Here is a 71,791-nt window from a genome sequence, read left to right on the forward strand (position 1 = left end):
TGTTGAGACAAGGCCTCGCATATCTCAGATTTGTTTCAAAATTTCTGCTTAGGTGAGGTGACCTTGAAATTCTGGGTCACTCTCCCTCCACCTCCCAATTGCTGGGTTATATGTAATGAGGAATTCTAATCTATGATTTCATGCTCCATAAGCAAGCATTGTGCAAGCCAAACCACATCCCCAGATACCTTTGCCACATCATCACCATCACCATCACCACCACCACCATCATCATTATCATCATCATCATCATCATCATCATCAGTTATTCCTGTAGCCCAGGATAATCTTAACTCTTCCTGCCTTGGAATCACTAGAGTTGAAATTGCGGGTGCATTCCAGGCCAAACATCTGCTCTCATCCCCTCCCCTCCCCTCCCCTCTCCCTTAGTTCCCCTCTCCTCCTGTTCTTCCCCCCTGTCCTTATTCCTCCCACCTCCCTTCAAGTCAGGGTACCACCATGTGGCCCAGGTTGGGTTCTAAATCAGGATTGTTCAGTCTTTCTGGGCTTGCAGGTGTGCACTATGCTTTTCTTTTGCTTCATCTTTTAACAACCTGCCCCCTCCACAGGGTGTTCTAAGTCTAAAGAGGGACCTTGGCAATGATATCCTCCTTTATCCTCTTCATGGATTCAGATGCACGAAATGAATGTGTCTTTAACACTAGTACCCAGAAGTCTGATTGTTTTTGATGAGGGGAAAAAAACAGAGATGAGAGTTATTGGTTGGAGCCTCCTTCCCCTTTGTGGAAGGGCTCTTGACCATTGTGTTACTGTAACCCCTTCGTGCCCTTAAGCCCCTGAAGATGGAGATCTGAGGCAGGAAAGACTGCTCTTTTCCTCAGGGCCTGTCACTGGCAGCTGGAATGAACCTGACACAACTAACTGGGTGGTATCCTGCTGAGCATCCATCCTCAAGGATGCAGAGGTGCTCATCTACTTGAGAGACAGACTCCTGGGCCTCTACTCAGGAGACAGGAGAGTGTCCCCAGACACATTTGCTGGGTGAGTGAGAGTGAAGCAGCTAGTGAGTTTGGTGATGAAGCAGAAAGACAAGAGGACTTGAGTGGAGTCAAGAGCCTGCATCAGGGGAGGGTTGTCCCTTGGTGCCTCTGCAGAGGCTGTGTGTGACCCAGGGGCTGAGAGGCTAATAACCTGAGTTTAGATGTCAGGGACAGTGAGTGCTGCTGTGATTCTGTCTTATTGACAGAATTCTGCCATTGAAGAGGAGACTGTGCATGTCTGAAGGTTGGGAAGGGTGACCTAGTAAAGACAAAACGTTGGTCATTGGGTCCTAGATCATTGGGCCTGACTAAGACAAAAGTATCAAGTTATGTGGTTTTGTTAGAGTAGATATGACAAAAGGAGTGAGCTTTGAGGTTTCAAACGATCATACCATTTCTCTACCCCAAGCTTCTATCTCAATATGTAAGCTCTCAGCTACTGCTCTGGCACCTTGCCTGCCTGCCTGCCTGTTGATATGCATGCTCATGAATTACAACATTCTTGGAGCACAGAGTCTTGAATTAAAACTTTTTTTCATAAGTGTCTTAGGTCATTATGTTTTGTCGTAACAAAAGTAAAATAACTAAGATATGGGTATGTGCTCTTTTCTTCCCGGCCCTGCTGTTTTCAAGAGATTTCACTTACCTTTCCTTTTCAATAATTTCGTGATGCTGTATCTAATATACATTTATTTAAATTTGTTCTGTTTGGAGTTCACCGTTTAAAATCTGCAGTTTAATCTCTTGACAACTTTGAGAAGTTTGTGGCAATTATATTGTTAATCATGGATTGCTGCTGGGATTTAAATGTGAGATTTTGTGCATGCTAAGCATGTGCCTGGCCACTGAAATACCCACTGAGGCTAAGCTTCCTTTATCATATGCACTGTGGTATCTACCCAGTGTTATTGATGACTGATGACTGTCATCTTTCAAGTGTGTGAAGATTTCTATGTTCCTTCATATGTTTTAACCCTTTGGAGAATATTGACCTTTGTGAATTTTGTTTGTCTTGTTAGGTAGTTACCTAGTTAAGTTGCAAGGCCCATATTTCAACCCCTTTCTCTGAGGAAACATTTCCATTGTCAGTTCAAATTCCATACTTTCAATACTACTTATGTTTGTCCCATGTATGCATCCCCCTCCCCCCATCCCAAACAGCAGTCAACCTGAGTAGTGGGAAAATACTTGTCAACTGAGTTCTAGAAGTCTTTGACAAGTTCATCAGGGCCAGATATATGCATGGTTAGTCCACAGTTACTGTTTCCAACTTCCCTTGAAGTAGATTGGAAGATAGGAGAACCTAGGGGACAGGAGAAGGGGAAGAATCTTCTCACCCTGGGATCTGTTTGTCTTGTTGCTGACTGAGAGTCAAGGAAATTCAACACAGCTGGGTAAGCTACGACTGCCTATAACATGTGCTTTCCTAAAGATGCCTCAAGCATGGGTGTTAAAAAACAGGCATAATATGCTTCCTTGGGGCCACAACGTCTGTGCCAAAGATTTATCATATCAGCTTTCTTCTCTGACCCCTGAAAATGTACTTCATAAGACTTAGTTTCATTTGGGAAAGGAAATTATTTATGGTAAACAATAAATAAGCCAACTCACACATTTTAACTGATCTTTAAAACTTTACTTAAATTTAAAGTTTTCTTTGATTTTGAAGTCTTGCTGGTAACTCAGGAAGTCACAGGACCATACACAGCCTTGGGAAGACAGTTAAGTGTGACTCCTTCATGGAGCCCACTCTCCTGCTTTAGAACTGTGTACTGTCCTTTCCCTATGAAACTTCCTGTCTAAATGTTTACCTCACTAACTTTGCTCACTCTGGCTCATGCTGAAATTCTTTTCTATGACACCATCTTGAGCTGACTGCCTTGAAGGGATGTCCCTAAGAGGCTAGTGAATTCTTAAGTTACAGGTGGCTATGTCTTCTTGATGTCTCTGACTCTCCATGTCTCCCGAGTACTATTGATTAATGGAAAGCCCCCTTCCTCATCCCCTCACATGCCTGCATCTCTGTGATAGGAGAACAGAGAGAGTAAAGGAAGAGGAAACTTCCACGTCCTTTGTGCTACAGCTTGGCATGGTCCCCACTGCTTGGCAAAGCACTCTGGACTTGCCTATTGCTTATCCTGCTGTCTCTCACTCCTCCTGTCCAGTCCATGCTAATCCTGTGCTTCTGTAGCTTGGCTCCCATTGCAAAACAGCTCTGTGTGCCTCCTGAGAGCTCACCAATATCTTTTATCTTGCCTGACAGCCTCAAGGCCCCTAAGCACGAGTGTCAGCCCTTTGCCCTGCTTCTTCAGAGCCTTCTTCGAACTCTGAGACTTCATTAATCCTTTGTGGCCTATAGCCATTCTGTAGCCTACACATACATATTACTGTGTCAAGTGTGACGTGTGACTTGAATGTCAATATACATGTCTTAGTCACTGTTCTATTGTTGTGAAGAGACACCATGACCAAGGAAGCTCTTTTAAAAGAAAGCATTTAATTGGGGGCTTGCTTACGGTTTCAGAGGTATAGTCTGTTATCATCATGGAAGGGAGCATGTGGCATGAGGCAAGTACTGGACAAGTGGCTGAGTGAGAGCTACATCCTGATCCGATCTGGAGAGAGAGACAGAGACAGAGACAGAAAGACAAAGACAAAGACAAAGACTGGACATGGTGGGCCTTTGAAACTTCAAAGCCAACCCGTTGAATACATATTTCCTCCAACAAGGCCACACCTCCTAATCCTTTTAATCCTTTCAAATTCCTTATGAGCATTCAAAGTGATGAGTCTTTAAGGCCATTCTTATCCAAAGTTCCACATTAGTAACTAAATTCGTAATAAAACAACCAGTGTTTGTTAATGGCCATCTATCAAGGGAAAGTGGGACAACTAGGCAAATTGCAGCCATATACAGCTTATGAATTTGTTGTTGTTTTAAAAATTCTGACATCGGGGAAAGACACAAATGAGACTGTTTCTGGCATACCATGCTCCTGACAATCCTCAGAAAAAGCATCCATTGTTCTACTTCATGCAATCATTTGCCACACTGAAAAGGGTGAGGGGTTTACTGATAAATGAGTTAACTCCATTTTGTTTTACTGCTGGGAGGAGCAATTCCCTTGGCCATGCTCAGCATGTCTGTAAACCTTCAGCAATCTAGGCAACTGCTTGTCTTGCCTCACTTCACCTGGGACTGGGTAGTAGTTCTTGGGACAAATGTCACAACCATGATGACAGATTTTTCCGGGGTGAGAGAGAGCAGGTCTACCTGAACAAACCTTCTATGTATAGAGAACAAAACTAGAAACTGAATATTCCACTTTGGAATGTGAAGAAAGAGCCCATTGATGGTCACAGGTGCACATCCTAACTCTGTAAGCTGTTTCCCTGCACACTAGTTAATCTTTAGCATAAATTCTTCCTGATGTATCCTCTGAGGGTTATAAGGATACACATGGTCCCTTGAGACAAGCACATTTGAGGGGTTTTGCCAGTTGAAAACTATCTTGCTGTTTCAGATGCATTTTGGTATAAGGTAGAGAGAATGTGTGTTTATCATAGATGTAACTCCCTCCTCAATGGAGGTGGCAGTGAGAGACATTGGAGTTACAGCAGGATGAACAGGTTCAAGCAAAGTCTAGGAAGGGCAAAATGAAGTGTCAACCTCGCTGGAAGGAGAAATCTCTAAGGACTGATCCCCTGTCACTCAGGTGAGCTGCAGAAAGCCAGGACTAGCTCAAGGAAGTGTGAAATGATCCTGAAAACAGCAGGTTTTCAGAAAGCTTGATAAAAACAGTGGGCCAGAGGTAGACATTCAGGGAATAACTGAACTCCTACTGTGAGTAAGGGTCTAGGGAAAGGATGTTCCCCAGGCAGACTAGTTCTCAGGGAAGACTAGAAGGCAGACCTTGATGGAATAAAGTCTCAAGTAAATGTGAAGTCTCTGTGCTGTTAAGTCCTGGAGGAAGCACAGAGCAGTGAGGGGAACAGAGAAAGGAGCAGGTGAAGCAGCTGCTGCAGCCCAAGGCTGCCTGGTGTGAACTGTGGCTCCTGTGGGGCCTGCTTCTCCTCAGGGATGCTCATTGTGAGGGTGGGGGATGGCTGGTGCAATTGCTGTGTTTGTAAACAATGGCATCCTGGGTCTAGAAGGAATTTTGGTTGTCTTCTAGTCTGTTATTCATTTTTCTCCATGCCAGAAACATGTCTACAGCATCCCCAGGTGGCCACTGGTGCAGTCATTTCCAAGTACAGTAAATAAAGACCAACTAGGCTGTTTCCTTCTCATGGTTCCATGTCTGTGGATCCAACCAACCACAGATCAAAACGATTTTCCAAATCAGTATGGAACCTCTACTAAACATGCACATATTCTTCTGTTCTTCTGTTCATTGTCCCTAACCAATACAGTCTCCTGAGTATTTACATAGCATTTACATTGTTTTAGGTATTATAGTGAATGCATGGACTAGTTTAGGTACATAGGATGATATGAGTAGCTGTTCCCCTTTCTATAAGGGATTTGAGCCAGGATATTTTGGTATCTATGGGGGCTTTTGTATCACTTCCCTGTGGATTTACAAGGACTCACACACAACACTATAATTTTTGTATGACTTTTGTATAAATTTTGTATGTTAAAAGCTGGGGATAAGGAGCTTGAGATATCCAGCAGTCTGAACAGAAAGCAGTGAATCCTAATTAATGCCTGAGGGCAGAGTCACTTGATCTGTGGGAACACACAGAGGTCAGCAGTCTTCCAGCTCTCCTTCCAGAATACCAAGTTGGGGGACAACTGCACTTGGGATCTGACTGTCTCCCCTGCTCCTCTCTTATCTATCCTCATATGCAGTTTCCCAGTGGGCTGTAAAATCAGTTCCACTACTTTTTAGTGGTGGTTAATTTTGACAGTGATGCCTGTCATGTGTGATGATGGAGCTGAAGCCTAGAGAAGTCCCATAGTTACCACCAGCACGCATACTCAGTGACTTGGTTGTCTCCCTTCCCCAGTCCTTCCGAGTCAAATCCAGAAGTCACCCAGTCCTTGTCCTGCCACCTTGTGACAACAGCCAGCAACTCTGCAGTTCTTAGGGAAAATTTTAATCAGGTTCCAAAAGAAAGTTTGGAATTTTCTTGTAATGCTCCATTTCTACTAAAATTAATACCCTTTTAACTGTGTAACAATTTGACAGAATTTCCTATTAACAATTGGTCTTCACTTTCAAACCCCTAAAATTGTATGATAGGATAAAGGGGATGAATACAGGGAAGGTTTAGATGGGATGGGGATGTGGATGGTGGAGGAGGGGAGGGCAGAGTGGGGAAAATGAGCATTCAGGATGTTTGAGAATGCTATATGGAAGATTGCAACATCAGTGGGGCTCTCTGGAGGAACAAAACTGATGTGTTCTTATTCCTGTAGAATAAGGTGTATATCTCTTACTAGAGTGGCTTCCAGGTTTACCCAAACCATTTCCACAACTATCTCCATACAGAAAGTCCCAGAATTCAGTAGCTGTTAGGTCCAGAAGGCTGGTCATCTGGGATGCTCTTCAGCATGTACTGGAATCTGGAAGAAGTGAAGGGATGAACTTGCCAACAAGAGAGGGCAAGCAGGCAAAGAACAAGCGCTTCCTTCTTCCATGTCCTTTACATAGGCTGCTGCCAGAACATGTGGCTGAGATTTAGTGTGGGTGTTCTCACAGCGAATGATGCAATCAAGAGAAATTCCTCACAGTTACACCTAGCAGCTTGGGTTTTCATTAATGCCAGATAGTCAAGTTCAAAAACAAGAAGAGTCAAGACACTTACTATATTATGGATTGCGTATGAGTGTGTGTGTGTGTGTGTGTGTGTGTGTGTGTGTGTGTGGTTAGTTGGAGGTATACTTCAGAAATTTTTCCATTTCAAAATTTCTCTTTGAGCTAGAAGATCTACTTTGGTCTTTGTGACAATTCCAACCTCTGGGTAATCTCAGGATTTATATACCTTGTCCTTTTCATTGAGAATGGTCAGACTTCCATATGAGATGTGAGTGTGGGCAGGGTCTTGGATACTGTGACTATAACCCTGTACAGTCTCTGGTCTTGTGACATTCATATGGAGGATTGTTTTCCCAAGTACCCAACCTGGTGTGAATCAGACAAGAAGCTCATTCTTGATTTCCTGTGAGTGGTAGTGGCGACCCCACTTTGATTTTCCAAGGCTTTGTTAGCTACATTTGTTTGCATCTGTCCTGCTCATGAACCTGAGAGTTCAAGCACAGAATTAAGGAGAGTTCTTTCTTTGAAACAAGAAGATGCATTCTGTATGTGCATGAATGTTTGGCCTACATGGATGTTTATGCACCACATGTGTGCCTGTTACCTGCTTGGATGCCTGGAAGTTGACATCACAGGTGGTGTGAGCTGCCACATGGCTGCTGGGAATTAAACCTGAATCCTCTGGAAGAGCAGCCAGTGTTCTTCTGCTAAGCTATCTCAGTCTAGAACATTCTTCTTAGCTTTGGGATTTTCTTCTCACTCTCACTTTAATCCTTAGGAAATTCTCTACCTGAACAGAGAGGTGTTTTTGTTGTTGTTGCCATTTGTTTTCTATGGCTTACTTTTAGCTGGTCACATCATAGCCACATCAGTGCCGAGCACTCTGGCTACCTTTGAGGCAAGAATCTCCTGCTGGAGAGAAAGGCCAGCAATGTTATATTTCCCATCCAGGGAAAGCTGCTTCTCTTCATTTGGGTGACTTTTCATGATCCACCTTTTAAGAATTAATTTGTACATATTGGTGTGTACCATGTATGTTCCTGGTACCCACAGAGGCAAAAAAAAAGTACATTGGATCTCCTGGAACTGTAATTACAGGAAGGTTGTGAGCCATGTGGCTGCTGGGAATTAAACCTGGATCCTCCGGAAGAGCGAGCAGTCATGCCTCTAAACATCAAGATATCTCTCATCCTCTCATGATCCACTCCTAATTTAAGGTTCCTCACATAGTTTCTTTCTACATTTTTACAGAGATTTTGCAGTGAATAGGAGGTTTGGACAGTCTGGGCTTCTGGGGTGTGGTGGTGCTGGACGCTGCCTGGTTTCTTAGTTTAAATTTTGGTGCTTCATAGTCATTTCACTCGAGAAAAGCTTCTCTCTCTCTCTCTCTCTCTCTCCTCTCTCTCGCACATCTTAGCCCGTGAAAACAGCGGTAACAATCTCATCTTTAATCCCTGGCTTCATTTTCAAGGGATAAAATATGATGGGCATCAGATACCAGTAATTTGTTAATAAACATTAATGGTTATTTCTGTTCACATTTTCATAAAACTGAACACTGCAGACTAAGATTATCAGAATAAAAAATTAAGACTTGAAATATTTGCAGGTATTGACATCATAGCTACCTGGAACATAATTGTTGAAAGAAAGACAAAAGGTAGCAATATTTTCGTAAGCAAGATATCCTATTGTTGTTTTTTATCTGTAGTACAGCAGCTGCACCTGAACCTACCACTGCCTCAGCTGGTAACTGTGTCTGTACCTCAGATTCTGCAGCCACCTCTGCCTCCCTGCTGTTCTCATGGTGTCAGAGATATGATCTCAGCATGTAAGGTCATAACATTTTCCAAAACAGGTCCCCAAGTACACTGTCCCAGGGCTCATGGCAGCATCCATTCATGTCAAGCAATGTAAGACTTCCTGTTGCCAAAAACATACATGAATTCTTAAGGCTTGATTTATGAAAGCGTTTATTTGTCAGTGCTGTGGGGCAGTCTCATCATAACTGCTATGTTAGCCAATGAAAAGGCACACTGAAGTGTTTATCATTTAAACAGGAAACCGGAACTCACAGAACATACTTCCTCTGGGAAGTCCAACTGCTGTGATGGTCTTCACAGCTTTGCTTTTCTGGATACGAAGTTCATGATGGCATTGATGCATTCCTCCGACAGCCACTTTGCTTTGAGGGTAGTGCACTCTTCAGCATTAACTGCATGGAGCTTTTCCTTCTCATTGTTTCTGATTAACTCTTTGGAAATTCTCATGGACTGATGGAACAAAACCAGCAATAAGTTATTCCAACAGGAATAGGATTAGTCCTTTCTTGCTGTCAGATTTTAATAAGACATATAAAAAGAAAGTACACCTGTAATGTACACAGATGTGACTCTAGTAGTTGTTGGTGATAGGTCTGTTATTGTACATTTGTAAACAGCCCGAGATGGATACAAAACGTTCTGGTTCCAGGATCACACACTCAACAGCATAAGAGCAGTCAGCTGCTAGCTACTATCTATACCATCCAAAGTGCTATAGAGCAGGGTCCCCAAATATAGCCAGCCTCTTCACCTCCCACCTGAATTCTAAAGTGAAAGAGCTGGGTGTTTACTGGTACCCCCCTGAGTCATCCCCATGAAGCATCTCTCATTTGTCCCTGTAGCACAGAAATCAAACGTCTGTCTGGTAAGTTCTTTTTTAAAAAGTCACCATTTTCAATGATATGGTAATTTTCAATGCAAAATCCAGAGGTACTAAAGACATGACTTGTCTTTTTAGGATGTGTTCTCCTGAGGCACACTGCTCCCTTTTGGAAATGATTTCCACATCCCCACAAGTAAAAATGAAATACTAACGTTTGGTGGGAGCTTCGCATATCCTTTCAGCCTGGTCCAGACTTCTTTCTCAAAAGTGCTGTCAGGAAAAACTTCAGAGACAAGGCCTTGAGCCCAAGCCTCTCTTGCTGTGAGTTTCTTCCCAAAGAGAAGCATCTCAGTTGCCTGCAATGCAAAGGGAGATGTGACCCTAGATTAATAAAGCAAGGCCTCAGTCAACATCAGAACAGCCAGCTTCAAGAGACACAGATGCACTCATGGCTCTTAGGTTGTCTGTCTTTCACAGGAATGGGGAAGGTGATGGCCTCCCTGGGCAAGGCTTTCAAACAGCTGAGACTGTAACTGTTTCTGTGTTTCTAGAACCTAGAATGGCAGCCTCTTCTATGAGGGTCTGTGCTTGGTAGGCAAGTATGGAAAGCCCAGGACATAAATGACCTGAACCCATAGTAGCTATTAAATATTGCAAATAATAACAAAGTTGGGCAAGGCAGAAAAAATTGCACCCATAGGGCCAACTTTGAGGCTTTCAAAATCCATTCCCTTACTGGTTGTCCTAATGGTTGTGCTCTAAACACTTTCTTTCCTTTCATGGGTACTGAAATTACTCCTATGAGACTGAAGGGTTTCAGGGATAGCTTACACTGCATTTTCATATAGACCAAGGCCAATGAGCAAATCTTCTTTCTATTGTTGCATTTTCTCTTCAAAAAACAAATTCCAAATGCTCTAACTTTGAGGAGCTGGTACTGCTTACCTTTCTAAAGCATAACTGATTAATACCTCTGGCTCTGTGATCTCAACACCATGAAGTTAAGGAAGTGTATGTACATGTACTATATATATGTGGCATGTGAGGGATATTCACAACAAAAAAATCTAATTGTCACCAAACAGGCTCCCTTACCATACTGAGATTGTAACCAATTTCTGCTAAGCTCTTCTCTCTGTCCTTCTCCTGTCCAGTACCTGGAGCCACTCCACAGAGGACAGACACCTAGATTTGCAGTACAGAGCTAGACCTGAGCAGCCAGTGGGCCACCTTGGGAGTCTCAGCACACAGCAGAGCAACTGCTGAAAGACAGCTCTGACTGGGAGTCACAGGGACTATGACTGTACAGGGCTGCTGAGAGCCTGCAACTTCTGGCACTTCACATGGTCCCAAAGAGAGGATGATGTCACCCTGTCATCTCAGAGGAAGTTGCTCATCCACACAGTTAGGGGCTTTGACCTGATCACATCTGTAAAGGCTTTCTAGTCCTGGACCTTCAAGGAATGTCACACAGCTGTGTAGGACAAGGTCTTGTGCTGCCACCAATGATCCAGCTCAAGGCCTCCTGCTGTCACACACTGTCCCTCCATTAGGAATTGCAGAGAAAATGTCATAACCCTTCCCTTATATCAGATCTCCCCTTAGCTGGTTCTTCCATGTTGCAGAGCAAATAACCATTCTGCAAGCTTTGCCCAAGGGAAAGAGGACAGAGTACAGGATGGCCCTGGCAACAAAGATGGCACACTACACTTTAAGCTTTTTCTAAGTTACCTTTGCTGAGCCCATTATCTTCGGAAATGTGTACGAAGAACACGCTTCTGGGCTCTGGCCAAGATGGCTGAATGGAGTATGAAATGTTGCCTAGTTGGGATAGAGGAAGAAAAATAAGCATTGAAAAATTGCTATTTGATTTTAAATTCACAATTCTACATTTGTGTACTTGGATGGTTTTCTCTGTCTCACTCAGTTCCAATGGACTATTTTCTCTCCTATCTGCAGGGTCCTCTTAACGACTTATGAAATAACACTCAAAGGCTAATATTAAACATAACTGTTTGGCCAATGGTTCCAACATATTGCTGACTAGCTAACTCTTACGAATTAACCCATTTCTATTAATCTATGTTGCCACAAGGCTAGTGGCTTACTGGTAATACTCTAGCATTTACTCCTGCCTTTTTTCTCTTCTAAACTGTATTTTCGCCTTACCTATATTTTCCCAGTCCATTGGTCAAAACAGATTCATTCATCAACCAGTAAAAACAACACATATTCATAGCATATAGAAACACATCCCATATCACATTTATGTTTGAGACAGAGTCTTGCTATGTATCCTAGTCTGACCTAGAATTTAACCATCTCATACCTCAGTCTCTTGTGTCCAGGGATTACAAGTATGTGTCACTATTCCCAGCTCAGTATTTCTAATTGGTGAGGACATTTAAATTACAATTATACATTATACTATACACACACAATTCCCTTCTAGTGTGTATTGATGGAATTTTACAAATATGTAAACTATGTTGCCAACAACAATTTCAGCAGACAAACATTTACTAACCCAAAAGTCCCCTGTGGCGCCTGTGGGCAATCCCTTCCTTCCCCCATCCTCACGTATCACTATCTGCTTCTGTCCCTTCTGTTTTGCCCTTTTGTAGAATATTACATGCATGGAATCCTATATACAAGAGAACCTTGTTTCTTGCTCCTGTCGCTTGGAATAAGGTTTGGGAGTCACTCATGCACTGCAAACTGGTAGCCTCTTTCTCATTATTGCTGCTTTTACCATGTGTATGTGCCAGCATTTGTTGACCTGTATGCCACTTAATACTTTTACGAACGTTTCCAGTATTGTGGCCATTATTAGTAGGGTGAGTCACAACCATGAACTTGTTTGATATAATACATACAATTCCCACTTGTCAATAACACCTCAAAGAAGCTGAAAAAGAACTTTTCAGGTTTATTCTACCAAAAAAGAAGTAGTTGTGAATGGAGTGGCTGTGCCATCAGCATTCCACATTGAGAGCCCTACCTCGTCCATATCCTTACTCAGATTCACTTGGAGAAGAACTTGGAATCCAATTTTGCCATTATGTGCATAGTAGTACCTCAGGGTTTCAGTTTATATGTCCTTTATGACTAATGATGTTGAGAATATTTTTGTATACTTACTAGCTGTGTGTAGTATCATCTTTGGTGAAATAACTGCTAACAAGTTTCCCCCTATTTTTGTTTTGTTTTGTGTTTTGAGACAGGGTTTCTCTATGTAGCTTTGGCTGTCCTGGAACTAGTCCTGCAGACCAGGCTGATGTGAAACTCACAGAGATCTGCTCCCAAGTGTTGGGATTAAAGGTCTGCACCATCACTGTCCATCATTTCTCACTATTTTACAAATTAAATATTGTCTTCTTATTTTTGAATTGTAAAGATTCTTTTTTTTTTGCAGAACAGGGTTGTTTTGGATATCATGGGTCTTTGATTTTTACATAAAGTTGAGAAGTGTTCTTTCGAGATCTGTGAAGAAATGTGCTAGGATTCTGATGGGGATTACATTGAATCTGTAGATTGCTTTTGGCAAAATTACCATTTTTACTACATTGATCCTACCTATCCAAGAGCATGGGAGATCTTTCCATTTTCTGCTGTCTTCTTTAATTTCTTTCTTTAAAGACTCAAAGTTCTTGTGATACAGGTCTTTCACCTGTTTGGTTAGCATTACCCCAAGGTATTTTATGTTGTTTGTGGTAATTGTAAAGGGTGATGTTTCTCTGGTTTCTTTCTCAGCCCTTTTATGGTCTGTATATAGTAGGGCCACTGATTTTCTTGAGTTGATCTTGTATCCTGCCACTTTGATGAAGGTAGTTATCAGCAGTAGGAATTCCCTCATAGAGGTTTTTGGGTTACTTATGTAAACTATCATATTATCTGCAAACAGTGAAAGTCTGACCTCTTCCTTTCCAATTTGTATCCCCTTGATCTCCTTTTGTTGTCTTATTGCTCTAGCTGGAACTTCATGTACAATATTGACGAGGTATGGAGAGAGGGGACAACCTTGTCTTATTTCTGATTTTAGAGGAATTGCATTGAGTTTCTGTCCATTTAGTCTGATGTTGGCTGTTGGTTTGCTGCATATAGCTTTTATTATGTCTAGGTACGTTCCTGTTATCCCAGATGTCTCCAAAACCTTTATCATGAAGGAGTGCTGGATTTTGTCAAAGGGTTTTTCAGAATCTAGTGAGATGATCATGTGATTTTTGATTCTCAGCTTGTTTATATGGTAGATTACATTGATGGATTTCATATGTTGAACAATCCCTGCATCCCTGGGACAAAACCTACTTGATCATGGTGGATGATTTTTCTGATGTGTTCTTGGATCTGATTTGCCAGTATTTTATTTAGTATTTTTGCATCAATGTTCATGAGGGATATTGGCCTGAAGTTCTCTCTCTTAGTTGTGTCTCTTTGTGACTTGGGTATCAATGTTATTGAAGCCTTGTAAAAAGAGTTTGTCAAAGACCCTTCTGCTTCTATTGCATGGAATGCTTTGAGGAGAATTGGTATAAGTTGTTCTTTGAATTTCTGGCAGAATTCTGTACTGAGGCCTTGTGCTTTTTTTTCTTTCTTTTTTTCTTTGATTGGAAGAATTTTGTTGACTACTTCTATTTTCTTAAGTTTTAAAGGTCTATTTAAATTGCTTATCTATTCTTGATTTAATTTTGGTAAGTGATATCTATCCAGAAAACTGTCCATTTCCTTTAAATTTTTGATTTTGTGGAGTATAGGTTTTGAAAGTATGACCTCCGGATTTCCTCACTGTCCATTGTTATGTCCCTCTTTTCATTTCTGCTTTTGTTAATTTGCATGTTCACACTCTGTGGTTTGGTAAGTTTGGATAAAGGTTGTCTATTTGGTTGATTTTCTCAAAGAACCAACTCTTTGTTACATTGATTCTTTGTATTGTTTTCCTAGTTCCTACTTCATTGATTTCAGCCCTCAATTTGATTATTTCCTGGCATCTACACATCCTTTTGTGCATTTGCTTCCTTTTGTTCAAGAGCTTTCAGTTGTGCTGTTTATTCTGTAGTGCGACTATTCTCCAGTTTCTTCACGTGGGCACTTACTGCTGTGAACTTTCCTCTTAGCGGTACTTTCAAAGGGTCCCATCGGTTTGGGTATGTTGTTTCTTCATTCTCGGTGAATTCTAGGAAGACTTTAATTTCTCTTTTTATTTCTTCTTTGACCCAGGAATGGGGCAAATGTGCACTATTCAATTTCCATGAGTTTGTAGGGTTTCTGCAATTTGTGTTGTTGAATTCTAACTTTAGAGTATGGTGGTCTGATAAGATATATGGAGACATTCCAATTTTTTTGATGTTTGCTATGTTGCCAAGTATGTGTTCGATTTTTGAGAATGTTCCATGTGGAGCTGAGAAGATATATTCTTTTTTACTTGGATGGAATGTCCTATAGATGTCTGTTAGACCCAATTGGGACATAACTTCTATTAGTTCCTTTCTTTCTTTGTTAAGTTTCTGTCTGGTAGTCCTGTTGAGTGGCGACAGTGGGGTGTTGAAGTCTCCCACTATAAATGTGTGAGGTTTTATATGTGATTTGAGTTTTAGTAGTGTTTCTTTTAGGGACGTGGTTGCCTTTGTATTTGGGGAAAAATGTTTAGAATTGAGACTTCATCTTGGTTGATTTCTTCTGTGATGAATATGAAATGACTTCCTTCATCTCTTTTGATTGATTTTAGTTTAAAGTCTAATTTGTTAGATATTAGTATTACTACCCCTGCTTGTTTCTTGGGTCCATTTGATTGGAAAATATTTTCCTATCCCTTAACTCTGAGGTACTGTCTGTCTTTGAAGCTGAGGTGTGTTTCTTTTATGCAGCAGAAGGATGGATTCTGTCTTCGAATCCATTCTGTTAGCCTGTGTCTTTTTAAGGGCAAGTTAAGATCATTAATATTGCCAGGCGGTGGTGGCGCACGCCTTTAATCCCAGCACTAGGGAGGCAGAGGCAGGTGGATCTCTGTGAGTTCGAGGCCGGGCTGGACTGACAGCCTCCAAAACAATACAGAGAAACCCTGTCTTGTAAAACCAAAAAAAGAAAAGATCATTAATATTGAGGGATATTAATGAACATTGATTGTTCATTCTTATTTGTTTTGGAATGGTTGTTGTTGGTGGAATTGTATGTGGATTTCCACCCCTTTTTTCTTTTGGCTGTTGGTAAAGTTGGCTTATCTATTGCCTATGTTTTTCTGGTTGTAGTTAACTTCCTTAGGTGGGAGTTTTCCTTCTAGTACTTTCTGTATGGCTCAGTTAATGGATATGCATTTTTTAAACCTAGTTTTGTCATGAAATATCTTGTTTTCTCTGTCTATATTGATTGAAAGCTTTTCTGGGTATAGTAATCTTGGCTGGCATCCGTGGTCTTTTAGTGTTGGTAGAATATCTATCCAGTATCTTCTGACTTGCAGAGTTTCCATGGAGAAGTCAGGTGCAATTCTGATATGTTTGCCTTTATATGTTACTTGGCCTTTTTCCTTAGATGCTCTTAATATACTTTCTTTGTTCTGTATGATTGGGTTCTTGATTATAATGTGTCCAGGGGACTTTTTTTGTGGTCCACTCTGTTTGGTGTTCTGTAAGCTTCTTGTACCTTCATTGGCATGTCTTTCTCTAGGTTGGGAAAGTTTTCTTCTATGATTTTGTTGAATACGTTTTCTGTCCCTCTGAGATGGGTTTCTTCACCTTCTTCTATACCCATTTTACTTAAGTTTGGACACTGGGTTTCTTCACCTTCTTCTATACTTATTTTACTTAAATTTGGACATTTCATGGTGTCCTATATTTCCTGGATATTTTGTGTTAGGGATTTGTTGGGCTTAAGATTTTCTTTGGTTGATGAATCTATTTCTCCTAGTGTGTTTTTAACACCTGAGACTTTCTCTTTCATTTCTTGCATTCTGTTGGTTATGCTTGCATCTGTAGTACCTGACCATTTGCCCAGGTTTTTCATTTCCAGAATCCCTTCAGACTGTGTCTTTTTATTGTTTCTATTTCAGATTTCAGCCCTTGTACTGTTTGAATTGTTTCTTGCAATTCTTGCTTTGTCTTTTCCTCCATTTCTTGCATTTTTGAATTTGTTTTTCTTTCATTTCTTGCTTTTTTGTTTGTTTTTCCTTCTAACTTTTCATGAAGTTGTTTTAAGGTTTAATGACCTTAAAACAAATTTTCATGAAGTTGTTTTAAGGTCATTCTCTTCTCCTTCATTTGTGTTGGAATGGTCGAGTCTTGCTGGTATAGAGTCTCCAGACTCTGGTGGTGACATATTTGTTTTTCTGTTGCTAAGTGTGTTATATATTGTCTTCTTTCCATCCCTTTTTCCAGTGGGTGCAGAAGGAGCCTCTTCTTCTCCTGGTGGGTAAGGGACCAAGGTTCACTTCCAGTGGGTGCAGGCAAGTATATTGCTTTGGTAGCTCTCCTTTTCCTGGTCCCATGGGTGGAGAAATGGACGAGGATGCTGGTATGCTTTCACTCCCACCTGGATGGAAGCCACAGTGGCAGACCCCAAGAACAGGCATGTGGCCCAGAAACAGGCCCCAGTCTACCTAATCCCATAGGTAAAGCAGGAGACTAGGATGCTAGGGTGTGTTGGCTCCCACCCCTGGGATGGAAGCTGCAGTGGCAACCCCCAGGACTGGCCATAATGTGTAATTTAATAGGGTTGAACATGAATCCCTTGTTCAGCACAGCACTTATTTATGGAGTACATAAAAACCTGAGGAATCTCTTCAGTGGTTACCAGGAAGTTATAGCACCCCCAAAGCAGAAGACACCAGAGGAACCTGGGGGCTAATGGTCTATAATTCTCATGCAATCACTAAGATAACTGTTTATCACATCAGTATTCATAATAACAGAACACAGAAACACCCTAGGGTTTCAATAGCCAAACACTAAGTTATAGAAACCAAATGCTAGCACTGGTTTACATCTGAGTGATTTTTCCTAATTAATAAATTTTATGATGCATATTTAAGGTAGATAATACATTAGTATGATATGTATATGTACACACATATATACAGTACAATTGCTGCTTCAGTGAAACCAAGAAATTCATATATTCACATTCCAGCATAGCAATGATTTTTCATTTGCCAAAGTTCTTGACTACAGTCCTCACACTGTACATTAGATGCTTTGACACCATGTATCTGCCACTGTGTTTCCTTTGACAAATACATCCCAATCCTCTCACCACCACCCATCATACAGAGACTTTTAGTTTACTAATCAACACATCCATCTCACATTTGTAAAAATAAATCTTTTCTTTGTATTTTATGTATTTTTATAAATTTTAAATTTTGCCACTACAGAATATACTATGGTAAGAATAAAAACAAAAATACAAGTCAACATGGTGCAATTCACCTCTAATCCTAGCAATTTGGAGGCAGATGTAAGAGTATCTCTGAGTTCAAGATCACCCTGGTCTCATATATAGTGACTTCTAGCCCAGCTAGTATTACACATTGAGACCCTTATTTTCTTTCTATCCAACTCATATACTCACACTCACTCACATACACCCCACACACACAAGCTAAATACAATGGTAAACACAAGACTGAACTGTATGTGAGCTTAGAATTTCTTAGGGCTTAAAATTTTCTCATCTGCAAAGGAGGGAGATAAGTGAATGGTCAAAGTCCCTTCTTGTTCTAGAAGCCTAAATACTAGGCTTCCTGAACTAGGAAAAGAGGATCAAGCAACCTGTACAGAAGTTATTGCCTCTCCTGAAAGCTTTCAAACATCTCCTGAGCGTTCTTGAATAATATAAAAACTTAAAATTGAACAACTATGTACTCTGATTAAAATACAGAACTACTAGAGTTGAGACAATGTTCACAACAATATTGCAGTTTAGAAGCACTAATTAGCAATGAAGGAAAAGCATAAATTGTAAGTTAGACCAAGTCTTTAAGAACTATCTAAATCACTGCATCCTATCACTGTCTTGTTTTGCTTCCTGTTGCTGGGATCCAACACTGACCAAAAGCAACTTGGGGAGGAAAGGGTTTATTTGGCTTACAAGGTAGTCCATCCTGAGGGAAGCCAAGACAGGGAACTCAAGCAGGAACATAGAGGAACAGTGTTTACTGACTGGTTTCCTACAGCTTGCTCAGCTTGCTTTCTTACCACAAGCCAGGATCACCTGCACAATAATAGTGCCACCCACAGGGGGCTTCGAACTCCAGAATCGGCCATTAATCAAGGAAATGCCTCACAAACATGCCCATGGGCCAATGTGATGAAGAAAAATTCCTCGGTTGAGTTCCCTCGTTACAATCCTAGTTTGTGTCAGGTTGACAAAAAACTAACCAGGGCAACCTTTATTGTGGTAACCACAACAAAGGACCTATGCTTGTAGAAGTAGACTTACCTTGTCAGATGCATAGACAGCATCAAACAGTCCCAGAAGGGTGACAGCGATTCCTACGGCTGGTCCATTTACCACTGCAACCAGAGGCTTGGGGAAGTCTATAAAACTGTTTACAAACTCCCTACAGAAATGGAAATAGAAAATCGTTAAACATCCCAAAGCAGCACCACTAACTATACAAAGGAATGTATAAATCTGATATGACATCACTCTATAGGGCCACTAATTCAGATTGGCCCAGGGTCCCTATAAATGTCACCTAATGAAATATCAGGTCATGACTCCTACAGGCTAAGGCCAGCTCACATCTTGGGCACTGAGTTCAGGACTGCAGGCCAGCTGTGACCTGAGAGACCAAGGTGGGTGACTACATGTATAAGTGTCTATTACAGCAAGGGGGACTGAGAAATTCAAAAGCGGTAGGACAGGAAGCCAAAGCCTCAAATCTCCTTCAGTGCCTTTCAAGACGACTTCCAGTGCACAGCCCGCATGCACAGGCACTGTGAATTCACCCTCTGCACAAGAACTCACTTCTGCCTCTTTCTCTCCTTACACTTTCCAGTCCCCCTCATGCAGAGGGACGGATGAAGAGGGGGTCTGATGGGGAATCACAATTAAGTGCATCAGCGCAGACAAGTGGGCGTTTTACCGATGTGTTAAGAAAGAACCTTCTTGTGAGGATGAGGAGATGACTCACTGATTAAAGCATTTACCACCGAAGTGTGAAGACTGGACTAGATGTTGAAGCCCCAGAATATCCATGAATTCTGCTGTGTGTGGAGGCCTACTTTTTTTCCCCCAGAAGATAGAAGTGGGAGCCTAGAACTGGATTTGAGAGATCTTGTTTCAGCGAATAAAGTCAGCATGTGCCTGTTAGTCTTATGCTAGGAAGAAAGAGTCTCAGTTGAGAAAATGCTTCCATAATATAGACAGGTGTGTGGTGCATTTTCTTACTTAGTGACTGATGGATGTAGTGGGCCCAGCCCATCATGGGTAGTGCCACCCCTGGGCTGGCAATCCTAGATGTTATAAGTAAGCAGGTTGAGAAATTCAGGAGGGAGTAAGCCAATAAGCAGTACTTCTCCATCATCTCTGGACTGGTTCCTGCCTTGAGGTTCCTACACTTGCTCCTTTGATGGTGGACTGTGATGTGGAAATGTAACAGGAATAAACCTTTTCCTCCCCAAGTGTTTTGGTCATAGCACTTCATCACAGGAGCAGAAACCTTATGACAAGATGCAATGCAGAAGATTTCTGACATAGAACTGAGACTTAACATACATACACATGCATTCGGGCTCACACACATGCCCACCACAAAACAGACACACAAAAGTTGGGGAAAAACGAATTAACCCTCTAGGATCAATGTCACTCTTACCTCAGTACCACAGCACCCTTGCTAGCGGCCTCCTCCATTCCACCAGCAGCACTAGTGAAGTTAGTTAGGTCATTCCCACTGCAGTAGTAGTCACCAGTTCCTAGGAATAGCCAATCAACATAGCTATGATTCCTTCACATACCTACTCATACTAGAGCAGATGTGCATCTGCTCTGTGTAGGGCTCAGCCAGGCACTAGTAGAACACTAGTGAGACTCATTTACACAGTAGGGACTAGGAAGACATGGGTGTTAAGGAACATATGTAAATGTAGATGTACAGCATGGCATGTGGTATGACTATGGAACAGGACTGGCCTATTGGGGTGTGTAGGGTGGAGCTCACTCAGGAAGGCACAGCTGGACTGAGGTATGAAGACCAGCAAGGCTAGCAGAGATGCAACAGTGCAAATGAGGTTCTGTGTCTGAGCTTTCCAGGCTCTACACCCCAGACTGAAAGAAGAGCCTCCAGGGCTGAAGCAGAGAAAGAACAGGGGAGTTGGTATAGTCAAGATGAGTAGACAGACTGTGTGGTACCGTCTAGATTCCAATAAGAAAAATCATTGTCTGTACGTTAACAGTCGTGAAGTTGTGTGTCTATTACAGTATAGTTTGCTCACAATGAAACTGTCATTTCTTAATGAGGATTTAAAAAAATTCTTTTGAGACAGGAACTTAGTAGTACAGGTTGGCCTCCAACTCCCCATGTAGCTAAGGATGACCCTGAACTGCTGATATGATGCCCCCACCTACTGATGCCAGTCTTTAAATCCTGTGTGTCACTATGCCAAGGAGGGGGATCAAACCCAGGGTTTCCTGCATGATAGTCAAGGACTCTATCTCAGGATCCTTCTCTAGCACCCTTTAGTAGTTTTGGTAACTGTGAACACTGGAGTGATCCCAGGCCAAAAGAAGACACAGTGGTTTCCATTTATGCTCACGAGACACATGCCAAGTTGGTCCACAAATCCCAGAAACATGGAGATGGTGCCAGGCTCTACTGTATGTACCGTGTTTTTTCCTTCCCAGTTGATCCTCCATACCCTCAGGTTTTACATGTATGTGTTCAACCACAGAAAATACTTCAGGACAAAAAGATCATCTGTACTGAACATTCACAGACTTTTCTTCTTGTGACTGATCATTCCTCCTCAATAATGTAATGAATACTGACATAGCATCATTCTGTGTTAGGCATTCAAAGACTCCCAGAGGGGATTCAAGATCCTTGGGCTATGTGGGCCTTCTATGCAAATACCATGTGATTTTACACAGGGAACATGAATGTGAAAAGTTATATATTGATGAGAGTCATGGAACTAATTCCCAGAGGGTACTGAGGGTGACTGCATTCACATACCTTTGAGGAAGTTCAATATATAGATTAGGTTAGATATTTAGAGTAACAAACTTTAATAATAACAATATACTATAAAAACATGCTGCTAATTTTCTAGAAACTAGTACTTATTTTGAGACCAAGATTGATGACATGTAAATGAAAATCTGGGAGGCAAAACCACTGAAAGGAGCATTCAGTTAAAAGGGGATGACACCTCAGAATGTTCTAGATGCTGTTTGTACCCTGCCATCCCACCTGCCTGAGGCAGGCATGTTCAGACTTTATCAACAGAGTAGAACTTCTGTCCAATATCATAGGACTTATGTCAACTGAACTGAGAAATATGACCTCTTTCATTTCATTAATTTCACCAGGCCATTCTCTAAGAATGATTCATATGTTTGCATGTATGAAGCATTCATTTCTTTTCTTCCTGAGAAGAATTCTATAGATAGTTAGAAGTTTTGGATAGATTAGTTGTTTTCTTGTGGCTCTTGTGAATCAGACAGCAGGAGCTTTACTTCGCCAGTCAGGTGTGCTGTTGATTCATCAGGATTCATTATCAGAGAGTGGTTTTATTATGTACATGATAACATGGTGCATTTATAAATCAAAGAAATGAAGCTCTGGAAAAGACCTGCAATCAATATCAATACTCTGTGTAGTAAGAGACTCCCTAAAGTAGAAACTGAACAACTCTGTGAAAATGGTCTTACCTGTGAAAACAGTTATGGCTGAGTTGTCTGTGCTGGCATTTTTAAGTGCAAGTATGATGTCTTGATACATCTATGTGAACAGGAAGATAGGGAAAAGAACAATAAAATTGAAATCCATCATCCAATGAACTGAAACACTCTGTCTGCCACAGTCCCAAAGTAATTGTTTTTTAAAGACTTACTTCTTTCAGTTTATATGTGTGAGTGTTTGGCCTTGTGTGCGTTTTTGCACTGCATAGTACCTGGCACTTTTGGAGGTCAGCAGTGGGTGCCGTATCCCCTGTAACTAAAGGTACAGGTGATTGTAAACCACCCTGTGGATCGCTGGGAAATGTAAGAGCCACAAGTGCTCTTAAGCACTGAGCCATCTCTGAAGCCTCAGTAATTGTGTTTTCATATGAAAAGGAGACTGCCTGAGAAGATTTCCACTCTGACAACTGCCTGGTGAATATGATGTACAGGCGCTGTTGCAGATACACCAAATAACCACTTTGTTCCACAAGTGAGCAAGAGAGATGAAGTCCTTGAGCTTTGCAGCTGGACTGTGCTCCATCGTGTATGGGGTGGAGGAAGGGCATGGGGTAGCTCAAAACTTGCTTGTACTGTTGAGGTTGCTACAGCAGACGAGAGGGCAGGTGGCTGAGAAAACTCTGCCTGAATCAGCATGTCAACTGTGGCTTCAAGGAAGGGGTAGTGTCCTGGGCAGTCCAGGAAGCCATAACTAATGCAGAGGCTGGATTTCTGAGACTGTGCTAGGATGCAGCGGCACTGGCCCTGGACATTTCTGTAAACCTTGCAGTAGTTTTAGTTTTCAAAATTGTTATAGATTTTATTTACTTTATTAAGATTCAATGTGGGAAAGAGTTATGAGGAGGGTGGGCATTTCTAAAGGCACTGGAAAAATAGAAGCATACATTCAATATGTGAATCATGATGTGACTGTTTCCCTCAAGGCAGGGGACAGGAAATAATCCCTGAGAATCACATCGAAGGAGACACAGCCAAGGTGAGTATTTAGAGGTAGGGTCAGGAAGGTGATGGATCAATTTAGACTCTCCTGTTCGTCAGCTATAAAAACTCACAAAGTTACTTCTGCACCTGCTGAACTATTTTGTTAATTAACGGTGTCAGGGATCTCTGTTCAGGAAGTCCTGAGTCTTGTCATTACAATATGCAGCTGTAACTACCCTGCTTACACAGAAGTAACTCAGCACAAGCTAATACAGAGTTCTCAGAATTAAGTCCCTTATCAACTGAAAAGCAACTTTGTAATATTCTTAAGGCTTCAAATAGGCATGCTGTCCCACACTGCAGATGGTAGCCTTGACCCCCAGTTCATCTCCAAGCTTCTCATAAACCCCCTCTAATCAGTGGGAGGGGCTTAAATGATTAACTTATCATTAATGTACTTCTAGGGGAAATTCAAAATAACCCTGTGAAGTAGCTCACTCAAGCAGGGCTATTGCTTCTCTGCTGCAAATAAAGTCTCTTTCCCAGATCTCCCTACAAAGTGTGGTCCACAAGCATGGAAAAGAGTTAGGGATTACCATCCCCTTAGGGGGTCTCTGTGCATCGCTATCAACTCTCTTTTATTTATACTGATTTATCAGATTTGTGTTTCTGTTCATAGAAAAGCTTCGTTGCCTTCTGGAAATGTAGAACCTGCCTGAAATTCTAAAGTTCTAAACAATGCCCAACTCTACTAAGTTAGGTCAGAAACTCTAAATTTCTTCCACAAAAATAGGCATAACGTGAAATTCTACGGTTGCACGAGTCAAAGAAATAGAAGAAAGAAAAATGTGTTTGTGTCCTGAGCATCACCTCAAATGTTAAAGCATTCTTTTTGGTGGGCCGATTGAGCACGATCTTCGTGATGCCATCTTCAGAAGTTACCACAATGTCCTTAGACTTCTGTGCTTTCTCATCGGCTTCGTGCTTTCCCTGGCTAGAAGCTTCAGCTGAAGGACTCAAACTGGACACCAGATCCACATAGTTCTGCCTGGCAGTTTCCTGAGGATGACAAAGACCTCAGTCTTTAAATAAGTAATTTGAGAAATGCACTATGCTAATAAATGTCACTATGCAATAAAAAGCAAAGCTTTTGACTTAATAAGAGGTTCATCACACATGGGAGAGGTGACTTAATAAGAGGTCCATCACATATGGGAGAGGTGACCCATATATATAATCCCAGCCCCTGGGAGGCTGGGGCCGGAGGATTGTTTAAGTTGAGGCCAATCTAGGCTATATCAGTAGGGGGAGAAAATAAAAGAATTTCAAAGGCTCTTGTAAGGTCTAATTAATAACAGTAAACAAACTTACCTTTGGCAGGCTGCCAAGGGAATTCCATGCTTCCCACTTGGCTTTATTGACAAGGTCAAACACACCAGGCTTAGGCATATTACAGGGTCCGTCTGTGGCCTATAAAGAGTACATGGGTGATTAATATGGAAGAGAAAGCTTTTGAGAAAGTGGCTCTCAAAACCTAAGAGTTTATCAATTTTGTAATCCTGACCAGCTGTCACAGGATGTGAAAACACAAGGTCAATTTTCAAAAGTCACATTACATTTGGAAAGTCCACACAATATTCTAAAGTCCCATCTATGTGGATAGAACCTCATATTGAGTGCTAACTGCTCCAAGGTCTATAGCTAGTGCAGGAGGGATGGGGTCTCTAGTTGCTGTTCCCCAAGAAGCTTAGCTGAGAGCCACTCAGGAAATACAAAGAAAACTAATTTTGTTTGAGGTTAGGTGGAGCAGGTATCCTGAAATGAACAAAATACCCCACCCAGCTACTCCTCAGAGTGATTTTGAAACAATTTAAAATTTATTAACTTTATCATAGAGTTAGTTAGCAGAGGACAGAAAAGGCTTGAAAATCACAGTTGGTGGGAAGCCCTGCTTCATATATACAAAGTTGCCCAATGGAGTCAGCATCCAGGCAGTTACAGGGAGCCGAATCCACAAAGAGTTGGTCTTCCCTCTGCCTATGGAAACCTAAGGGCCTGCTGGGATTACAGACAGTGGCTTCTATTTGTTCCTAGTTCTTGTATTTCTCCATCTCAACTGTTGACTGTCCTATCTCCTGACAGACCTCAAAGCTTAGGGCTGAGTAGTTTCCAAGATCACCTCAGTTCAAATCCACTAGAAAGACTCACAGCACCCCTACAAGCTGTGGTATTCATGGTTATAGCTCCTCACAGGGAAAGGATAGAGACTTAAATACACTATGGGCAAAGGCTCACAGAGGAGAATTCAGAGGTCAAGCCAATGTGACACTCATATTGTCCTCTCTCCAAGAGTCAAGAAGGGGGAATGAACACCCCAGACTGATGGATATATGAGAATACACGTGGAGTATTGCCAGTGGAGAAACTCTCTGTAGCTTCCATGTCCAGTCTTTGCCAGAGCCCTAACCCATGGCCAAAGCGGTCTACCCTGAGACCACCTTGCACCCTAAATCCACTGATAGACTTTCTGGGCAAACAAAGATGCTTGTACCAGGCACAACAGTCCATGGGGTTAGAGAATACTCCTAGTAGCTGAGGGCGAAGTCTTTTTGAACAAGTAAAATTCTTGAATGTACACATCCATTTTCTTAGCTAGGGTCTCTATTGCCATGATAAAAATACCACGAGCAAAGGCAACTTTGGAGGACAGGGTTTATTTCAGCTCACAACACTCAGGTCTCAACTCCATCAGTCACAGGAGTCAGGGCAGTAAATAGAGACAGGAACCCGGAGACAGGAGCTGAAGCAGAAGCCAGGGAGAATGCTGCTTATTGGCTTTCTCTGCATGCTCTCTTATACATCTCACATCACTCGTTAATCAAGAAAATGCCCAACACACTGGCCTACAGGCCAGTCCTACTGAGGCATTCTCTCAGTTGAGAGTCCCTTTTTCCAAATGACTCTAGCTTATGTCAAGTTAACAGAGCAAAACAACCATGACACCCACATAAAGAGACGCTCAAGCTAATCACCTAGTATAAATGATAAAAATAATAAACGATAACACAGGAATCTAGGACAGCAGACATATGAGTAAAGTCTTTGCCATTACAATCTTTAGTTTCTCAATGGTTATAAAAATTTTCAAACATTCACAGATATGTGAGTTATAATATCCAATTATTCAGTCAAACAGTTATTAAATTTACCTTATGTGCTTCACCTATTTTTTGTTTATTATAATTGGTTTCAAGCATTTCGAACACCACATTATTTCACCCTTAAATACTTACTATCGATTTCCCCAAAACATCAACATTTTATTACATAATCATGGCACCATTAGCAACATCCAGGACACCACTAAATTACAGTTGGTAAAACTCAGTCAATATTCAAATTTCCCCAATTGCCATGAAACACCTTTTCAGTGAGTTACTCTAATCAGGAAAGACTCAAAAGCAGGGGCCAAACCTGACTACGAATATGTTATCTCTCAAATCTCTATTCTGGAGAGAAGCAGAGGGGCTACTCTGTTCTTTGATAGCATATCAAGACCTAACATAAAAAGCAAACCAAAACAAAGCCTGCATCACACCCACCAAAGGGGTGTCAGCCATGCAGCCCAACCATTCAAGCTGCCTGTTAGAAACATATGGCCTTCAGGAATCATTTGCTCAGAAAGTGTTTAAATAACATCAGACCTCAGGCTGTTACCTGCTTATACAGTGCGTAGAGTTTGAGCTTCACTTGGTTTCCTGGGTCCTGCTTCAAGAGTTTCACTTGGTTCATTGCATTTTCAAAGTCCTGCTGACTGGCTCTCATCGCTGGTCTGCTCAAGTGCACCTGAGCCACTGGGAGCCTAAAGAACTGCAGGAGACTACAAACAGTGGTTTCTATTTGTTCCTAGCCCTTCGTTCCTGTAGAATCATTGATTGGCTCCAACCCCTATTAATCACAATGACATGCTTATCTGCAATCTTTTCTCCAAGTAAGCAACTCCCCACAGGCTGGTACAAACTTATTCAAATGAAGTGGCGGTTTTGCCTTTTGAGAAAGTCGCTCATGCCACCGCTTTACTACAAGCACCAGGTCCCAGACTTTGCTCCTGAAGCTCGGGGTCTTTGGGCTGTTACAAATGGGTCACTCTGTCCAGCCACTTCTCTCAACGCAGCAAACCGATTGTTTGAAACCCACTCTGCTGGTAAGGGACTGCAAGTGTGTGGCGCTCAGCTAACTAGCAATGTTGGGCACAGTATCTATCACATGAGCCAAGGCACTGAGAGCCCTAGGAAGTTCCGGGCTGGGCCTGCAGGCGTGGGCGCGGCTAGAACCAGAGCTCGCAATTCTCCCTGGAGGGCAGAGATGGTCTGAGCGCGTCTATCCTTACCCTTACGGATTCAGCAGAGAAAGGACATTCGAGGTCACTCTTTAGAGCTTTCTCGCTGGGAAACCGCCAAAGGAGTATCCTGTTGTCTTGCTAGCCGGACCAGGTGACAGCGGGGGGGAGCTTCTCGGGCGAGCAACAAACCCCGTGGGCAACTTTGCGCTGGACAGCCGAGGCTGCAAGCTTACCTCGGACACCAGCACCGCGCCCGTCTCAAGGTCACTGCCGCCATAGCTAGATGCTCAGAACAAAATGAGCTCTGAGGCTGCTGCCGCCTCAGCTAGATGCACAGGACAAAGTGAACCCTCAGGCTGAGGCCCAGATGAAACTGCGAGGCGAGACCGGGAGGGGGCGGAGCCAGGTCTGAGCTCCGGGCATAGGCGGAGCCAGGGTGTGAGCTCAGGCGGTGAGTGGAGCTCCAGACAATACGGGCAGAGCAGAGCTAGGATGTGAGCCCTGGGCAGGGGTGTAACTGGCCACTCCTTCAGAGTGAGCATGGGCGGGTTTCGGGGGAGGAGCCCAGAATTCTTGAACCACGTCCAACTTGGTACATAGGTGACTGGCAAAGGGGGCTGGAAGTAGGGCTCTGGGAATTTTAATCAGAGAGCCTAAGCGTGTTCATTTAGAAACTGGACCGTTTCTCAACATGTTCAGTTCGGAGCACATTCCCGAGCACGCTCAGTTTTAGGTGATGGAACATCTGTTTAAAAGATTAAATGGACAAGAATGCCCCGGACATGCTTATCTTGTATAAAAAAGTTTAAGCTGAACATGGAAGGACACTGTATAAGCTGCGTTAATGTAAGCATTTGCCCCTGAAGGTGTCTGCCTTGCTGAGCAGCTAAGAGTACTTGGAGCAGAGACCATGCTCTGTAAACACAGTATCTGACTGGAGATTGGGGAGGGGGGAGGGGCAGTTCTCAATGAAAGGGAGCCACTGTGAGTTGGGTAGCACTCTATTTAGGCATGAGGATCGCTGCGTCCTTACTAAGTAGTTTGGACTCTGCTAAGAATACTACAGAGCCATAAATAAGCTAATTGGTGGGGCTAGAGAGTTCACTCAGCTGTTTGAGAACATTTGATGCTCTTGCAGAGGACCCGGGTTTGGTTTCCCTGAACCTACATAGCGGCTCATAACCATTCATAACTCCAGGTCCAGGGGAACAGACTCCATCTTCCGACCTCTGCAGGCACCAAACACACAGACGGTATACATAGATACAGGTATACTAAATCAACCACACATAAATAAATAAATAAATAGATGAAGTTAAATAAAAAAAGTTAAATACAGTTTTTAAAAGATCCAGTTGGCATGTCTTTGACCTAGCTCACATTGTGACAGAGTTGCCCAACTCGTCCCCTGAGGGTATTGTTTTTAGACATAAGAATGACAGAATCCTCAAGAGCTCAGTCAGAGCTCTACACACCACTCTGTTGTAGGACTTCCTGTTCTTATGAAGATCTTGGGGAAGGAAGTCTGGTTAAATTAGATCCCACCTCAGAGGCTGATTGCAGGGCCTAGGGCTGCCTAAGAAGGGCTTTGATAAAGAATCCCAGGCATAGTGGTCACAAGAGTCAAGGAAATGTTTCAAGCCACACTGAATCTTGGGGGTTCTACTTCGCTGTATATGCTCAGCATGTTGGAAGATGTTTTTGGAGATGGTGAATGGAACCTATGATTGAAGAACCTGTCAGCCATAGTGATTATTTTTGTTTACAATTTTAAAATCTCATCAGATCATGTTATAATCATGGCATATAAAATTCTACCACGTATAGTGTCAGGGATGATATTAATTATGCCCAATCAACAGGGAAAGGTACAAATCTGGAGAAGCCTGAATCCCTCTGTCTCACTGCTGGCTCCCTCTATGGATCTGTTGTCTGCCATAGCTGTTTCTTGGCTTCATCTCCCCCCTCCCCCACCCGACTCAGTCTTTCTTCAGGTCTCTCTGTTTCTGCATTGCTCTTACCTGACCTGCACTGACTGGGCTTCTCTGACTCCCACCTCTGCAACCTATTTTCCTCCTGCTCCTTGTCTCATCTCCCTACACTGCAAACCTGACTGCTGGGGTTTGAACTGTGCCCCAGAGAGTTCCTGCTTGGGAAACATCTCTCAGTTCCTGTGTAGATGGCTTTGGAGGTCAGACCTTTGAGTGGTGATTAAGGTGGCACATTAACAAGGAGCACCATGGCCCTGGACAGTTGCCAGAACCTTGACCATTAGACTTCCCAGCTTCCAGAATGGTGAACTGGCGTCTGTTTTCTGCAATTTATCCAGCTGGTGACTTTTGGTGGTAGAAACATAAAATGGACCAAGACACTGACATGACTCACACCATTCTCTTGATCTGTCCTCTGTCATTGGAATCTTATGTGAGTCCCTTTGTGTAATAAGTAACCCAAATGTCTTAGTATGACACATAAGGCCTTTGAGATTTGGTCCATAATGTCTAATTATCTTGCTTGCTTGCCCTTTCCATTTCATTCATTCACTCATTCGTTTATTCATTGTTAATTTTTTGTTTTATTTTGCTTTTTGAGATAGCCTCATTGTATATCCCAGGCTGGTCCCAAACATTGTGATCCTCCTGCTCCTGCCTCCCAAGTTCTAGGATTATAGGCTTGCATCATGGTGTTCAGCTCTTTACTTTTTGTTTAAAAGAATTCATTTTCAGGTAAAATCTCACAATAAAAACCTTTGTTGAACTTGTGTTGATCCTCCTGTCTCAGTCTTGGATTACAGGTAGACATCTCTGCCTGTTCTTTCCATTCAGAAATGGGGTGCCCAGCCTCTGTGGGTTTCTGCAGCCCATGCTTTCTCAGATTCTATGTGAGAAGTCTCTGACCCCCTCATTGGTTCCAGTCTCCTCTTGTGATCCTACAGTCTCCAGAGCTTGTCTATTTTCTAGGACATAGACATATCACTAAGCTTATTTCAGGCTAGCAATTTGTTCAGTCCTAACCTGCCCTGTATTAAATGCCATTTCCCATCTGTGGACACCTTGCTTGACAAGAAATGTTGTAGACATTTGTTGTGGAGAGGTAGACCGACAATGACTTTCTCAGAGACTCTGTGAAAGGGTAACAGGAACTTTAGTTCTGGGTCATTGTCCAGGAGTGATTTTGGAAAGGCCAGTCTGAGGTTGGAGATAATGCCTTGAAGGAGTCAAGGTTGCAGTTTCAGGAGACAGGGCTGGGCTGTGGCTATCAGTTGTAACATAGCTGTACTTGCTGTATCTTGTGTTCTTTTTTTCCCAGCATTATCTGAGTTGGTTCTCTGCTCACCTTGGTGATTATCCCCTGCTAATGTTACATAAGATGCCCAAATTTCTTAAGAAGCTTCCTTATGTAAGTCGTCAACTCATACAAGATATCCTAATCCCAGGTATTGCTTTTATCATCTTCATCTCTCAATTCCTGGTCTTCCTATTCTTATTCCTGAAGGTTCAGGGCCACTTTGTTGCATGTAAGTGAACTGATGAAAGTTTCTGTCTAGCCTGTGCGTGTCCACTTGTGATGACAGCTTTGGGTCAACTGCCACCTTTTCGGTAACCTGTCAGACGGTGTTACCTGGCATGATCTTAAGCTTACAGGTATATCTTTTTCAGTAAGTCACAGTGCAAGCAAAGGAATTGGACTTTTGCCAGGTTCCTATAGTGAAAGCGCCAGGGAAAGCGGTACCAAGGAAAATTACATTCACATATAATTGCAGGGGGGAAGGAACCTATGATGACTCTATTAGTCACTAAAGAGCCTTTGTGCCCTTTGTTCTCCCTTGTGTTTCCTCCTTCAGTTTCATGATGCTGCTTGAGATGAATTATACCAGTGTGTTTGTAACAGAACCAGCCAAATTTATGCTTCTGTCCGTGTTTCCTGTCCTCCCTTACTTTTTCCCTAACCTTTTCGTGCTGTTTTTAAACGGAGTCTTATGTATTCCAGATTTACTTCAAACTCTGCTTAGCTGGGGATGACCTTGAACCATTGATGCTTCTGCCTCAGTTTTTCAAATGCTGGGATTATTTGCATCACTGAGGACTGAATCCAGGCAAGAACTTTACCAACTGAGCCACACCCCCAGACACCTCACTACCACTTTTTTGTTTTGTTTTAGTGCAGAGTTTTACTATATAGCCCGGGCTGGCCTCAAAGCCTCCTTGTGTTGCAGCCTCACAAATGTGCGCCAAGCCCAACCTCCTCCTTCTTTTGTCCCTTCTATCTCCTTTCTCCTCTTCTTCCTCCTCCCACTTCCTGCCAAGTCAGGGTCCTGCCATGTGGCCCAGGTTGGGTTCTAAATCAGGATTGTTCAGTCTTTCTGGGCTTGCAGGTGTGTGCTATGCTTTTCTTTTGCTTCATCTTTTAACAACCTGCCCCTTCCACAGGGTGTTCTAAGTCTAAAGAGGGACCTTGGCAATGATATCCTCCTTTATCCTCTTCGTGGATTCAGCTGCATGAAATGAATATGTCTTTAACATTATTACCCAAAGGTCAAGGACTGATTGATTTTGTTGAGGAAAAAACAGAGATGAGAGTTATTGATAGGAGCACCCCCCCCCTTTTGTGAAAGGGCTCTTGACCATTCTGTTACTGTAATCCCACGTGCCTCATAATCCTCCTTTATGCCCTTAAGCCCCTGAAGATGGAGATCTGAGGCAGGAAAGACTGCTCTTTTCCTCAGGGCCTGTCACTGGCAGCTGGAATGAACCCATGCAGCTAACTGGGTGGTAGCCTGCTGAGCATCCTCAGGGATGCAGAGGTGCTCATCTACTTGAAGACAGAGGAAATCTTTCACGACTCAGGGGCCTCTACTCAGGAGACAGGAGAGTGTCCCCCAAATTCACTTGCAGGGTGAGTGAGAATGGAGCAGCTAGTGAGTTTGGTGATGAAGCAGAAAGACAAGAGGACTTGAGTGGAGTCAAGAGCCTGCACCTAAGGAGGGATGTCAGTTTGTGCCTCTGCAGAAGCTGTGTGTGACCTAGGGGCTGAGAGGTTAATACGCTGTAACCGAGTTTACATGTCAGGGATAGTGCCTGCTGCTGTGATCCCAGTCTTATCTACAGAATTCCCTCTTGAAGAGGAGACTCTTGTTCTGAAGGTGATTTGTGCATGTGTGAAGCTTGAGAAGGGTGGGCTAGTAAAGGGAAAATGTTGGTTATGGAGTCCTAGATCACAGGGAGGGTGGACTAAAGCTTAGGTCATCAGTCTTGTTAAACAGTCTTGTTTGAGATGCCCTCAGGAAGACCAGCACAGCTCCTTTTGCAGGCTGTGGAGCTCATTAAGTAGAAGCTCCAGGGTGTCAGCCAGTGAGATGAAAAGTAGAACCAGGGGAGTGTGAGGAACCTTCCAGAGGCTTCCCTTCCTCAGTCCTCTTAACTAGCTAGCTGTCCTGCCTCAGGCCACTAGGAATAAATCTATTTCCTTCTGATTCTGTCTGTCTCCCTGGTTTTGAGGACAGTAGCCAGCAGCCCAGAATCCGAAATTCTAGTAATGCAATTACTAAGCATCCTTTACAGAATCAACTGTGTCTATTTTTTTAAAATCTGGTCAGGCTGTGTATCGAGGTCCCACATCACAGCACATGTATTGCATGAGTATTAACAAAGCTTATGCTCAACAATTACCCTGGAATACTTTTATGTAGCAAAGAAATTTCCCTCAAGTATGCAAGAAAAATTGCAAATGTTAGTCATTAGTTTTGAAGGACTAGATTTTTTCTCTAATCATTCATTTTTCTAATGCATATAAAGTTTAATGCTCACTGTTCAAATATATTTAAAAAATGAGAATGATGGCTACAGTTTGTGATGATTTGATGAGAATGGTGTAACAGCCTTTTTCTTTTGGGACACCAAACAGCTCCCAAATCATAACACAGAGACTAATTATTAGTTTTGAATGCTCAGACTAGTTTAGACTCATTTCTGGCTAGCCCGTTTAATTTAAACTAACCGGTTTCTCTTTATTTACCTTTTGCCTCAGAGCTTTTATCTTCCTTCTGTTTATCTAGCTTATCTAACTTTCACTGCTTCTCATGTCTGGCTGTTGGCTACCTGTCTTCTGGCCCAAGGAATCTCCCTCCTCCTCTCCTCTCTTCTTCTCTTATTCTTTCCTCTCTCTGTAACCTAGATTTCTCCTCCTACTTATTCTCTCTGCCCACCAGTACCACCTATTCTTTCTCTGCCTAGCTACTTACCATTTAGCTCTTTATTGGACCAATAAGTGCCTTAGGCAGGCAAGGTAATACAAATGCAACACATCTTTACATAATTAAACTCACATCCTTACATCGTTAGACAAATGCAGCATAAACAAATGTCACACATATTTACACAGTTAAGATAATATTCCACAAAAGATTGGTCTCCATATGCTACTATATTTGAATAGTTGAACTTTAGTTGGTAGAACTGTTTGGGAAGGATGAGGAGGTGTGGCCTCATTTGAGGAGGTATATCACTGGTGGTGGGCTTGAGGTTTCAACCAACTGGTAGTGTTCCCAATATGTTCTCTGCCTCCTGCTTGCTGTTTGAACGTGAACTTCAGTTTCTACTTGAATTTCTGCCCCAATTTTGCTTCATGATGGACTGTGACTGGGAAATGTAAGCTGGAATAATCCCTTTCCACCTCTAAGTCGCCTCTGGTCATGGTGTTCATCACAGTAGGAGAAAAGCAAACTAGAATATTAATTTAACTATTTTCAGCTATTTCAGATGAAAGTCTCTCCCTAATGTAGTTTTCTGTGAGTTCATTATTGTTATATGTGAAGACTGCTGGTTGTTATATATTGATTTTGAATCCTGCAAATGTACTTATATTGTTTATAGGTCTAAGCAGTTTTTGGTAGAGGATAAAGGACCTTCCAATTATACAACCATGTCATTTGAAAATAGGGATAATTTGACTTCTTCTTTTCCTAATTTTATCCCTTGTATTTGAGTATTACATTGAATAAGAGAGGTGATAGTGGATATTCTTTCTCATTCTTGATAAATAGAAAGTGATTTCAGTTTTCCCCATATAGGAGAATATTGAGGACATGTTATTGTACATGTTGTTTATTATTTTGAAGTATATTCCATGAATTCATTCTCTTGAACAAATCTTTTTTTTTTAATTGAGCACCTGTAGAGTTTTGTGGGAGAGAAAGTCAGCACTCATTTCATATCCCAAACTCTTAAGCCCTACGATTACTGAAGATTATCTTCATAAATCTAATGAGATTTATGCAATGGGATATCATAGGATGCCAAATGGAATTAATGTACAAAGTGTTGCTATCAATCATAGGCCAAAGGGACAAATAACTCATTAACATGACTCATGAAAGATGATTTATCTGCTCTTCATCTGCCACAGGCACCTGCTTCAAGGTGTTGGCAGCACTGACAAGGTTGGCATATTGACAACAATAATTCATTTGTCAATCATGCCCCAAGAAAGTATGTATTGATCATCTCTTGGGTGCCAGGTATTAGCAAAGGACACTGGAGTAAAGTTGAGGCTTTCATGAGTTGGCTGTGGACTTCAGGTCTCTCCTCCTCCTATTATACAGAGAAGAACAGTATGTTTCCATCCATATCAGTTTCAGGAAGCCATACAACAAGGATCTTGTAGTGTGGGTTCGTATCTTTGCTATGTAACAACATTAGCAAGAGTTCAGTGATGTTTAAGTTCAATAGGTTGAGCTCAGCATCATCAATGAGCCACAGTTTTCCAGAGTGCATCTTTTTGTTATTTTACTGACATGGAATTGAACCCTAGAGTCTGAGTTGATTTCAAGGTCTCAGATTCAAGACCTCAGAATTGGAGCTCAAACTCATGACCACAGTGATTTATCTCTCTGTTAATTACTCTTGTGAGTGAAGAGAATCAATAGCCACACTTTCAATGAAAACACGAGGTGTTTCTGGGAGGCAGTCCTTTTTTTTTTTTTTTAGAAAATGTAAATTTTGTACCAAAATCCAAATAACCTATTATTTTAATGGTAACAAAGTTAATGTATGTAAAATTGAATTCTGGTAAATGAATACAATATTGTATTTGGGTTCTCTAGAAAACAGAACTGATAGAAAGAATATATATTACAAACGGGATTAATCAGATTGACAGACACAATGTGCACTGGGTAGGTAGTCCAAGATGGCTGAATGTGCACTGGAGAGGCTAAGAGCCTCAGAAGTCCCACCTAGTGATGAAGGCCAGGAGGATTCCTGTAGACCCCTTGGTCTTTGCCTTCAGTGGAGATACAAGAAGCTGGATTCTATTTTAGTGGATGAGGGCAGCTGCAACAGAGTAGATATACTCTGTTCACCAGCAGGGGGCAAAGGAGAGCAGGTAAAGAAGCAACAATTTTACCTAGACCCTTCCCATACCTGAGGCACCCATGGGAAGGGGCTTTCTTCTTGGGAAGTGGGTCTTTCCCCTGTCAGACAATCCTTTCTGGAAATACCCATACAGACCTACCAAATGGCTTCTTTCTTAGTCAGTTCCCAATCCAATCAAGTTGATAATCAAAGTTAGCCAACAGGGATGTTAATCCTAAAGATACTGAAAATAAAGAAAAGCTCTCAGGAAAAAAATTCAAGTCTAAGATCATCTGATATTCTTAGGTGGAGATATTTTAATGAAAACACGGCATTTATGAACAGCAAATAATAAAGCTATTGTTTTGGTGGTAAAATACACATGATACCAAGTCTATTCTTCTGAACATTTTTAAGTATAGAGCTCAGTAGGGTTAGGAACCTTCACACTGTTGCACACTCCATTTCCAGAATCTTTTCAGCCTTCAAAGCTAGAACTCTGTCACCATGAACCTGCAACTTCCATTTTGCTCTCACCTCCGCCATAGCCACCATCATTCTATGTCTGTTTCTATGAGCTTAACTATTCTGGTTTTTGCTTTAAAGGTCATAAAACCAGTTGTTGATTTTTTTCTAACAATATTCCCCACATATCTATTGAGTCCCTTTCTTAGAAGATAAGCTACATGTTTAGTAAGTGGGGAGAACCGTGTTTTGTTTGTTTGTTTGTTTTCTACTAGTTTTCTGGGATGTGATTCTCTTGGTTTCCCAGTTGAGTGAGTTAGTATTTCATTTCCTACTTATAGAAAGTAATAGCCATTCTTCGATTCAATCAGAAAGTTATGACATCAGTAGCAAAGGCCCCAGAGCAGGTCATAAGAGTAAAGACCCTCTGATTTGGAGGCTGTGTCACCATGCTAAGGACACTCAACTGGAAGACACTGTATCCTGGGGTGGTTAACCCTCAGTTCAAAAGAGGGTAGCCGTAGACAACTGTAGAGGACAGCCTTGAGACAGCATGAAGCAGTGGGGCAGTCTCTGAATTTTCCCAACACTGCATTTGATTGAGAGCACAGGGTTGTAAAACACATTGGACCAGTTTCTCACCTCAGTTGCTATGAGATTTCCATTTCTTTTCAATGACACATACACAGAATTTGGTGTAAGGTCTTGTTTGTTAAGATGAGGAAAGTTACCAGGTGTCGCAAACATCTGTAATATCAACACTTGGGAGATAGAGGGAGGATAGAGTTCAAGGTCAGCCTCAGCCACATAGGAAAATTGAAGCCAGCCTGGCCTGCATGAAACTCTATCTTGAAAAAATCAAAATCAAACAGCCTCATTGGTTTGGGCCTCTGCAAAGATGATGTCTTGGGAAAGCATGTAAGTGTGACTCCTTTAAGGAGTCCACTCTCCTGCTTTGGGACGGTGAACTGTTTTGTCCCTGTGCAACTTCCTGTCTAAATGTTTACTCCACTAACTTTGTCTCACTCTGGCTCATCCTGGATTCTTTCCAATGAGCTGACCATCTTAAAGGAATGTCCCCAAGAGGATAGTGAACTCCTAAGTTGCAAGTGGCTATGTCTTATTGATGTCACTGACTCTCTATGTATCCCTAGTACTTTTGATTAATGGAAAGTCCCCTTTCTGTTTGTCCAGCTGGTAGCCATCTGCAATGGAATAATCCTTCCACTGTGAAGGTTTATAACTCTTATTGGTTAATAAAAAGCAGACAGGTCCGTAGTCAGGCAGGAAGTTAGTCAGGAAAGTCAAATTGAGACTGATGGGAAGAAGGAGGATGGAGTTAGAGTGGTCACCCAGACAGACACAGGGGGAGCAGGAGATAAACATGCCATGCTAATAAAGGTACTGCCACATGGCAGAGTGTAAACAAGGAAAATGGGTTAACTTAAAATGTAAGAGCTAGTTAGGAATAAGCCTGAGCTATTGGCTGATCATTTAAAAGTAATATTAAACCTCTGTGTCAGTTATTTGGGACTGGAAGCTGGGATTGAGAAAGAAACATCTGCCTACAACCATCCACTCCCATGACTGAATCTCTGTGATATGAAAACAGAGAGAGTAAAAGAAAACAAGCAGACTGCTATTTCCTTTGGGTTACAGCTCAGCATGGTTTCCACTGCTTGATAAAACCCTCTGGATTTGCCCTTTGCTCATCCTTCTGTCTCTTAATCCTTCTGTCCAGTCCATACCAATTCCCTGCTTCTGCAGCTTGGCTCACTTTGCAACCAGCTCTGTGTGCCTCCTGCCACCCTTCCTGGAAGCTCACCAATATCGTATATCTTACCTAGCAGCCTCAGGGTCCCCATGCATGTGTGTGTCAACCATTTGTCCTGCTTCTTCATTCTTTGAACTCTGAGACTTCTTTAATCCTTTGTGGCCTGTAACCATTCTGTAGCCTACACACATACATATTACTGTGTGAGGTGTCATGTGTGACCTGAATGTTAATGTAACATATCCTAGTCACTGTTCTATTGATGTAAAGAGACACCATGGCCTAAAAGAAAGCATTTAATTGGGGGCTTGCTTACAGTTTCAGAGGTTTATTCTGTTATCATCCTGGAAGGGAGCATGTGGCATGAGGGCCAGTGCTGGAGAAGTAGCTGAGAGCTACAACCTGTTCCGATCTGTAGGCAGACACACACACACACACACAGAGAGAGAGAGAGAGAGAGACAGAGAGAGAGAGAGAGAGAGAGAGAGAGAGAGAGAGAGAGAGACAGAGAGAGAGAGAGACAGAGAGAGACACAGAGAGAGAGAGACAGAGAGACAGAGAGAAAGACACTGAGAGACACAGAGAGACACAGAGAGACAGAGAGAGAGAGAGACTGAGCATGGAGGGCTTTTGAAATCTCAAAGTCAATCCTTGGAGATACAATTCCTCCAACAAGGCCATACCACCCAATCTTTTTAATTCTTTCAAACTGTGCCATTCCCTAGTGACTAAGTATTCAAAGATATGCGCCTACAGGGTCATTCTTTTCCAAACCTTCACACTAGTAATTAAATTCCTAATAAAATAGCCAATGTTTGCCAGTGGCCATCTATCTAGGGAAAGTGGTACAACTAGGCAAATTGCAGCCAGCAACACCCATGTACAGCTTGTGAGTTATTGTTATTTTTAAAATCTGACATTTGGAAAGACACAAATGAGACTATTTCTGGTTAGCATACTCCTGACAAGGTCTCAGAAAAAAAATCATTCATTGTTTTATGTCAAGTCATCCTTTGTCTGTACTTGGGAACACTGAAAAGTTGACAGAGGATGAAACTCCACTTGGTTGTTACTATTGGGAGAAATAATTTCACTAGTCCACACTCAACATATTTCTGTTAAACACCCAGCCATTATGTTTCAACAATAGATATCTAGGCCACAGCCTCTATTGTGACCTACTTTCCTTGGGGATCAAGATATATTTACTAAAGTAAACTTGGTGCCTTATTCCACAAGGGATGGAGTAGTTACTCTTGGGACAAATGTCATGGCCAATGACAGATTTTTCAGGAATGGGAGAGAGCACATCTATTTGGCCAAACCTTCTGTTACTGAGAAGAAAACTAAAGATTTCATGAAGTGAAAAAATGCCACTGGGGGTCACATTGTGTCACATCCTATCTCTGTAAGCTTCTTTCCCTGCACACTAGCTGATCCTTGGGGTAAATCTCTCCTGCTCTGTCCTCTGAGGACTACCAAGATGGACAAAGTCCCTTGAGACAGTATCATTTGAGTTTTCAGAGTTGAAAAGAATGTGACTGTCTTCAGATGCATTTTGGTAAAAGGTGTCTATTATAGTTGTAACTGTCTCCTGAATGGAGGTGGTATTTCTCCTGAACCTTGAAGTAGTAATATTAATACTGGAAAGATTTTACTGATATTATGTTACACAAAACAAGATTTAGCTAAAGTAGCGCTGCCTCCAATGTGACTGCAGATAAAAAGTGTACTAGCAAGGCTCATCAGAAACCATAAGAAAGAAAATTCTGTATCATATTGGAGTTTGGGTTTGCTGAGAAAGTTTCGGCTTATGTTTATTAGCCAAGATTGATCTCAGATTAGGCTCTATTCCCATAACAAAGGACAGAACTGTGACTTCTAATCAGCCATTAGGCCCCTTCCCATAGTAAAGAACATAAATAGCACCTCAAGGGCTGCCAAGTCCCCTGTGCTTTTATCAGGAGATCAGGAGAAGCATAATTCTGCCAGATGAGCAAGATGAACCTGGATAACAACTTTGAGAAAAGAACATCACGAGTGAACTTAAGAAAATGGGACCTGATGAAACTGAGAAGCTTCTGTAAGGCAAAGGACACAGTCAGCAAGACAAAAAGGCAACCCAGAGATTGGGAAAACATATTCACTAACCCCACATCTGACAGAGGGTTGATCTCTAAAAATTTACAAAGAACTCAAGAAGCAAGTCTCCAAAACACCAAAGGATCCAATTAAAAAGTGGGCTGCAGAACTAAATAGAGAATTTTCAATAGAGGAGTCTAAAATGGCTGAGAGGCACTTGAGAACGTGTTCAACATCCTTAGCCATCTGAGAAATGCAAATCAAAACAACTCTGAGATACCATCTCACTCCTGTCAGAATGGCTAAAATCAGAAACACCAATGACAATTTATGCTGGAGAGGATGTGGTGAAAGGGGAACACTCCTCCATTGCTGGTGGGAGTGCCAACTTGTTCAGCCTCTTTGGAAATCAGTATGGAGATTCCTCAGAAAAATGGGAATAAACCTACCACAAGATCCAGCAACTCCACTCTTAGGCATATATCCAAAAGATGCCCATTCACACAACAAGGATGTCTGTTCCACTATGTTCATAGCAGCATTATTTGTAATAGCCAGAACTTGGAAGCAACCTAGATGCCCCTCAACCGAAGAGTGGATAGAGAAAATGTGGTACATTTACACAATGGAGTACTATTCAGCAGAAAAAAACAATGGAAATGGATGACACTAGAAGAAACCATCCTGAGTGAGGTAACCCAGTCACAAAAAGAGAAACATGGCATGTACTCTCTCATATATGGATTTTAGACATAGATCTGGGGAGTGCCAGCCTACAATCCCATGGCCAGAGAGTCTGGGAAACAGAAACTTCATTCAGTGGCTGATCGAAGAAGAGGCAGACTCCCACGGCTAAGCACTGAGCTGAACTCAAGAAAGCCAGTAACAGAGAGGGAAGACTGATGACCAAAGGGATTAAGACTGGGCTGGTTTAACCCCCAGAAACAGCTGACCTGACAAAGGTTAACTCCTGAATCTCAGGCATCAGCCTGGGAATCCAGCATGGGACTGATCAAGACCCCCTGAATGTGGGTGTCAGTGAGGAGGCCTAGGTAATCTATTGAACCTTGGGCAGTAGATCAGTACTCATCCCGAGTATACACACGGACTTTGGACTCCCATCCAACAATGTGAGATGCACTCTCACCCTGAAGTCTTGCAGGAGGGTCTAGGCCCTGCCCTGGATGAAATGACAGACTATGGACACCCCCATGGAGGGCCTCACCCTTCCTGGGGAAATGAGGGGATATTGGGGGGGAGTTGGGGAGAGGGCACGGGAGGAGGGGAGGGAAAGGGAGAGGGACCTGGAATTGACTTGTGAAGCAACCTTGTTTCTAATCTAAATTTAAACTGAAAATAAATTAAAAAAAAAAAGAAATAACTCTAACTTGGCAGTCTTTGCTTTATAAATCATTTGCCCAAGTGGCCGGATTTGCAGTCTGCTTGTCTTTGTTTAAATTGTTCAAAGTGTAATCTGGGGCTAGGGTCTAAGAGATGAGATTAAAGGATGACCATGAATGTGGATATTGTTAGTAAAATCTTCTGTTTCAGCCAGGCTCTTCTTCAGGCACTAGCCACAGTTGGCTACACAATTTTTTTTTAGTTCAGAATTTTTCTTTTATTAATCTGTCAGTGTGCAGATTGGTTTCTTACTGGGAAGGCATATTATTCCTGGAACAGTGGTAGTCAGAGACACTGGAGCAGAATGAACAGGTTCAAACAAAGTCTAGGAAGGGCAAAATGAAGTGTCAACCTCGCTGGAAGGAGAAATCTCTAAGGACTGATCCCCTGTCACTCAGGTGAGCTGCAGAAAGCCAGGACTAGCTCAAGGAAGTGTGAAATGGTCAGAAAACTTGAAAAAAAAAAAAAACCAGTGGGCCAGAGGTAGACATTCAGGGAATAACTGAACTCCCACTGTGAGTAAGGTTCTAGGGAAAGGATGTTCCCCAGGCAGACTAGTTCTCAGGGAAGACTAGAAGGCAGTCCTTGATGGAATAAAGTCTCAAGTAAACGTGAAGTCTCTGTGGTGTTAAGTCCTGGAGGAAGCACAGAGCAGTGAGGGGAACAGAGAAAGGAGCAGGTGAAGCAGCTGCTGCAGCCCAAGGCTGCCTGGTGTGAACTGTGGCTCCTGTGGGGCCTGCTTCTCCTCAGGGATGCTCATTGTGAGGGTGGGGGATGGCTGGTGCAATTGCTGTGTTTGTAAACAATGGCATCCTGAGTCTAGAAGGAATTTTGGTTGTCTTCTAGTCTGTTATCCATTTTTCTCCATGCCAGAAACATGTCTACAGCATCCCCAGCTGGCCATTGGTGCAGTCATTTCCAAGTACAGTAAATAAAGACCAACTAGTCTGTTTCCTTCTCATGGTTCCATGTATGTGGATCCAACCAACCGCAGATCAAAACGTATTTCTCTGTTTATTAGTTCCTAATCAATAGAATCTACCAAGTACTTACATGGCATTTACACTCTTTTAAGTATTACAGCCAATGCATGGACTATTTGATATTTAAGATACATGGGAAGATATGTGTAGGTTCCATGAAAATACTCTGCCATTTTCTTCATTGATACTGCATTAAGAAATTAAAAGCAAATTCTTCGTCTTGGAGCTGGTTAGAGGAAGAGTGAGGCCAAATTGAATGTTTCACTTCTTAGTGTGTCTTCCTTCTGTATGTCATTTGTGGTCTGCAGCATGGTGTGTGTTTGTGCAATGTCTGACTGTTCCTGTTATTTGTAACAAAGACTTTGCCCTGTATTTACAGTGTAGCACAGGAAGCATGGTGTGGGAAAGGATTGAAGAATGATTTTTTTTCTAAAATAAGAAGCTTTAACAGGTTTTACAAGGGAAAGCTGACCCCAAGTAGTGCTCACAACCTCACCCTGTATCCACATGTTGCTTCCAACATTCATAGGATATTTGTTTGTATTTATCATTTAGTTATTTAGTTCTTTTTGTTGTTTTTTAAAGATTACTTTCAAGTTTCTGGCTTCTTTCAGCAAATAATTACCCCAACACACCCCCCACCCCCCACTCACACACACACACACACACACACACACACACACACACACAAGCATGCATACACACACTTCTGGGTCAGAGTCATGGAAGAGTACTTAGATAAGATTAAAGCTATGCACTTAGTTTAGGTTGTAAAAGCTGTTTACAAGACAAGTCCAAAGGTATAAGAGTAAGGTTGGTTACATTGTTTTCTTAAGGTCAGGTTAAAGTTAACCAGGCTGACCACACAGTATTGAGTACATAGTTCTAAATGATCTCAAAGCATATTATTAACTTGATTTCAAGGTCTGACAAAGGTCCTGTTTCTGAAAGCAAGAAGCATTTCCAGAAAAAAAAAAAAAACTACTTAGGTCCCTATAAGGGATTTGGCCAGCATGTCTTGATACCTGTGGGAGTGGCTGGATCTGACTCCCTGGGGATCTTAACTGTCAGCTGTGTGTTCCTGAGGCACAGATTGGAAAATTGGGGACAAAAAGCATTGGGGTATTAAATCTAAGTAGACAGAACTGAATCCTAATTAATGCCTGAGGGACAGAGAACACACAGGAGTCTACCAGCCTTCAAACTACCCTTCAGGAACACCAAGGTAGGGAGGGCTGCCGGGGCAGGGGGGGGGAAGGGGTGAGGGTGGGGGGAGGGGGGAGGGGTCAGGGGGTGGAGGGGGTGGAGGTGGGTCAACTGCACTTGGGTCTCACAGCCTCTTCGATGCCTGTCCTCACAGCAATTCCTGCCCACATACTCAGTTGGCAGTGGGCTGTGAAGTCAGTTCCTTGATTGGGGTACTTACTTTTAACCTGCTGTGTTGCTTCCAGGCATTTGAAGCGGAGATCTTCCACTTTCCCACCAGCAAAACACATTAGAGACTGAGCCGTCTCCTCCTCCCTCAACCCTTCCAAAGCCAAAGGTCAGAAGTCACGAAGTCCATCTGCTGCCCCCGATGACGTCACATAGCAACTACATGGCGTAGGGGAAAGTTTCAACCACATTAGGAAACAAAGCTGGGACTTTCTACTAATACTCCGGTCTTACTAGAATTAAAAATCAGTATCTTCATAAAAACTTGAAGTATCTGTCTTTTAATGAAATTTGTCTTTACTTTCAAAACTCTAAATACTGTATAACGGTAAACAGGGCAAGAATAAGGGGAAGGTTTAAATGGGGATATAGATGGGTGGAAAGGACAGAAAAGGAATAAATAATACTAAGAATATTTGAAAAAAACACATGGAAGCCTATCTATCTTATCAAGTAATTATATATATATATATATAAGTTTAATTGGAGTTACTTTATACAGAGTAGAGGGAGGGAGATTATTTAAAATTTTTCAGACATGTTTTGATTGTATTCTTTCCCCTCCTCTAACTTCTCCCAGATCTCCCCACCTTGCTACCCACACAATTTCACATTCTTTCTCTTTCTCTCTTCTTAAAACAAAAGAAGAAAAAACAACAAAATAGTAAATCAAACTAAAAAAAATAAGACAAAAATACCAAAACAAACCAAAAAGTGCACACAAAAACCCTCTGGTCAATTTTGTGCTGGCCAACTGCTCCTGGGCATAGAGCCTACCCTGAAATATAATTGATTACCCAGTGACATTTCATTGGAGAAAACTGATTTCCCCTCACCCAAGAATTATAAGTTGCAAACAGCTTCTTGGTTAGAGGTGGGACTTGGTGTGTCTGCTTGTCCCTTGTCAGTGCTGGGACTTTGTCTGGTTTGAACTTGGGCAGGTTTTGGCATGCTATTACAGTCTCTGTTCCTTCACATGTACATAAGTCCTGTTGTATCTGAAAGATGCAGTTCTTAGAGCCATCTGTCCCCTTTGGTTCTTACAATCCAATGTCTGGCTACTGTAGTTCAGTCAAGTTGACACATAAGTTACCAGGGAGGCACCTGGCAGCTGTGTTTTTACAACTGCCATCAGAATGTGTTTGTCCAGTTAGGCAGGAGCAAGCCATTCACACACCAAGGCAGTTGCAAGGGCCCTTTGTTTCACAACTCATGTCTTTGTTTTATTATCATTATTTGCAAACTCTTCTTCATTGGTTTATGGCCAGTTATGTGCCATATATAACATTTCTACAGATATGTACATGCTTAAAAATAAATATACTTATTTGGTAGAAATAAATGAAATTGAATTGTAGAGGAAAATTAAAAATAATTCATATCTTCACAGTTTAAAGATGTTTGTAGAGTTGAAAAGGTTCAGTTTGGGGATCCCAAAAATGACCTCAGGAGTATAATAATAACTAAAATCCATCTCTGTTTTCTGCCCAGTGCTGGCTTTGAGTCAGATAGTACAAGAAACAGTTTATCAAAGCAACCACACTACACTGTAACTATTTATGTAACAGCATATTATCTTCCTGCACTGTATGCCTTGTTAATTTGTCTTTACTGGACAGTGACTCTTTAACAAGGAGAATTGTCATTAAATGTTTTTAATGGCTAAGAGATAGTGTTGTCACTTTTGCTGTTGTTTAAATTTGAATATGTAGGATTCTGGGTATTAAGATCCCACTAGAAACCCAGACATGACAGATCTCAAATTGAGCTCACCTTTTACCTCTACTCCATCTTTTTACAAATCCCACATATGCTTAGTCATCAAGGTATACATCTTTTGATGACTTTAGAACAGCCCATTTCTCCCATTTCCCATAGTGGACTGTAGTTCCTAGAAGAAACCATCTGGACTAAAGGTCCTGCAGACTAACTGGCCAGGACTTCATAATTATGAGAAGATGGAAAGTTGTACATGGAGCCAAATATCTTCATCTATCTTTAGTCCTCTTAATGGTCATTTGCTACCAACCTACATATCTGACTTAACATCTTTATGATGTCAAGTAAAACTTTTGGAATACACTGTAAATTTAGCAGACCACTAGCTGCCACTAAATTCAAGACAAGAATGCCACAAGATGGCACCTGAAACCTACAGAAAAAATTCCTGCTGCTCTGTCATAACCCCACCTAACTGATGTCCCCACTGAGTTATTTGGTGCATGCAATGATTTGTGATTTTCTTTCGTTTTATGACCACGAATGTTTAAGTAACTTCCTCCTTAGTTGAGCATACCATTCAAGGGGACCTGAATCATACAATCAGGGGGACCCGCAGTTTCATCTCTGGTTCAGGATAAACCACTAATTATTTCCTTTGAGGAAGAGCTATGTTTTTCGTTGATATCATGTTTAGCCATCAAATCTTAGGATTCCTCCTTCATTAGTTCTTGCCACTTGCCCAGCCCTCATCACTCATGCCCTAAGTGCCATAGTAGCTCTTTACGAGGTCTGTCTACCTCCCAGCCAACTCTTATTCTGCCAGGTGATCTTTGAGAAATGTACATCTCCTCATGTTGCTCCCCATCATCAACAGCTCAGTGGTCCCTCAGGCTGTTTGGATAAAGTACACACTGTGGTGTGTCCCAGAAGATGCCTTGTGCTCTGGTCCTTGTCTACTCCTCAAACAATCTTGTGTCCATTCCCATTGGCCCTTTGTTGCAGTCATACTATTAACCAGCTCTCTGTGTAAAGTAACGGAGCTCTCCCCCTTGCTCACCTGACTTTTGGATTGCCAGACATTTTAAAATCTACACCCCACAGCTTTTCCTCCTTATTCTTCAGAGCCTGTGTTCTCTCCACCACTGTGGGGGGCTGTGGATATTTTAGCTGTAGGCTCTGGCCTCCACTGATCATGGAGAAAGGGTGTGACTCTGCCAGGGCTCCTGGGTCCTCATCTCAGATTTGCCAACATGATTGAAGTGTCTCAAGGAAGGACGACCCATGCCAGGAACTCTGGGCTCAAGTTGTCTGGTCAGTGAGTCCTTGCTGGCTGAGTTCCATGATCTGCCATACTTCCTGTTTGCCCGGGTCAGCCTTCGTTGTATTCTTTTTCATCTGTTTTGTTTTGCTTGAGTTGGTTAGAGGCATTCTCTTCCATTTGAATATGTTTGTCTCTCCCCAAACTCTGGCCCTCTGTACAATGCTGTGAAGAGATGGTGAGACCTTAGGAGATGTTCATCATGAAGGGGATCTGGCTTTATGAATGACTTAATGTCATTTTTTTCTTGGGAGTTTTATTCTCTCTCTCTGCCAGCTTCTACTCATTATTCACCCATTATTCTGACACATAAAGTCTTCCACTATATTCTTCATATTTTCTATCACAAGGGCCTCACTAGAAGTTGAACATCTGCTGGTATCAGGATTTTGAATTTCTGGATCCATGAGCCCAAGAGAACATCTTTACTTTATAAATTATCCAGTCACGAGTTCTGAGAAATAGCAACAGAAATTGGAGTAAAACAGACTGTCTGGCAGTGTCTCTGTCCCATGACTGTCATGTGATAGGCACTACTACATCCCTTCACTACAAAAAAGCTGAAGGCCCAGAAAACACTTTGAATAGAAATCAGAGAAATATGTAGTTTTAGGAATCAAATAAAATATTTTCAATGAAAATCTTAAAATCTATAAAAATTCTCTGCATTAAATATTAAACCAAGTGTATTTTCCCCTTTTGATGGCTCAGAATATAGCCAGTTGCTCTGAGCTGACAAGCAATGCTGCCCTTGGGACTTCCTCAAGAGGGCCCTGGAGCTGCTTAGGGTTGCTGGAGTGTGACCTCTTGCCTTTCACTGCAGTGCCAGCATTTATTATTCATGTTTCTTTGGTGCACTATTACAGAAATACCTACTGGGCACTTGTCACTTGGCAGCTGCGGGGCTGAGCATTACAGTACATGCTACAGTTATACTCTGAATGACACACATCTGGGGAGTGGGGGTGGGTCAACTAGAAATGTTTCAAGGGTGAATGCTCAGGAGATCATCTGTAGAGTCCTGATCTACATGAGATCAGGCTTTTTATTCTAGGTACACCCTTAAGAAAAATGGACATTTTCCAGGTGAAGAGGTAGGATGTATACATGAGTTGTGTGTGTGTGTGTGTGTGTGTGTGTGTGTGTGTAGTGTATATAGTGTATATATATATATGTGTGTGTGTGTGTGTGTAGTGTATGTGTGTGTGAGTAGTGTGTGTGTAGTGTGTGTGAGTTATGTTATATTGTATATGTGTGTGTATTGTGTGTAATGTATGTGTGTGTGATATATGTGTAGTGTGTGTATAGTGTATTGCACAAATCTATTGGACTTCCTACTCCATCATTCTTGCCATATCCCCTTGATATTGGGTCTTTAACTTTAGAGCTTATATTTTGACTAGTTAGCTGGACAAGCACTAATTGTCTCTGCCCTCCACACAGCTGTGGAGACAGGCAGGCTTGTATGTGTGGTCAAACTCAACCCTTTAAAAAACAAAACCAAACCAAAACAACAGCAACAAAACCCCCACACTCCTCACACTGCTGGGAATCCAAACTCAGCATCTCATGCTTGCACAGCAAGAGCCCTTACCCACTAAACCCCAAGGAAGAATTTTCTGAACCTGCCTTGGATGTCTGTGTATGGGACTGACACTTGCATCTTCCTTCCTTCCTACCATGGCTGTTCCTCTGCTTTAATTCTGCAGTTTGGGAGTTGCTGGGCTCCTGGACCATTACAAGTAACTAGTGCTGTGGATGGGTGATATGGCCACAGGTGACTGTTCAAGTGGGCATGCTAGCACACTGAGTCTGTAGACAGTCTCCAAGAGTGCTTTGAATTGCTAGTGATGTCCCTTTGTGGAGGTCAGAGCGGTAGGATATCTATCCAGGATATTGTCCATTTCCTTTAAATTTTCGAATTTTGTGGAGTACAGGTTTTCAAAGTATGACCTGATGATTCTCTGGATTTCCTCAGTATCCGTTGTTATGTCTCCATTTTCATTTCTGATTTTGTTAATTAGCATGCTCTCTCTGTCTTTTGGTTAGTTTGGACAAAGGTTTGTCTATCTTGTTGATTTTCTCAAAGAACCAACTCTTTGTTTCACTGATTCTTCGCAATGTTTTCCTGGTTTCTACTTGATTGATTTCATCCCTCAATTTGATTATTTCCTGGCGTCTACTCCTCCTGGGTGAGTTTGCTTCTTTTTGTTCTAGGGCATTCAGTTGTGCTTTTAATTCTCTAGTGTGACTGTTCTCCAGTTTCTTCATGTGGACACTTAGTGCTATGAACTTTCCTCTCAGCACTGCTTTCAGAGTGTCCCATAAGTTTGGATATGTTGTATCTTCATTCTCATTGAATTCCAGGAAGTCTTTAATTTTTTTTTATTTCTTCCTTTACCCATGGATGGTGCAATTGTGCATTGTTCAATTTCCATGAGTTTATAGGGTTTCTGCAATTTGTGTTATTTTTGAATACTAATTTTAATGCTTGGTGGTCTGATAAGATACAGGGGTTTATTCCAATTTTTTGTATCTGTGGAGGTTTGCTATGTTTCCTATTATGTGGTTGATTTTAGAGAAGGTTCCATGTGGCGCTGAGAAGAGGGCATATCCCTTTGTGTTCGGGTGGAATGTTCCATAGATGTCTGTTAAACCCAATTGGGTCCTAACTTCTATTAGTTCTTTTGTTTCTTTGTTAAGTTTCTGTCTGGAGGTCCTGTCTAGCAGTGAGAGCAGAGTGTTGAAGTCTCCTACTACTAGTGTGTGAGATTTTATGTGCGTTTTGAGCTTTAGTAATGTTTCTTTCACGAATGTGGGAGCCTTTGTATTTGGGGCATAGATGTTCAAAATTGAGGCTTCATCTTGATGGACTTTTCCTGAGATGAATATGAAATTTCCTTCTTCATCTCTTTTGATTGATTTTAATTTGAAGTCTAATTTGTTAGATATTAGGATTGCTACACCAGCTTGTTTCTTGGATCTGTTTGCTTGGAAAAACTTTTCCCAACCCTTTACTCTGAGGTAATGTCTCTCTTTGACATTGAGATGTGTTTCTTGTATGCAGCAGAATGATGGGTTCTGTCTTTGTATCAATTGTGCTAGTCTGTGTCTTTTTATAAGCAAGTTGAGACCGTTGACATTGAGGAATATTAATGACCATTGATTGATGATACTTGTTTGTGCTTGATTGGTTGTTTTTTTTTTGTTTTTGTTTTTGTTTTTTTTTGGTTTTACGAGACAGGGTTTCTCTGTTTGGGAGGCTGTCGGTCCAGCCTGGCCTCGAACTCACAGAGATCCGCCTGCCTCTGCCTCCCGAGTGCTGGGATTAAAGGCATGAGCCACCAACGCCCGGCTGCTTGATTGGTTGTTAATGGTGTTATTGTGTGTAGGTTCTCCTCCCTTTTTCTTTTGGTGTTTGGTAAAGTGGGATTATCTATTGCCTATGTCTTTGTGAGTGTAGTTATCTTTGTTGGGTGTAGGTTTTCCTTCCAGCACTTTCTGTAGAGCTGGATTCATGGATACATATTATTTAAATCTGGCTTTGTCATGGAATATTTTGCTTTCTCCATCTATGGTAATTGAAAGCTTTGCTGGATATAGTAGTTTGGGCTGGTATCCTTGTTCCCTTAACATATGTAGGACATCTGTCCAGGATCTTCTGGCTTTCTTAGTTTCCATTGAGAAGTCGGGTGTAATTTGGATAGGTCTGCCTTTATATGTTACTTGGCCTTTTTCTTTAGCTGCTCTTAATATTTTCTCTTTATTCTGTAGGTTTGATGTTTTGATTATTTTATGACGAGGTGAATTCTTTTTCTGGTCCAGTCTATTTGGTGTTCTGTAAGATTCTTGTATTTTCATAGGCATGTCCTTCTTTAGGTTAGGGAAGTTTTCTTCTAAGATTTTGTTGAAGATATTTTCTGTACCTTTGAGCTGTACTTCTTTGCCTTCTTCTATACTTATTATTCTCAGGTTTGGCTTCTTCACGGTGTCCCATATTTCCTGGATATTTTGTGTTAGGGATTTGTTGGTTTTGAGATTTTCTTTGGTTGATGACTGTATATCCTCTAATTAGTCTTCAACACCTGATATTCTCTCTTCTATCTCTTGTATTCTATTGGTGATACTTGCATTTGTATTTCCTGATCATTTACCCAGCTTTTCTATTTCCAGCATCCCCTTGTTCAGTGTTTTCTTTATTGTTTCTATTTCAGCATTCAATCCTTCAACTGTTTGAATTGTTTCCTTCATTTTTTGATTGTTTTCTCTTTGTACTCTTTAAGAGATTTGTTTCTTGAATTTTTTGGTTAGTCTTTTCCTCCATTCCATGTATTTTTGTTTTTTCTTTTATATCTTTAAGGGATTTCCTCGTTTCCTCTTTGAGGGTCTCTATCATCTTCATAAAGTAATTTTTAAGGTTTGTTTCTTCTGCTTCATCTATGTAGTGCTTTTCAGGTCTTGCTGGCATAGGGTCTCTAGATTCTGGTGGAGTCATGTTGGTCTTTCTCTTGCTGTGTGAGCTCTTATTCTGTCTTCTTCCCATCTTTTCTTCCAGTCGGTGCATGTAGGGTCTTTCTGTCTCCACTGGTCTCCTTCTTTCCTGAAGCTGAAGCTGGCATGCTGGAGGGTGGGATCTGGAAGGATTGATGCCTTTCCTGTGTGGCAGATCCTCTGAATGCCAGGAGTGGTCTCCTGGAAGATTGAGGGAGTGGGTGGTGGGTGGGGGAGTGGTCCCAGGGGACCCAAGCTCACCTGAAGCTGGGGACACTGGATGGTGAATAATAAGATTGTAATTGAGGGGGAGGCAGAGGGTGGAGCAACCAGGGGTGAGCTATTTCACCATTGGGAGCTATAAAAGGTCCAAGGGTTCTGAGTAGCTGGCTTCTCTCCAGCCCATAATCTAACACCTCTCCAGTTTATTTGTCAAGAATATCAGGTTACTGTATGAACCCCTCAGACACCAAGAAAATGGAGACATTGTGCCCTACCCCCCAGATACCTCAGAGTCCAGCAGTCTTGACCTCCCACCCAGAGGCTAGTGAGTTTCTATGAACAACACCAGAGTAGTGTTGGATATCACAGCTTGTGGGTAATAGGTCAAGAGGGCAGTGGTGGAGATCTGGATCCCCAAACTATTGGAACAATTGCTAACACAATTCACTGGATCTACATGGAGGATGCTATGATTTCCTGAGGGCAAAGTCTTTGTTTATTATCTGAATATTTATCTCTACCTGTGATGATATCTTGTCTATACTCTAACAAATAAAGTTTGCCAGAAGATCAGAGTGTGGAGCTAGCCACTAGTTAACCATAGAGGTCTAGAGGTCTGTAGAGACAGACAGAAAGTAAGAGGGCTGTCGGAAAGAAGAACATAGGCAGGAGGAGACAGGAACTCAGTCTCTTTTCAGTCTGAGGATTTCGTAGAGGTAAGAGCTCTAGTGGCTGCTCTGCTTCTCTGATCTTTCGGATTTCACCCCCTAATATCTGATTCTGGGCTTTCATTATTAAGACCTATTAGAACTCTTGTTACATCCATCTCAATCCTGTGAGGAGTCCCTGGTTGTTGTTTGTTGATCCCAGTCAATCATTTCAAAGTTCTAATCATCAAATATGTTAGTAAATTTGCTTTGGTCATAAGTCTTTTATAAGATTTGTTATTTGGGCATTAGTTCCTAAAGAAGCAATACTTGGAGGTTCCTTCATAGTGTGGCTGCCACAGATACACAAGGGAGTTTGAAAAGGCAGACCAGGCCCTTTCAGCCTCTAGGTGACTTGGAGTTTGGTGTGCTATGTTGCAGCTAGGTAGACCCTTTCTCATGGCTGCTGTGTTCTTCAGTTCTCCAGAGCTGCCAGGCAAGGCTGGTTGGGAACAGAAGTCAGTGTCACAGTCAACATATGTTGTAAGAAGCGGTCTTGGGGTACTGCATGCTGTGATGGTATCAAAGACAAGAAGACAGAGGGCTGCTTTGAACTGCCAGTAGGAGTGGGAGGCATCAGATTGAAAGCTGCCTTTATGTCTGTGGAGGAGGTGGGTGAATCACCTGTGCCTTTGTTCATAGGCAAATAGTTCTGACCTTTGCTTGGTGCAACTTTCATTACCTGAACCAGTCTGGTGCCCAAATCTCAACCCAAGAGGAAAGCCTCTTCTGGTCTGATAGAAACTCTCTGGTGGCCTTCCCTTTAGTGGGCCTTGTCATCGATGGTTTGGAGCCTGTCATTTGGATAATTTGTGCTCATGTGGCCACTGCTGCTTTTTCCTTCTGAATACCAGTTCTGTTCTGTATGCCAGGGTTTTTGTTGTAGTCATTTTCTTTGAGTGCTTTCTGCTCCAGCATGCCCTCCTTCCCCATCTACTCAATGAGGCTTGGAGACGTTGGGTGTAAAGGTTCCTCAGTGTGCCTGGTGATCTAGCAACAAGACTCAGCAGATGGTTTGCTCATCATCACTTGCCCTCTCCAGGGGGAAGTAAATGGTTCTCTCCTTCATTTTCTTTCTCTTTTGTAAAATGTTGAAGGTGTATCTCAGCAACATTTGCCTGACCTGTGTGAGTCCTTGGGTTCCATTCCCAGCACTGCATAAGCAACAACAGGCTAAATTCAAGCCGTCTTTATATTTCTTTTTGCTTACTAAAAAAGAGCAGCATTATGGAAGCACAATTGTCTATGCTTTAACTTTTCTCTTCAGTGCTGGGGGTTGAGCTCAGGGCCTCATACATGCTAGGCAAGCCTGTACCCCCAGTCCACGATTAGATATTTTAACTCTATGACTTTGGGGAGATGTGAGTAAAGCAGCCTGGAGAGAAGCAGCAGGCTGCAGCCCCTCAGGGAAGCACAGGTGGGTCCGGAGACCAGGACATCAAGTCATGGATATGCACTGGTTCTGGATTCAGCAGGAAAGAACAGGCAAGGCAGGACTGGCAGGCTCCAGATAGGTTAGTTCAAACATTTTTAGGATTTAATGGCATAGGGTCTGTTCCTGGTTGTCTGATACCCGACTCTGAGTTGGTTAGAGCAGGAGAATTGTGATCCTCTATAAGATAACAGTCATATAAGTGGAGATGTGGCCTTTTTGGCTACTCAGGAAAGGCCAAGCTATTTACAAGGGCCTCAATACTGCACACTTTGAGAGCATTTAAATGATTGTGCTCTACTGACACCCAATAAACTGCATACATTTCCAGTGTACAGCTTGATGATATTGACATGTGCCTGTGAAATTCTTAGCACAATGGAGATGGTGGACATGCCTATCACCATGGAAGGTTTCCTTGTGCCCCTAGTGGCCTTTCCTAACCAAGCAACCATGAATGTGTTTTCTGTCACTATAGATGAGTTTGCATTGTCTAGCATTTCATAAATGGGTAACACAGCATGTACCCTCTTTTTCCTGACTTTTACCCAGTGTTGTGATTTGAGAGTTGCCCATGATCTTGCATATGCCAGTGGCTTTTTACTGCTGCCTAACAGTCACCATGTTGGTACCACATCACTGTTTATCAGTTCATCTGTAGAAACCTCTTGAGTTGTTCACAGTGTAGGCTGTTTCCATAGACCTGCTGTGAGCCTCATGCACATTTGGGCGCCTGAAATTCCTTGTGTGTGCAGATACCCTGTTTTTTTCTTGGGTACCTGTACCTACACATCCAATGGCTGAGTTCTATAGTATAGACATCCCCAAGTAGTTACTGGAGATTGCTTCCAAGAACCCACCCTGGATACGAAAACCCATGGTTGCATAAGTCCCACATATAAAAAGAGGTAGTATTTCCATAGACTCCATGATTGACTGTTATCTTTAAATCATCTCTTGATGACTTATAACACTAAGGACAATTGAATGCTATGTAAATAGTCAAACTGCTTTGTTGAGGGAACAATGACAGAAAAGAAGTCTATACAAATTCAATACAAGTGTCATGCTCTCCCTCCCTCTCTCCCCCCTCTTCTCTCTCTCTCTCTCTCTCTCTCTCTCTCTCTCTCTCTCTCTCTCTCTCTCTCTCTCTGCCGTGTGTGTGTGTGTGTGTGTGTGTGTGTGTGTGTGTGTGTGTGTGTGTGTGTGTGTGTGTGTTTTACTGGGGATGGATGATCTTTTCCAGCATTTGTTGTCTATTGTTTTGTTGACCTTTTCCATTCTGATTGTGGTACAATTCAATCTCAGTTGTTTTGATTTTCATTTCCCCAATTGCTAGGAAAAATGAACATTTTCTTAGATATTTCTTAAAGAATTTATTCTCATCTTTTGAAAACTCTCTGTTTAGATTCCAAGCAAGTTTTTTTGAATGGGTCATTTTTTATTCTTTGGTTTTTGAGTTCTTTATATATTGCAGATATTAATCTTCTGTCAGAAGTATATCTGGAAAAGATTGTCTTCCATCCTGTGGGTTTCCTCATTACTCAGCTGTTTCTTTAGTTGTCCAGAAACATTTTAGTTTTGTGAAGTCCCTCTTGTCAATTGTTGGCCTCTATTTCTGGCAAATGGGGCCCTATTCAGAAATTCTTTTCCTATACCTATATAACATAGAGTACTTCCTATGCTTTCTAGTTGTTTCAGTGTCAGGGTTCACTTTTAGGCCTTTAATCCATTTGGAGTTAGTTTCTGTGCAAGGCAATAGACACAGGTCTAATTTTGTTCTACATATGGACAACCAGTTTTCCTACCACCATTTGTTGAAGATCCTGTCTTTTCTACAATGTATGCTTTTGGCATCTATGTCAAATAGTAGATGCTTATTGTTACCTATACTTATGTTTGAGGCTTCAACTTTGTCCCATTGGTCCACATGTCTCTTTTTGTGCCTTTACCATATTTTTTATTACTTTGTTTCTGTAATATACCTTGAGGTCTGAAATGGTAATCCTCATAGCATTGTTCTTTTTTTATTCAAGATTGTTTTGATTATCTAGGGTCTTTTGTAGTTCCAGGTAAATTTTAGGATAGTTTTTTTTTCTTCTTGTATTTCTGTGAGGAATGAGATGGGGATTTTTGATTGAGAGAACATTGGGTCTGTAGTTGGGTTTAGGGAGAATAGTCATTTTTACAGTCTTAATTCTATTCGTCTATGAACATGAGATGTCTTCTCATTTTCTAGTCTTTCTCTATTACTCTCTTTAGAGATTTAATGTTTTAATTGTAGAGGTCTTCCATATCCTTATTTGTCTCAAGACATGGTATATTTTGGAGAAGCTTCCATGTACTGCTGAATAGAATTCTATGGTGTTTGGATAGAATTTTCTGTAGACATCTGTTAAGTCCATTTGATACATGTTATCATGTAATCCTATTTTTCTGTTTAATTTTTGTCTGAATGACCTATCTATTAGAGAAAGTGGGATATTGAAATCACTTGCTGTTAATGGGTTTCAGTAGTACACTTTTAATGATATTGGATGTACCAGCATTTGGAGCATATATGTTTAGGATAGTAATGTCTTTTAACTGTTCCATTGGTTGGAAGGAAGTGTCCCTCTGTATCTCTTTGGATTAGTTTTAGTTCGAAGACTGTTTTGTCAGATATTAGGCTAGTGATACCTACTTGCTTCCTGGTCCCATGTTTTTGAATACTTTTGTCTACCTTTTCACTCTAAGGTGGTGCTTATGCTTAAAACCAAGATGTGTTTCTTGAAACACTCAGCCAGCATGTATCTTTCAATTGGAGAGTTGAGGCCATTAATACTTAGCTATTATTGAAAGGTGGGTGTTGACTGCAGTTGTTGTATTGTTAATTTTTGATGATGTTATGATCTCAGTGGTGTATGTGTTTTAGTAATTATGGCTTTGTTTTTTCTTTATACAGTCTCTTGGCTATTCTCATTACTCTCTCAGTGTGAAATATTGCTTCCTGCATTTGCTTTAAGTTTGATCTGTTATATATGAATTTTTTTAGACTACTCATATCATAGAAGGTTTTTCTTTCTATGGTATATAGTTTCAATGGGTTTATTAGTCTAGGTTGACTTTCACAGCCTTTTAGGATTTAGAATGCACTACACCAGGCTGTTGTGGCTTTCAGAGTGTTGAATTGAGAAACCAGCTGTTATTCTGATGGGTTTTCCTTTGTATGTGACTTGTGTCTTTTCTTTTGCAGTTTTAGTACTCTTTCTTTGTTTTGTATACATAGTGTTTTAATGATATACCATGGTTATTTCATTTCTGTCTGTTTGATGTTCTGTATGCTTCTTGTGTCTGCCCGGGTGTGTTGTTCCTCAGTTTTGGGGAGTTTTATGGTTTTGTTGAAGATCTGGTCTATGCCATTGATTTGGAATCTTTCCCTCATCTATGTCTATAATTTGAAGGCTTGGGTTTTTTTCATTCTGTTCCATAATTCCTGTATGATCCTGTCCTCCATTTAAAAAACTTTTTCATATTCTTTGATTATTTTGTCTGGATCCTGTACTTTATCTTTGAGTCCTGGTGTTCTCTCTTCTGTGTGATTTATTTGTAAGGTTTTCCTTTGACTTTTCCAATTGTGTTACTTGGGTTTTCAACTCCATTTTCATTTTAGTTTGAGTCTTTTTCTGTCTCTTTATTGAATTCCACTTTCAAATCCTGGATTGTCTTTCACATTTCCATTAGTCTTATGTTTGTGGTTTCTTGGGCATCATTCAGGGTTTTATTCTTTCTAAGTTCATTGAGTTGTTTCTTTTTCTAATGCCTTTAATTCTTTGATGAAGTTTATGATTCTTCTTTTAAATTCTGTGTCCTATGGTTCATCTAGATAATTCTAAATGATGAGCATTTCTATAGGACTGGTGAATTATGAGGAGAGAGATACTGCCTTGATCATCTTGTTTATATTCATATTGTTTAAATTTTTTGTGATGAGACCTAGACACATGAACTTTTGCTAGATTTGTGTTTGATATGGACAGGGCAGGTTGGAGAAGAATACAGAATGATACAGGACAGGACAGGTTGGGATTAACAGTTGGATCTGGTTTAGGTGTAATGAATTCAGGTGGACACATGGTCTAGGCAGGCCTGTAAGGTATGTATCCTGGTCCAAGCCTGGATTTCGGGGGAGATCTGGGGTTGGGAGAGGGTTCTTAGAGGGGAGGATCGTGTAGACTCATTGGCTGTGCTGAGCCATGTAAAACTGCAGTCTGTGGAAGAGCACAGCATTTTTCAGCTATGATTTTGATGACGACTATTATAGTGCTGTTGCTGACCATCCTCTGTGCCATCTCATTGTGCTAGGCTGTTGTCTGACATTTGAAATGAAATGGGTAAATCATCCCTTCTTTTATCCTCATCTACCTATGAGAAGGGTCTTCTCCTTTGATTCTGCCTCTATTTTCCTTGGGTTCTTTAAATGAGAACCACTTATATGACTATCTGCTCATGGGGGACACATTCGGATACTCAAACTGTACATATTAACTTTCAGATTTGTATGGACAAATTTGTGTTACCTTGAAATTTCTATGTTAAAATCCCAATGTTCATGACTTTAGAATGTGAATTTATTTAGAAACAGTGTCAGTGTAAATGCAATTGGTTCAGTTAAAGTGGGGCTGCATAGGACTAGGGTAAACTCTAATGTAGTGTGACTGATGTTCCTATTAGAAGGGAAATGTGGACATGGGCAGATTCACACACAGGGAAAGAACTGTGTGAAAGTTTGAGATAAATCCTCAAAGCCAAGAGGCTATTGGCTACCAGGAGGTTCATCTTTAGTCTGCTGGGTGAAGCATGATCCTCCCCATGCCTGGCTCTTGGACTTCTAGTCTCCAGAATTATAAATAGTACATTTCTTTAATTTGCTATTTAATTTTTATAATTAAAAAGTACATTTGTAGCATATGAGCTCTATTTACTTTCATTTTTCATAGTTTCCATCGGTTGCTTACAGTTACCGACAGTCTGGAAACAAGTGACAAATTTTATCTTGCATGCTATTCAGAGAAGCATGATGCACCCTTTGTCTGTCATACACACTCTGTATACCACCCATCCACTCACCAATTGCTGTTGTCACATATATCAGATTAGTTGTGTACTGTCGTGCTTGAATTCAAGTGATGCATATTTTACTTAATGTCCTCAAAATATGAGAGTAGTGGGTGCTGGAAATTTAGATATGCTAAAGTAGCCACAAATTGCTCCCTGTAAGAGAAAATGTGAACCCTTCTCACTTAATAAGAAAAACTTGTTAAGGTTGCTGTGATCTACACTAAGGTGTTACTTTCTGACTGCTCCTAATTTACAAGTTAAATTTTTTGTCATATGTGTGAATGTGTAGGAAAACAGTATACATGTTGTGGTAGCTTGAATGTAAATGTTAACCAATGAGATTTACCTAGATGAACCCCAGGACATAGAATTGAAAAGAACAATCATTTATCATAGGAAATGTCACTATTAGGAGGTATGCCAATTTTGAGTGGGTATGGCCTTGTTTGAGGAAGTGTATTACTGTGGGGTGGGCTTTGAGGTTTCATATGCTCAGGATACTGCCCAGTCAACTTCTTGTTCCCTACAAGTCAAGATGTAGCCAGCCCCATGTCTGCCTGCGTCCCCACTATGATGATAACGAATTGAATCTCTGAAACTGTAAGCAAGCCACTCCAAGTAAATGTTTTCTTCATAAGAGTTTCATGGTCATGGTGTCTCTTCACAGCGATAGAAGCCCTAACTAAGACACATGGGGTTTGGCAATATTCCCAGTTTCAGACACATATTTGGAATGGATAAAGAATAAGGGTGGGTCATTGTGATCTGTTAGGGTTATAAATTAATTTACTCTTCTGAGCCTGGATCCCAGGGGTTCAGTTATAATGCTTAATCTCTGTTTCTTATCCTGGTCCATCTGCTTTGCCAGGAAGCCCACAGAGCTGTGTGAAAAGCTTGGTGACCCTCGGGCCTCTTCTGTAGTTCTCTGGTAATGAGTGTTGCTTGTCTGATCCTCTAGTTTCCCCTCTAAGGCTAAAGCCTCTCCTGCCTGCCCTCAGAGTAGGGAATTCTTCCCAGAATCATACAGGCATTTTCAGCCTGTAGGGTCATTTTGGACAGCCAGGTCTCTGAAATAGTGCAAAATGCCAGGGATTCCTGGGTGCTCCGCCTTCCTTCCTCATGGGGTGACTACCTCCTGAGCTCATGTCTGGCCATCAAACACACATGGTAAATACTTCCAGAGCTGAAACTGAGCCTGGTGTGCCCTGGTGTGCCCTGGTGAGCCCTGGTGTGCCCTTACATTCCCTGATGAGCCCTGGTGTGCCCTGGTGTGCCCTGGTGATGCCCTAGTGAGCCCTGGTGTGCCCTTACATTCCCTGGTGAGCCCTGGTGTGCTCTGGCATGCCCTGGCAGCCACTGCTTAGACTACAGTTCGTTTGATGGTTGGTCAAACAGTGCTGGATCTGTCCAGCCCTTGCTCAGAGCTTCCTGCCACCCTTTCTGTGTCTGGGAACCCCGTGATGGCTCTTCCAGCAGTTCCCAGAGGTAAGGCAAGTCTGGCCAACTAGATATTCAGCTTTGGAATCTGTTGCATCCATTTTCCAATGAAAGCTCCATTACTGAAAAATCAGAAGAGCAAAGAGAAAAATAACATATAATCTCACATCATTTAGAGCAGCGGTTCCCAACCTTCCTAATGCTGCAACCCTTTGAATTCCTCATGTTGTGGTAACCCCAAGTTATAAAATTATTTCATTATCATTTCATAACTGTAATTTTGCTACTGTTATGAATCATAATGTAAATATCTGATATGGGACCCCCAGGTTTGGGGACCCACAGGTTGAGAACCACTGATTAGAGACATACATTGTAATTACTTTGATTTTTTTCTTATTTCACCTTTTCTGTTTACTTATTTTATCAAAGTGTATTAATTGCTTCTCGGTTGCTGTGATAATACACCATGACCAAGGAAATTTGTAAAAGAGTTTATTTTAGCTTAGGGTTCCAGAGGGTGAGAATCCATGATGACAGGGACTTCATGGCAACAGGCTGCAGGCATGGTAGCAGAGCTTGTATGTTGAACTGAAAGCAAAAAGCAGGGAGAGCAAACTGAGTCTTTAAATTCTCAGAGCTGGAGTGCAGTGACACACTTCCTCCAATAAGGCCGTATGTCCTACATTTTTACCAAACAGTGCCATCAGTTGGGGAGCAAATGTTCAAAAGCCTGGAACCATGGGAGGTCATTTTTCATTCAAACCACCAACAAAGTACATGCTGAAAAATTCGAGTGGGCCATGGTGGTACACACCTTTAATTCCAGCACCTAGGAGGCAGAGGCAGGTAGATCTTTGTGAGTTTGAGGACAGCCTGGTCCACAAAGAGAGTTCCAGAACAGTCAGAGTTGTTACACAGAGAAACCCTGTCTCAAAATGTAATTGAAATAGTTCTACAGAACGTATATAACATCTAACTGTAGTGTGATGTTTTACTCTTTACTGCTCTGCTCTTTTGGGGGGCCCACCACCCAGCTCCCAGATAGATCACACATGGAATCTTACTATTACTTATGAATGCCTGGCCTTAGCTTGGCTTGTTTCTAGCACTTCTACCTTTCCCCTCTGGGCTTTTGTTTTTCTTATTTCTTACTTCATATCTTACTTTCCTTCTTACTCCATGACTGGCTGGGTGGATGGGTTGCTGGCCCCTGATGCTCTCCTCCCCTTGTTCTCTCCTAGCTCCTGCCTTGCTACTGGCCATTCAGCTCTTTATTAGACCATTAGGTGTTTTAGACAGGCCAAGATCACAGCTTCACAGAGTTAAACAAATGCAACTTAAGCAAAAGTCACACAACTTAAAACAATATTCTACCACATCTAACGGCTCTATCCCTTCCTGTTCCTGCCTCACTGTTCAGGTGCTCATGCTATGGACCAGCACTGCTGATTCTCAGTCTCTGGCTGTCACATGTGGAATCATTTCCAACTGTAGACATTTGTTGTCTTCGTCTGGTGCTAAATAAAGATTTGGGTTCCTTACAATGTCTCCATCTCTGAATCCCTTCTCTCACCCTCGCGGTACAAGCACTTTATTTGGTGGAGATGCTATTCAGAACATCCTATACAGATACAGCTACCCTTCACAACAAAAGGCAGGCTACACCATGACTGCAGCCTCCTTTTTGGCTACTTCCTCGAGAGTAGCATTGGCTCCTGTATTTATTTACTTGTTTGCTTCTTGCAGACTCTGCACATATCTCATAGCCTCTCGGTGCAGTTTTCCTCCATGAGATTCACATCCAGTGATTCTTCAGACCCACACTTCCCGTATTGAACCCTCTACTTGCCCCTCCGGAGCAAACTGTGCAGCTGTAATCCTGGGCTTTTCTTTGCTTAGAATTCCCTGCCGTGTTTCTTGTTTCCTGGATCTCATACCTTTCTTTCTTTCTTTCTTGTATTCTTGCTTTCTTTCCTTCTTTCTTTCTTTTTTCTTGCTGCACACATCTTTCTTTCTCCCTCCCTCCCTCCCTCCCTCCCTCCCTCCCTCCCTCCCTCCCTCCCTCTCTCTCTCTCTCTCTCTCTCTCTCTCTCTCTCTTTCTTTCTGTGGTGGCCATTAATGTTCATGCCATTTGCTGTATGGCTGAGCACATTTCTCTTAGGTGGCTATGTAGGGAAGGAACTTTGGTGCATTAAGAGGTACATTTTCCCTCTAGCTGGTAGTTGAGACATGAGATCTTGTTTTCTAATTCCCTTGGGTTTTATTGACTTTGGATGCGTATTTCCCTTCTTGGAAAATCCTATTTGTATCCTTTGTTCCAGATACTACTCTTTTTAACCTATTTCTGGGCCCCTAGCCTCATTAAACCTGTAAGTTGGTTCTTCTGGGTACATAATGGTCCTTTATCATTCATGTTTTACTTGTAGAAACACACAGCTGGGCAGTGGTGGCACACGCCTTTAATCTTGGCACTCTGGAGGCAGAGACAAGCAGATCTCTGTGAGTTTGAGGCCAGCCTGGTCTACAAAGCTATACAGAGAAACCCTGTCTTGAAAAACAAACAAATAAACAAACAAAAAACAAAAACAAAAAATTTACCACTGCTAATTTATTCATGATTTTATGGTACATACATTTAGTTTTTGTTTTCTAAGTGTTTTAATTTCTAAGAAAGTCAATACACATTTTCCTGTATAATCTATGGCTTCCATAGCTTTAGAAATTCTTTTATGTAGTATACATTTGCCCAAGCCTTTTCTGTTTGTTTTTCTTCTTTTGTATCTAAGCCTTTTATCCATATGTGGGATAGGACACTACTTCCATCATAAAGATCATCATTTGTCCCATCATCACTTATTGAACAGTCCATCTTCTCCTTGTTTGTAGAGTTACAACTTTCATATATGAAAGATAACATTTTTAACAATATAACTTCAGGACTCCCCAAATGATTTCAGTTGCCACTGTTATATCAGTTCTCTGAATACTTTCCCTGGAATCACAGGCTAAGTGATGGGGAGTCAAAATTCTGTGGGAGCAAGTCACAGCCTAAATCAAAGGAACTGGGCTCTCAATACCCGTGTCCCATCCCCCCTCCCCTCTCTGCTGATGCTGTTTCTGAATTCAGGAACACATCTTAACACCTCACAGGAAATGGTTTCACCACTTACTGCTGTGACTGCTTAAGCTGTTCCACCTGTTATAAGTTCTTTTTCTACCATTTCACCGGCCAACACCTCTCTATATGACTTACTGACACTCAAAGGGCTTGCCTGTAGAGGAACTAAAATGTATGGCTCTACTTCAAGGCTTTCCATTTGGCACAATTGTTCTGTTTGTCTGTCTTTGTGGCATCTAGCCTCTCACCCTTGTATTCTTTAGCAGGCTCACATAGAAACAGACCTCCGGATTCTCTTGCTACTTTCTGGTTTGTCCTCTCTTATACGCTTGTCTGTCAGTGTTAGCATTCTGCTTTCACACCCATTCTCCTGGGGCTGCCCACATGATTCACCCCCAGCTTTCTGCCTCTGCTGACTCAGCACACAGCTGTGGCTCTGTGGGGCTTTAGACTAGCTTCGCCAAAGATAACTTGAGTTTTCATCCACACTATGATATTTGTCTACACACACACACACACACACACACACACACACACACACACACACACACAGAGAGAGAGAGAGAGAGAGAGAGAGAGAGAGAGAGAGAATAAAATTGGAAAAGGATGTACACAATTTGTAATTTATCCACACAGTGTTCCTTTTGGTGTCTCTTGAATTCTTTTATTGTATCTTCAATGTTAAAAAAGTAGATTCATACATTGATTTTATGAGGTTTTTTGTTAATTTTATAGCTTTCTGTCAGTTTTTTAAATTATGTGTTGTACTGTCTGTACTAGTAACACAAGCTAGAGTCCAAGAGGAAGGAGCCTCAGCTGAGAAAATGCCTCCATGAGATCCAGATGTGAGGCATTTTTTCAATTAGTGATCAGTAGGGGAGGGCCCAGTCCATGGTGGGTGGTGTTATCCCTAGGCTGGAGGTCCTGGGTTCTATAAGAAAGCAGGCTGAGCAAGCCATGGGAAGCAAACCAGCTAGCAGCTCCTGTCATGGCCTTTGCATCAGCTCCTGCCTCCAGGATCATGTCCTGTTTGAGTTCCTGTCTTAACCTACTTCAGTGATGAACAGTAGTGCTAATGCGTAAGCTGAGTAAACCCCTTTCTTCCCCAACTTGCATTCTGGTTATGGTGTTTCGTCACAACAATAGAAACCATAACTAAGACAAATTGGTGCTAGCATAGTAGGGTAATGCTGTGACAGAGCTGACCATGTTTTTGGGAGGATTATGTAAGGATTTTGGAACATTGGGCTAGAAGAGTCATTGAGTATTAAGAGCTCTGTGGGATGTTCTGTGGAAGCTTGGATGATAAGAATGTTGGGAGCAGTGCAGAAGATAGAGGGCCTGGCTTGTGAAGTTTCAGAGGGAAGTTTAAAGACTGTCAGGATCGTTTGTTATTTTGAATTAAGATTCTGTTGTTCTGTTTAGCTGGGGCTGAAGAATCAGCTGTAATTAACAAGATACCAGAACTAGTAAAGTTAAACTTTGCTTTGTTGGGATACTTGATGCTAGTCAGAGCTGGAACTAAGAAATTAGTGGTGTTTAAGAAGAGGCCAGCATCACTGAGGTGAAATCTTCTGGGAAGAGTTTCCTGGGAGGACAGAGAAGCTTTGTTCCAGAGGTGGCCAAGGTTATAGCTCAGGCTAGTAGCTGGACTTGGTAATGTTTAAGAGTCTGTGGTGATGTTTTGTTTATGATATAACAAATAAAGCTTGCCTGAAGATCAGAGTGCAAAGCAAGCCACATTAGTTAGCCATAGAGACTAGGTAGTGTGGCACACACCTAGAATCCCAGCACTTGGGAGACAGAGTTAGTTCAAAGCCACCTTGAGCTATACAAAATTGATTCAGTCTAAAACAGAAACAGCTCACACAAAGGTGATCTCAGCATTTGGGAATCCCACGCCTTTAATCCCAGCACTAGAGAGGAATATAAGGCAGGAGAAGACAGGAGCTCAGTGAATCTGAGGTTTGGTGGAGAGCAATGCAGTCTGAGAACAGGAATGCCCCCTTCCGTCTAAGCATGGGTAGCTGTGAGAACTGTCTAGTGGCTGGATGTTTTGTTTCTCTGATCTTCAGCTTTAACCCCAATACTTGTCTCTGGGTTTGTATTATTAATAGCAGCCAGCAGTCATGCTACAAGAGTCACCCAGATTGCACTGGTTTTGAAGGCTTGTGGTCATGGAGAGCCCCTGAGACTTGGAACTGTGAGAGGCCTTTGGTGAAGGTGCAGCCTCCATGGCAGTCGAAGGCCCAGGTCTGAAAGGGTCCTGGGAAGAGTTGAGACTTGGCACCATGAAGAGAGCTAAGACAGACTATTGGTGAAAGTGCAGCCTAGTTTCCACAGAAGACCCCAGTGTTTTGGGGATGCCAGCATGATGGGACGACCACCAAGAATAGAAGCAGCAGTGGAGTGGAGCCAATGGAACTTAGAAGACAAGCTGTGTGTGCAGCAGAGGGCAGAGTTGGAGAAGTGACCCAAACGCTTTGGAGGGGTCCAGAAGATTGTGTGTGGGGATCACAGACCCTGGCTGGAAACCCACTCCTCCATCAGCCTGGGAGCAGGCAGCTGGGAGACAATGTTTACTGAAAACATGTTTACTGAAAACAATTCAGTGCCATAAGTTCCTGATAAGGGCTCCGAAAAGGGCTGGCTCACTGAAACACCCTGACTTTGATCTTCCCGATGGCTAGCTACTTTTTTCTGCTCCCTGCTGGTTTCCGATTCTGGTGTCAGAGATTTAACCACCAGCCAGGAGGAAAGAGGAGAGGTGTGAGAGAGGTCTGTTGGAGATTTGTGCGTGTATGGATGGCAGAAGCTTTTCTGGAGGGAAGCATTTTCTTGGGAAGTGTTTGTGCATGTTGATGCCAATGGAATTCAGAAGAGGGCACTGGAGCCCTTGAGCTAGAATTACAATCAGTTGTGGGCTGCCCACATCAGTCCTAGGAACTGAACTCAGGTCCTTTGCAAGAGCAGTGCTTGCTCTTAACTGTTGAGTCATGAGGTTTTGAAGGTTCTGTTCATCTTGCGCCCTCCTCCTGTGTCTCACTAAAGCAAGTAGCACAGAGCTTCCTGATCAGTTGTCTGAACTTCACGACATTTTCTCTCCTTTTTTAAGAAGTCAGAAATGGACACCAGAATGAACTGTGCATCTGTTATGAGCATATGTTGTGTTATGAATAGAATGCTAATCACACAGCTGAGAAAGCAGCCATTCTCAACTAACACTTTCATTGTCTACTTGACATCTTTGGGAATTTAAAAACACTGCCGTAATTATTATGACATGCTAATGTCTGGGCCCTGTGGTCTCTATTTCAACAGTTACAGCTAAAATTCTAAAGGCTAGAGTAAGAAAAATGAGGAAAAGAGCCCCTATATAGAATTCTTGTCATAACACCGCTTTAGTTTTGTCCTGGAAAACTAAACTGCACATTTCTATAGTACAGATGAAAATCTAAAAGCAAACACATGAAAGCAAACAAAATCCAAACACAATGACAGCTGATCACATCAATACAATATGGAGGTGTGACAAGGTGAAAGACCAGCTGGTATGTGCTCTGGTCAAGATTCAAGGAGATTGGTAGGGGCATCTGAGTCCACCTCTGCCCTGTTCCCATTTCTAGTTGTTCCATTCAGGGCTTTACTGTGTGATCCTCTCAGTCCCATGGCTTGGTTAAACTCTAGAGAACACCTGGAGGAAGTGATTAATCCCCAAACTGATAACACTGGTAGAGTTAGTCTTCCTAAGGAAGAAGTACCTGCGGACAATTAAAACACAGTGTACTCATCAGCTGTTGGTCATTATGACAAATACTCTAGAAAAGCAGCTTATGAAGAGAAACTATTTGGGTTCACAGTTTTCCATGTTGGTCCAGTCTACACTTGATTGGCCCCATTTTTTTGGACTTGTAGTGGGGCAACAGGAAATGCATGACAAAGCAAAACTGCTCACCTCATGGCTAGGAAGCAAAACAAGAATTAGGTGAGAGCTGAGGTTCTACTCTCCCTCTCAAGCCTGCATTTCCAATGACCTTTTTAGATGCCATCTCTAGAAGTTTCCACCACTTCCCCATAGTGTCACGCTGAGAACTATGCCTTTAATGCATAGGCCTTAGGGGACATTCAATAAACAAATTATAGCAGCACGGTATGAAAGACTATTCAAGACCACGTGATAGGTACAGTGACTTCAACAATGGGTCTTACAGTTGGGGAGGGACTGGAATTAAGTTCACAAAAACAGCCTGAACAAGAGGAAAGTAATAGCCAAGTAGCAGGGTAGATAGAAACTTACTAACAGATCACATGGCAGAAAAGGGGGGAGGGTTCTGGCTGATCTAACCAAACAGGATTCTTGCTGAAGACAATCCCAGGTGACAAGATGTCACTTGAGGGATAGTGGAAGCAGAGGGACCTGATCAGAGACAGAGGAGGAGGGGCAGATTTCTGGTTGAACTTGCTTAGTAGGGTTCTTAAAGTGGATTTTACAAGGAAATGCACAAGCAGCTCATAGAAATTTCAGAGCTCTGGTGAAGGTTTGACCAAGCAAATTGTCTTTGTCTTAACCGTTTTGCATATATATATACATATATATGTATGTATGTATGTATATGTATACACACACACACACACACACATATATTGTTTGGCAGTTTGAGGACAACCTTGTAGTCATGCTAGGATCTCTACAGGCTCTTTATCAGTCCCATGATACAATGCAGCACCTGTCGCCATTGGTGGACCCCTCAGCACCCGCAGTGACTCCCCTGACTCCTGGAGTTACATGGGATCACCAGGGGCGATCACTATCAAGAGCAAAGCTCCTTTTCTGCCTTTGTTCCTTCCTTAGTCTCTTTCCCCGGAGGACGAAGGAGAAAGGTCTCTGTTCCCATACCACTTTTTTCCCTGCCTCCATAAATAACACTCACCTCACCATTTTGTAATTATCCAGTTGTCTTCCATTTCTCCAGGTCATGTGAACGCACTCCCGGGACTCAGCAAGAGCACTCTCCGGGGAGTTAGGTTTCCTTTAAGCCCTACCTTTTCCTTCCTATTACCTTGGGTTCTTAAGCTTTGCTTCTGCAGCCAACAGGTGCTCTTGGGGGTCACATGCTGACTTTCAGCTTGGTTCATCTTCTGCTGTCCAGAGTGATAGTTTCATCACTCTTGGGAGTTATCCAGTGCCTAGTGTATAGCAGGGACTGTGTAGCAGGCACATTGGCAGTCACTGGAAGGGGCCATAAAATCTTACCCTAATCAATCAGAGGAGAAAGGTGGATTGTTTCTGTGTCACTTCTGGTTGCTTAAAATTGGTTACTGTAGCCAAACTACCTTCTCACACCAATTCTAAGATTCTAACCCAGGAGCCATTATAAATGCATCAGATAGGCATGTTTATGGTAAAGAAAGCTTGGTGGTGCCTTACCCAAGTCCAGTTATTGTAAACATAGTGTTTAAAGACTCCGGTATATAGATAGATCACTTTGTGGGCTTAATGGCCCCACAAATACAACCACATTTGGTTGTAAAACGGATCTTGCCAGGCACAGTTGATGCACTCTTTAATCTTAGCACTGGAAAGGGAGAGGCAAGCAGATCTCTGAGTTCTAAGACAGACTGCGTTCCAGGCCACCCAGAGCTCCGCAGGGAGACCTTGTTGCAAAAACGAAGAAACCAACCCTGACCACTTGAGTTCCTGCCTTGAAGGTTTCCAGGATCCCTTGAACTTTATGCCTCAGGATCCACATCTTAAATTGTGGGCCCTGGTGAACAGGAAGTACGTTGGGTGAATCAGGCACGCTCCTCGGAAGGACTCGGCACCTCTCCTTCAGTGACCATTCTTCTTTCAGCTCCATCAAGCTTCCTTTGAAGATTTCTGTGTGTCTGAGGGTTTCTCTGCATTTGAAAACAGACCCCATTTCTCAAAAAGATAATGAGGACTAGCTTTACCTTGAATCACTGTGACTCCTTGTGGTGTGCCTGGGAAGTGCAGCTCAGCCTCTGCTAAATGAATTTTTTTTTTTTTTCAGGCCTCTTGCCCTAGAGCTGGCCAGTTCTGGGAATTAATGCAAAACTTCATTTAGTGTTCTCACCCTTCCTCACCTTAACCCTGGGAGAGGAAGTGGCCTGGAGCAGGAACATGCTAAATTTGTGTGTGTTTCAGTCAGTATGATCAGGTGATTCTAAAATGGACTTCCATCTGGAGTTGGGGAATAGCAGCAACTACAGCAAACAGAACAAACATTTCTGCCTGGGGTTGGTGGGAGTCTCCCTTATTGTCTTTCTAGCCTCCTGGGTGGCTTTTTCACACCAGGAGGTAAATAGGGACGTCATTATACTCTTTCCCAGCAGGTACACTTCCCCACCCACCCACTGGAGACAGGTTTCCATGGAAACCAAATCCAGAGGGAACATTCTGAAGAGGCAGTTTGTCAAGCAAGGTGTGGAAATACTGAAAGAGGGATGTGAAAAGGAGTTGTTCCTGGATGGTACGATGAAGTGTGAACACACGTGTTCCTGGATGGAATGATGAAGGGTGGACACACGTGTTCCTGGATGGAATGTCGAAGTGCGGACACATGTGTTCCTGGATGGTATGATGAAGTATGGACACACGTGTTCCTGGATGGAATGTCGAAGTGCGGACACACATGTTCCTGGATGGTATGATGAAGTGTGGACACATGTGTTCCTGGATGGTATGATTATGTGTGGACACACGTGTTCCTGGATGGTACGATGAAGTGTGGATACATGTGCTCTGGATGATATGATGAAGGTAATGTGCAGGGAAGCACACTTAGTTAAAAACAAACACTCTAAAATGTTGCTACTTGTTAGAAGTGAAAAGTTCTAGAAACCACGCCCACAGAGTGTCCTGGGAGCGAGAAGTGAGGGAAGCAGACTGTGGCCTGTGTCTGGGAGGTGTGTCCTCTTGGGAACGGAGCAAGCACACAGTGACACAAGGATCAGGATGAAGGCAGCTATAAACCCCAGCAGCAGGCAGGCCAGAAGGGGCCAATCTGTTTTTAGCTTGACTGCTTTATTATTGTAAAATAAACACCAAGGACAAGTGCTCTTTTATCAATGATGGATGGGACTCAGGTTATAGTTCTGGTTCTCAACCTTGGCCAGAGGAGAATTTTAAAATATGGGAGTCAGAAATATGCAATGAGCTAAGAGAAATAATTGGGGGAAGGAGACGACAATGTTTTACAGCCTTGGCTAACCCAGCTCATCCCCAGGAGAGTTTTGACCCCTGCTCCATTCTGAGCAATGGACGAACTTGAAATGGGTCCAGACAGCCTGGGCATTGGGATTTTAAATTGTATCTCTCACGGTTACAATGAGCTGCCAAGTTTTAGAGCCACTAAAATTTAGCCCCCATCACAATGTCTCCCTGCTCTAGCTGGTGCAAAGATACGCACAGACACACAGGTGTACAGACACATACACACAGACATAGACGCCATACACATATGCTATGGAAGATTTCAGCTTTGAAGAAAAATGGATTAAATGTAAATGCGTGGGAGAGAAATTTCAGAATACTCAGTTCAGCAGGCAAACGATTATTTGTTTAATGTGCTAATGAAGGGGTGCCGTGGTCTGTAGGGAAAGATTTGAACTCTACAGTTGTATGCCCCTGACCCTTGACACATTCCACTCAGCAAGTGTAGTTCTGACTCAGAGCTAGTTTTAGTGGAGCGATGTCTGTGTCAACGGTCATGAAAATAGAACTTGGCTTTCAGTGTCTGCTCTGACACGTCACATGCCTTCTCCTCAGTCCCAGTGTCCCTGAGGCAGGAGTTTGCCTCCACTGAGTGCTCTTTTTGCTTGTGACTTTCTTTCAGATCCTATGTTCAAAGTCAAGCACATGACAGCAGGGAGAGATAACTTATCTTATTCCCTAACAGCGGTGACCTTGTGCCCACAGAGGAATAAGATGCATACTCTGTGAAATGTTTGGGCCAATGAAATATTACTATGGCATATAGCACTCCACTGGTTTTCCTTGGGACGAATTGCAGTTTGCTGTGAGTGTCAAGGAGTTACAGGGTGTGATTTTAGGAAGACTTAGCTTGGTGAGTTTGGGTGTATCCTCCAGCTTCACTGGCTGCTCATTCCTTGCTTGTATGACTTGTTTTAGAAGTTGCTTCCATGACTTATTTAGAA

General features: G+C 42.1%; 1 protein-coding gene and 2 long non-coding RNA genes across 9 annotated transcripts in view; 2 read left to right on the top strand and 1 right to left on the bottom strand.

Annotated features, from left to right (window-relative positions):
- Nucleotides 1-8,722: 8,722 nt before the first annotated feature.
- Nucleotides 8,723-44,138, bottom strand: Eci2 (enoyl-CoA delta isomerase 2). 7 transcript variants are annotated; one of them, XM_040755822.1, is made up of 10 exons: nt 44,055-44,138; nt 26,948-27,110; nt 24,602-24,700; nt 24,101-24,289; nt 22,280-22,349; nt 20,223-20,322; nt 18,842-18,962; nt 11,144-11,233; nt 9,625-9,768; nt 8,723-9,039 (listed from the first exon to the last, which is right to left on the bottom strand). In XM_040755822.1, exons 2-10 carry the CDS (start codon nt 27,053-27,055, stop codon nt 8,884-8,886), a joined length of 1,077 nt encoding a protein of 358 aa, XP_040611756.1. In that variant the 5' UTR covers nt 27,056-27,110; nt 44,055-44,138; the 3' UTR covers nt 8,723-8,883. The 7 variants fall into 7 exon arrangements, with proteins under 7 accessions (XP_040611756.1, XP_040611752.1, XP_040611754.1 ...); XM_040755818.1 differs by lacking the exon at nt 44,055-44,138 and adding an exon at nt 27,806-27,989; XM_040755820.1 differs by lacking the exon at nt 44,055-44,138 and adding an exon at nt 27,806-27,981 and having other exon boundaries at nt 26,948-27,100.
- On the top strand, nt 41,580-44,326 carry LOC121143602. The gene is made up of 2 exons (XR_005880854.1): nt 41,580-43,853; nt 44,080-44,326. It is a non-coding gene; the product is annotated as an uncharacterized LOC121143602 (long non-coding RNA).
- A 25,647-nt stretch (nt 44,327-69,973) lies between these two features.
- The window catches only part of LOC110340198, a 2,938-nt gene continuing 1,120 nt past the window's right edge, over nt 69,974-71,791 (top strand). The window contains exon 1 of the long non-coding RNA XR_005881087.1: nt 69,974-70,394. This is a non-coding gene — a long non-coding RNA (uncharacterized LOC110340198). The remainder of the gene's footprint in view (nt 70,395-71,791) is intronic.

Source organism: Mesocricetus auratus, unplaced genomic scaffold, assembly GCF_017639785.1.
Source record: "Mesocricetus auratus isolate SY011 unplaced genomic scaffold, BCM_Maur_2.0 Super-Scaffold_100013, whole genome shotgun sequence".
NCBI lineage: Eukaryota > Metazoa > Chordata > Mammalia > Rodentia > Cricetidae > Mesocricetus > Mesocricetus auratus.

What these genes read in the sequence shown, in the direction of transcription:
- Eci2 (XM_040755818.1), bottom strand. Translation starts at nt 27,849, where the DNA reads ATGGCGGCAGTGACCTTGAGACGGGCGCGGTGCTGGTGTCCGAG. An exon ending in AGCCATAACTGTTTTCACAG is followed by an intron (nt 20,323 to 22,279) that starts GTAAGACCATTT and finishes GGCTATTCCTAG; the next exon opens with GAACTGGTGACTACTACTGC. An exon ending in CTGTCTATGCATCTGACAAG is followed by an intron (nt 11,234 to 18,841) that starts GTAAGTCTACTT and finishes TATCCCAACTAG; the next exon opens with GCAACATTTCATACTCCATT.